General features: G+C 38.8%; 1 long non-coding RNA gene across 2 annotated transcripts; it reads right to left on the bottom strand.

The window, feature by feature from the left end:
* Positions 1-27,342: 27,342 nt before the first annotated feature.
* Positions 27,343-63,331, bottom strand: LOC120299321. 2 transcript variants are annotated; one of them, XR_005554385.1, is made up of 5 exons: positions 62,855-63,331; positions 47,539-47,693; positions 45,019-45,196; positions 28,363-28,533; positions 27,343-27,561 (listed from the first exon to the last, which is right to left on the bottom strand). It is a non-coding gene; the product is annotated as an uncharacterized LOC120299321 (long non-coding RNA). The 2 variants fall into 2 exon arrangements; XR_005554386.1 differs by lacking the exons at positions 45,019-45,196; positions 47,539-47,693 and having other exon boundaries at positions 62,855-63,325.
* Between the last annotated feature and the right edge of the window lie 8,758 nt (positions 63,332-72,089).

Genomic DNA, 72,089 nt, shown 5'->3' with positions numbered 1-72,089 from the left:
ACAGCCTAGCAGCTGTAATCAAATTTAACATCAATACAACCTCCTTTGTATCACAATCTGTAACAATACCTAACAAAAATAATTGCGGAGAGTAAATTTTACCCTCCTTCTAAAAATTCTCTGGATATTCCACCATATTTTGATCCAAAATGCTTTTATCTCTCTGCATGACCACCAAATATGATAATAGGAAGCATCCTTATAACCACATCTCCAACATTTGGGTTGCACGTCAGGGTACATAAGAGACATTTTTTGTGGATCAAGGTGCCATCTATAAAACATTTTATAAAAATTCTCCCTAAGGTTCTGTGCTTGTGTAAATTTGACATTTCTCACCCAAATGGTTTCCCAAATGTCCAATGAGACTGGGACACCAAAATTCTGCGCCCATCTAATCATACAATCTTTAATTAATTCCGTTTCTGAGTCCATTTCAACTAATACCCCATAAATTCTCTTGATATGGGTTTGTCTTTGATCCTTAACTTGCTTAATAATATTTCCATCTTCTCTAAGAAAACCCAATTTACAATCCACCTTCCATTTATCTACTAGTTGCCTATATTGAAACCAGGAATAAATAATATTTTCTTGCGCTAAATCTTCCCGTATTCTTAACTGCCAGTTTTGCCCATCCCATCTAAGTAACTGACTATAAGACACCATGTCCATTTTTACTCCTCTTTTTATTCCTTCTATCGCATGCCAAGGTATAGCCCATAATGGAACTTTAAAATCACTTTTATAATATTTTCTCCAAATCCTAAGTAAAGAAATTCTTAAAATATGAGATTTAAAGACCCAGTCCATTTTTTTATTAAATATTAAATAGGCATGCCACCCATAAAGTAAATCCCATCCCTCTAAATGAAGTATCTCAGGATTTGTCAAATTTACCCAATCACTGATTAGTGTTAAAACCACCGCATCGTAATATAATTTCAAATTTGGTACCTTAAGTCCACCCTATTCAATTTAAGCCTAAATTTTGCAACGAGAAGCTCATGATCTGAGCCACAGTCAGCTCCTGGTCTTGTTTTTACTGACTGTATACAGCTTCTCCATCTTTGGCTGCAGAGCACATAGTCAATCTGATTTCTATGTTGACCGTCTGGTGATGTCCATGTGTAGAGCCGTCTCTTGGGTTGTTGGAAAAGAGTGTTTGTTATGACCATCGTATTCTCTTGACAAAATTCTATTAGCCTGTGCCCTGCTTCATTTTGTACTCCAAGGCCAAACTTGCCTGTTATTCCGGTTATCTTTTGGCTTCCTACCTTAGCATTCCAATCCCCCATGATGATAAGGACATCATTTTTTGGTGTTAATTCTATAAGGTGCTGTAGGGCTTCATAGAACCGGTCAATTTCATCCTCTTCAGCACCAGTGGTTGGGGCATAGATTTGGACTATTGTGATATTGAATGGTTTGCCTTGGATTCGAATTGAGATCATTCTGTCATTTTGGGGATTGTATCCCAGTATTGCTTTTCCTATTCTTTTATTGACTATGAAGGCTACTCCATTTCTTCTGAGGGATTCTTGCCCACAGTAGTATACCTGATGGTCATCTGAGTTAAATTCACCCATTCCTGTCCATTTTAGTTCGCTGATTCCTAAGATGTCGATGTTCAGTCTTGTCATCTCTTTTTTGACTACATCTAGCTTGCCTTGATTCATGGATCTTATATTCCAGGTTCCTATGGAGAAAAAATCTTTACAGCATCGGACTTTCCTTTCACCACCAGATATATCCACAGCTGAGCGTCCTTTCGGCTTTGGCCCAGTCGCTTCATTCTTTCTGGCGCTACTAGTACTAGCCCTCTGCTCTTCCCCAGTAGCATATTGGACACCTTCCGACCTGAGGGGCTCATCTTCCAGCGTCATATCTTTTTCCTTTTAGTACTGTCCATGGGGTTTTCATGGCAAAGATACTGGAGTGGTTTGCCATTTCCTTCTCCAGTGGATCACATTTTGTCAGAACTCTCTGCTATAACCTGTCCATCTTGGGTGGCCCTGCACGGCATAGCTTATAGCTTCATTGAGTTACGCAAGCCCCTTCGCCACGACAAGGCAGTAATCCATAAAGGGGCTAGCATTAATAGCAAAGGCATTTCTGTCAAATCAAATAGTGGTATGTTTTCATGGGTAATAATTTTCAGATAAAAGAAAAAAAATCTGACGGATATTTATATGGTCTTGATACAAGTGGCAGATCAGTGTGGGGAAGGAAGAAGACTTAAAAACAACTCTGCCTTGAAGTGTGTGATGATCATTTTTTTCGTGGCCAAAATGCTCCACCAAAGCTTCTACTATTCTCCATACTGGAAATTTAGAGATTAGTTACAGTATCTAGTTCTTTCCTTGGGCAATATGGACAGGTGAGATCACTTAATGCAGGCAGCCATTAGTGAGATCACTTGTAGTCCATGTGGTGGCTGTATGGCTACTAGAGGTCATGTAGTTGTGCAAGATAAAATACCTGATTATCTTATGCTTGGGGGCATGACAGTTTCTGTTATATTCAGGGAGGGAGAGTGAGAGGAAAAAATAAATCAATCTGGAAAGCACAAAGTTTTACAGAGGGAAAAAAAATAGAAATTTAAAGGACACCAGATCTTGCTTACAATATTAAATCATGATAACTGATAGGTCAAGCAGTCTTGTATTCTATTTCTGTCTTTTTCTGGCCTAATCGGCACAGAAGTCACTTAATGTACAATGATTTGTACATTGTTATTTTAGAAATAATATGACCTAAAGAGCCTATCACTTAGTTGGAAGAAGAGACCTTAATGCCATATGCTCCGTGTCCTTCAAAGCCAGATGTGTTCCACATTCTTTCCTTTAGACTCAGTTATTTTAGACAAGTCATAATTTTAAACTTTTGTTTTTAAATGATTTCAGTATTTATTGCTACAATTGTATGCAATTTCCTGTTATTACAAACTGCAAAAGAGATTACAATCAAAGAAATAACATACAAACAGCATTTTAAAATAAATGAAAATAAATTCAGGTATAAGATAACAAGTTCACTTTTAAAAAGAGAGGAAGAGAAGAATACCAGCTGTGTCTTTTGGACCAAGCACAAGGATAGTCTCATACTGAGCATATGACAGTTGCCTAAAAATGAGGTTCCCAGTGTATGAATCATGGGAACTAAGATGTTTCCTTCTAGAAAGCTGATAATTGGTGGTCTTAACCAGAGAGTTACTTGGACCTCCAGTGACAAGGATTCTATGAGCATTCCCAAATTACTTCCCTGTCCTTATGGAGACAATACAGACTTCTTCAAAACAGGCAAACTCTCCAATTTCCATTCGTGGAAACCACCTACCCATCTTGTCAGGGTCTAGGTTTTTTAATCAGCCCTGTCTACTCCATCATGGCATCCAGGCAGTGGTTCAGAACATGCATAACCTCTCCTCATTCACTTGTCAAGAACTTGAAGTGAAAATCATCAGTGTACTTAACTGATTACAACCAGTTTCCATACTCTGAAAGCTACTTTCAGTGGCTTCATTTAAATGCTTAATACAATGCAGGGGGCAATGGCACCCTCAACCACTCTAATATTATCCAAACCAAACAACAACAACAAAAGGAATCTCTAGGAGAATACTATAGGCCAGGACTCTTCAAACCTGGCCCTTTTATGACTTGTGGACTTCAACTCCCAGAATTCCTCAGCCAGGCATGCTGGCTGAGGAATTCTGGGAGTTGAAGTCTATAAGTCATAAAAGGGCCAAGTTTGAAGACCCCTGCTATAGCCAAAAGCATTAAAAGCCAATGAAAGTTCAAATGGTTAACAGAGTCCCACTCAGAAGCATCTGCAGGAAACAACGCTTTCCTTAAAATGGTGAAAGCAGAGTTGTGCTATAGATTCATTCCTTTGATAAGTGTGTGAGATGACACAAAGCATGTACAAAGGGGGTGGAGCTTGTGGCGTAATGCTGCTTTTATCGCTTGCCCCCTCTTGACTATCCTGCAGATGCCTTTAGTCAGGTGTCTTGGTCTACTGGAATCAAAATTCAAACATCAATAAGTGCTCTGTTTAGCAATAAGAAGAAATGCAGATCATCTTTTAGTCTAATAAATCTATATGCAAGAATGATATAATGGTTAAGTGAGCAAAGCAATCATTAGGATAGGTCATCATAAAGAACATGTCTTTTAAAGAAGCATTGCCCTTATTACATCTCCGACAAGATGCTATCCTAGACAAACCTTTTCTATACAAACTAAGTCCAATATTTATTATTTTCTGTTGATCCATTGACATTCTAGATACAGAAATTAAGTCAGTCTCCCATTGCCTAGTGATATATATAAATGTGACTGTGCACCAAAACTACAATTTTCAGAGAATAATATTCTTTTGATCTACATGCCTGGTATATGGAATTTGACAACTGGACAACATAAATGGATTCTCTGTGCCCTTGTTATAGCTAAAAGACAGATATTGCAATGTTGGAAATATAAATCATTTATATAAAGTACAATAGATTTTTAAAAAGCATGATAATCATATAAGTATATATGCATTTGTGCATAGTATACAGTTATATGATTATCGTGATTTTGAATAATATTATATTATGCTGTATGTTTGAATTCTATATATAATTAATTATATATAGAATTGTAACTGTTTATTGTTCTAACAACATATTACACTTTATTTTTTCTGCTATATTGTTTTCACGTACTTTTTTGAAGCACTTTTATAATGTATAGTATTTTTGTATTTGTTCCTTTTCCTTTTTTTCTTTTATTATTTTAAAAGGTATGAAAAGGTTAGGTCACCACTAAATATAAATTTCTTTTTATTCTGTTTCTTATCTGATATTTCAGTACTTCCATCTGTTATTTGTGTTTTTTCTCAATAGAATTAGAGCAGAGTTCCCCAACCTTTTGGAGTTGGCAGCCCAGAGTGGAGGGTTCAGGTCAGTGGGGCCGGGAATGCCTGCAACACTCATGCAAGTAGGGCTGCAAACACCTGAACGCTCACACGAGTGGGGCCACGAACACAATGACACTCGGGCGAGTGGAGCCGCGAACACCCGCGACGCTTGCAAGTAGGGCCGTAAATGCCTGAGATGCTTGTGGCAATGCTCACGTGTGGGGCTGTGAGCGCGTGCACATGCAGGCACCGGCCAGCCAATCACCTGGTCCAATGGCCAATAGGCTGCAGCCTGGTAGTGGGCCATGGCCCGCAGGTTGGGGACCCCTGAATTAGAGAAAATAACTCTATGAAGGTATCAGATAATACAATAATAACAATAATAATAATAATGTTGGAAGGGACCTTGGAGGTCATCTAATCCAACCCCCCTGCTCAAGCAGAAAACCCTATGCCATTTCAGACAAATGGCTGTCCAGTCTTTTCTTAAAAACTTGCAGTGTTGGAGCATTCACAACTTCTGGAGGCAGGTTGTTCCACTGATTAATTGTTCTAACTGTCAGAAATGTTCTAAATGTCAAGAAAGATAAACCAGATTTTAGTAGTCAAACCATCGCTTGCTATCAGTATTAGAATTTTCTCTGTTTAATTCTTTGGCTAACTAGAATTGGGTGCATGCAGGATGACTGAGTATTGGGCAGATTATCACCATTGGTTGCCTTATTGTTTGAGTGAAAACCTGCACTTTTGCTTCATGACTATACTAAATCCAATAGTAGTTATACAGGCAAGGAAATTCACTCATCCTACCCCACAATTCCAATAACCACATAAATGTTCAAAATAAGTTACTACTACATACAAGAGAATCCTGTGAATTTCAATAGTGACACTGAAAAATGTCATTATGCCTCTTGATTTTTAGAAATTATTCCTACATCGACAGTGCCAAGCTAGGATCAAAAACTCCAAGCTGGGCAAAGCTGAGGCTAGCTAGCTCTATTGCCTAGATCCCACATGGGTTGCTTAGTTTGATCAAATAGTCTGCTTGAATGCTGAAAAGTCTTATGATATCGTAAATTCCAATAAAGATACTATGAGATAAACTTTTAATGATGAATAATGAAGTAAATAGTGGCACACAAAAGCTTTCACTAGAATACCTTTACCAAAAGGCTATCACAGTTGAAAACAGCATCAAGAAGTTCTGCGTTTGTAGGATCTGAGAAGGAGGCAAATTCTTGTAACCAAGGAAGGTTACATGATTTGCAGAGTCCATTTTCTTCTCTAATTGCAGCCCCTTTCTTCACAAAGAAGCGTTAAGCTCAGTGTCTATAAAGATTCTCAATCATCCATGGTTATCCCAAAGGTGCTTTTGAAAAGGCAACTGGATTTTCTTTGTTTTTTTCCTTGAAGAAATTTTCTGTTATGCTCAATCCTCATGAGCTAAACTAGCTTTTGTTCATGACCAAATGTCTTCACAGAAACAGGTCGTAAGACGTTTTTCTTATTTCTGATGTATTCTTGACTCACCTTACAAGTGTTAATTGTTAGAACAAGGTAATTGTTCTGGAAAAGCAGTTCTCCTTATAGGGGATCATTAATTAGAGCAGAAATGAAGCCTCCCATATTAATGTTTCCATTCTGTATGGCTATATCCAGTCCAGAATGTAGATCATATTGTATATCTTATCTAAAGTTCATGATGTTTATTATTCCTTTTGTATCAACATTATAAACTGTAAAACAAAATCACTATACAATGTTCATCCAATCATAATTATCTCGGGGTTTTTTTCTCATTTTTTTAATACTTAAACTTTAAGTGATAGAACAGCTATCTTCCGACTGGAGAAATATGTCTAATATTAAGTAATGTTTAAAACTGTAATGTTTTTTCTTAAATTTTGAACTATTTTTATAGGAACAGTAAAAGTAAAATAGATTTGAGGTAATGATTGGGATGGAAAATTCAGAAAAATCATCTAAAACAGTTATGCAGCTATTCCCAGGTTAACATTCACTTTATGATATTTCTCCATCATAATGGTTGTAATACAGATTTTTTTTATTTATTATTATATTTCTAACCCACTTTGATGTTTGGAGCTCAGGTTGGTAGGCCAGGGATTCTCCCTTTTTTTCATCCTAACAATTCTATAAAATAGATTGTGAGACTTTGGGACATTCCCAATCTCGCAGCCCAAATAGTGTAACTATGTTGTCCGTAGAAAGCAGAAAATCATTTTTATGCACAGAAGCCAATTCAATTCAGTATTTATTTATTTAAATCAATATATATGGTTGCCACTCTCCTAAGTGAGATTCTGGATAGTAGATAAAGATTAACATTATACATACAATTTATTTAAAAAATGCATTTCCTGAACAAATAAACCCAAAATGACTTCTACAAATCCCATCCACCAGTAGCGTGGGCTCAATATTCTCATGCTTGGGAAATGGGGAAGGTAGGCTTTCTTCCCCATGAAGGTTCTAAGGATTTAGTCATGAGAGGCTGGAAGAAGGGAAGTCCCATTGCAGAAATGGAGTTCATTTTGTCTATCTCTGTGTTCAAGTTGGGATCTGAAAGAAAATGGTACTTTCCCTTCCCACCCTCATTATTGGAAGTGCAAGCTGTCTCTGTAGTATGAGCTGTTCCTAGTATTTATTTATATCCCAGCTTTATTATATTTTTATAAACAACTCAAGGCACCGAATGCATCTAAGTCCTTCCTCCTATTTTCCCCACAATAACCCTGTGAGGTGAGTGGACAAAGAATGACTGATCAAAGGTTGCCTACCTGGCTTTCATGACTAGATGGGACTAGAACTCATGATCTCCTAGTTTCTACTCTGGTTCCTTAACCACTAGGCAAAACAGGCTCTCAATAAGATTAGAAACATTTTATTATCTATGGTCTGAATCTGTCTCTAAACATCCTTCCTGATTCTTGAAAAAGACTTCAGGCTAGACTCTTGATATTTTTCAAATACCGTATTGAAAATATTGTTTTATTAACAGCAAGCAAATAAAAATAAATGTTTTTCTTGGTTTTTTAAACCTGCCTTCTGTTTCCCCATTTTTCTCTCTCTCAACTTTCCAGCTGACTTTTTACCCCGACATCACCCGGCTAGTTTATAGTCCTTTTACAACCTTCCCTTTAAACTACATCTTTACTTGCTTTATTGAGAAACTTCAAGGCTTTCTTCCTAAACAATGGCAGTTGGTTCACCTAGGTACATGTTGCCCTGTAGGGTCCTTTGAAAAACTTTGCTTGTTCAGTTTGATCAGGTGGAGAAATCCAAAGTGAGTAAGTTTGCTAAGGTCTGTGTCACCTAGCAGTGCAATTATTAACAGCAAACCTCATTCTTTACTTTCAGCTCTCTTCTAAACAGGAAAAGGGAATTCATAAACTGAATTTTAGCACAGATACACATAATGTTATGGCCAGTTGTGAATAACTGACAGAACTTATACCAATGATCAAGGAGGTATGACGTGATTTCCTACACGAAGAGAAGATCGGGAAGAGATTGGCCACTATTTATATAATACAATACTGACCATTATTCCAGAAGAGTTTGAGGAAAGATTGCAATATCAATTTGTTTTAAGCTCTACTGGCTCTGTCCAAACTCAGTAAATACTTTTGCCTTTAGAAAATCTGTAATGCAGAGATTGGATAGATTAGCAGAGGAGGCTGTTTGCCTATCCTCCTGTATTCTCTAAGGGGTGACATACGTGCAGAATATGCCTAGATTCAGCTCTTCAGCAGATACAAATCAGCAGTGTTGCATTAATTTCAACAGAGACATACCAGCCCACACCCACTCAAGGTTGGCTCATGGACAGAGGAATGGCTCAGATCATCGGAGGAGGAGAAATCGTCAATTTCCTTATTCTGGCCCCATTGTTCATAGAATGTACTGGGTGGATTGCTGCAAAGGCAGAACGTTTTCCTACTACACTGAGAATGATCCTAACCCAGAATGATTTTTAATACATCCATAGGAAGTTGAGAGACCCCACCCCCACCCCGGAATAAAATGTCTCCTTTTATCATTGAAGATGAGGGTCTCATTGCTTTGGAGAAGACAGCCAAACAAGATAGGAAAATTGTGAGTCATTTAAAGTCTAGTCAATTTAAATTAGTCTTCCAAACAAATTCCCTGCCAGGTAATCTGTTGCCTAGAAGCCTCTGAAATAGTTGATCAGACTGTTGAAAGGCGTAATGATTCATCAGTAAGAAGCAAAAGAAAGATAAGGAGCAACTTTTCAGGCAGCCAAACTGGCAATGGAAAAGAGACTGTATGCTACTGTCACAAATTGTGATATATTTTTTAAAATTGTGTAAAGAATCTAGTATTTCTAGTATTGTAGAAATGTACCTAAATAACTGAATAGGGGTTTTGTTCATTAATTCTTAAAAGTATTTCAGGCAAGCACATTGTATTGTTATTAAACTGATTTTATTTGCTCACAATTTCAGAAATGGATTCAAAGGAGAAGCCCTGTAATAATTGGGAAGGAATAAACCCAGCACTGCAAGCAATAAAAGTGAGGAAAGATACTTTTCATAATGAAGCTGAAATAGCTTTATCCAGTTTTACCCTGTAAGTCACATCAACAGTTACCGGAAGCAACCAGAAAAACGAATACTGAGGAAGAAAAGCTTCATGTTTTTGAACTGATGTCATGATTTTCTTGATCTAGAGCAACTTCTACATAGGTTGCTTTCAGTTTTGATTACAACTTCCAGATTTTTTTCAAGCTTGGCTCTAGCATTTGTGATCTTACAGCTTTTCTTTAAATAACATTATCATAAACAAAGTGATCAGTAACATTCTCAAATTCTGTTGGTTGATGTCTAATGTCCTTTATTGGTTAAACACAATAAGACTTGTTCAAAGGATTCCCCCCCCCTCTCTCTCTCCCTCCCTCCCTCCCTCCTCCTCTCTCAATTTTAGCTTCATGTTTGGGTATGGTCTGGTGAATGCAGTCAAGTTTGAAGAGTGTGTGTTTAACATGATATTCAAAACACACGACAGTCACATGCATTTCTGCCATTTAACTAACATCTCCAGAATGTTCTTAGAGATATTACTTAATATCATGTAATCTTGCTATATCAAAATGAAGCAGCTTAATGAGAGAAAATGTACTATAACAACACTTCATCAAAAAGATCCATATTCGCATGTATCCAATACCACATTCAACAGTGATATGTCCTATTTATCAACTAGAATAGCTAGGATAAAACCAGCATGGACGGTACAACTATTAACAATAACAAATTCCTAGGCCTAATGACTTAGAATGTTCAAAGCATTTCATAAATGCAGTATTACAGTTTTTGCAGCAATGCTGCTCATGTATTTCATATTGTGGGTCTGTAGTTAAAACAGGATCACTTATTTAATGTGAATTTATAGCAAAAAGCAGGGCTCATCAACCAGGCATTGTGATAGCAGAAATGTTCAGATGAAAATATAGCTTCTATTGCAAGGAAATTTTTGATTTGTTTTTTCTATTTCTGGTTCAGCATCTTGGTGCTACATGATAGGACTATATAGGCTTTGACTCAGTCTCTAAAAATGTTTTAGAACAAATGGGAGAGTGAACATGATAACTTGGTATAGCACTTTAAAGCAGCACATCTTTTTCCGGGAATCCTATGCTTGGAAGAATCATCTAAAGATTGAAACTGAAGTGCTGTGGAGTCCAACTAAATGAAACATACTGGAAAGTAGGTCAGGCATCTGTCCCCAAACTCAAAATTTCCAGACTACATCAACAATTAATTATGGAAGTCACAGTCCCAAGAAATTTGGAAAATACCTTGTTGAGGGAAGGCTTTCTTAAAGAATGGATTGTCTTTTGTTAAATTAGCCAAAGAGACTTATTTTATATCACAGTGTTTTAATACTGTACAGCATTACCACATTCAAGTTGCTTTCCAGTTCCTCTTATAAGCGTTTAGAGTACAGGTAGTCTTTGATTTGCAGCCATTTATGTAACAGCCATTCAAAGTTACAGCATTAAAAATGTGACTTACCATTGGTTCTTACACTTACAACTGTTGCTATATCCCTACAGTCACATGATCAAAATTTGGGTGCTTTGCAATGGGGTCACTTGATTGCCATTTGCAATCTTCCCAGGAGACCTCCAACAAACAAAGTTGAAGGGCAAAGCCAGATTCACTTAATGATCACACTGATTCAGTTAACAGCCGTGGCAAAAAAAATTATAAAATCAGGTGGAGCTCACTTAACAACCGCATCACTTAGCAACAGACATCTCAATCCCAGAATATACTACCTGTATATTCTACGAAACTCTTCACTTCAGGAAAAGAGTGAATAAACCCAATAAAAAATAGGTTCTGCGCAGACCATGGATCATGTGATCTTTTCCTGATTAATAATACTGTTAATTGTGTTGCCTCAAAATGGAAACACAACCTATGGCTGTCAAATAGGGCCTAGGCTTCTGTAAGAGGATCAAGTCCAAAGCTTAACGTTATCTACTACATTGCTGCAAATTGCAGCTTTAAGTTGAAGGTTATTCCCCTTTCTTTCAACATTGAGCAACTAAAAAAGAATATAAAAATTGCACAGATCTCTTAGATTTAAATGCAGAGAACTTTACCTTGCTGGAGGGGAAAGCACAAGAGCTCGGTATGGGTGTTGGTACCACATGCGCTTAGTTGCAGATTGCACTAGGGCAATGACTCAGCATTAACCCAATGCAGTAAAGAACCATCTTTGTTCAGGGACAGACAATTTGTGTTCAAGGCAACAGGCAGCATTTTCAAGTGCCCATGTAAGCAGGATTCAGAGAGGCTCTTTTAACAACATTCCCCTGGCCCTTGTTTTCCTTCTCAGTCACAACTGTTGCCACAGCTACCAAAATCATTATTAACATTGCAAATGAAATCTTGGTGAGTGGGGGAAACTTCTTGCCATCTTTGGATTACCTGTCAGGGAAGCTTAAATCAGAAATAGAGCCTCCTTTGATGGGGCAGCCCATCCTTTTAAGTGGAGAGAGCAAAGGCAAAGTTCTTCTGGATAAACATTTGAGATTTTGTGGAAACAGTCAGAGGCGAGGTGGGGGGGAATCCCAGGTCTAATTCTCAGCCCTTTCAGGAGCAGTTGAATGGCAAGGAAAATTCCACCGAGGAACGCAAGGTCTCCAGGGAACTGCTGTGACCTATTTAAGGCAAAAGTCTTCAGAGGGTTAGAAAGTGTGTGCAGAGGGGAGGGGGAAAACGTAGCCACTTTTTTAAAATGCAAAAGTTGTTTAACCAGATTCTCCTGTCCCAACAGAACATGGTGATTTTGCAAGACTGAAGCTCTGGATGTTTCCCCCAATGGTTTTCTTTTTCTTCCAAGATATTCCGCCCTTAGCAATAGTCTGTAAACACAAATAATTCAAAGCATTGCTCTTTCTCTCACTTAAATGACATCTTGCTATTTCATGGTGCAATAACTGGCTCTTAAAATATTCAAGGCCCCTTTTGTACAACAGAACCAACCCAGATATTCCCCTCCCCCCCAATCACTTGGCTCACGTTCTCCCTCTGACATCTCATGAACCAGGATGAGGGGATCAGCTTGCCACCAGCTAAATCTGCACTGCTGTTCTGCTGAAAAGAAGGCTGGGAGGTACTACCTACCCGGAAGACTAGCAGAGGCAGCTGATACGAGAGCCTAGCCCAGGAGATTCTTTGTTTAGTTCAATTTTTTTCAAAGATGTGTGGCCTTCAGCTCCCAGAGTTCACCTGCCAGCATGAGTTGAAGTTCATAAACCTTAAAAAGTCCAAGTTTAAAAAACACTGGTTTAGCCAACACAAGACCAGATCAGTTGGGAACAAATCTAACCCCATCTAAGTTAATTGGCAAGAAGCCTCCAGGGTTTGGGATTTCATACAACACACTTATTCTCTTCCCAGGTAAGGATGTCATAGAAATAAGGCCAAAGAGCTGGGAGCATATTTGTAAAAAGGAAAATGCTAAGGAGGTTTTTAAGCTATGCTCCCACTACAGGGTAGTGAAGCAAAGAAATGCTTATTGTATGATGCAATGTCCACTCACCCGTGACATTCAACTCTCTGTTTCTACGACTGGTGCTTGAAAAGAGCACTTTCTGATCTTTATTTTGTCATGATTTTATTCTTTCTCTTGGAACACTCTCTCCATATCTCCTTCCTTCCCTATTATCTCCTGGCCACACGGAAGCATAGATCAGCCCCTAGTCCTGATGAAGGGAAAAATGTCTTTCCAGCCAAGCTCAACTGTTGTTTTCCTGGCAGCAGTGGGGAAGCATTTTGCCATGACTTTTCTCCTGGGTGTTTTGTCAACTATGTTCTGATACATCCTTTAAAGAAATAGATGACACTGACTCACAACACAAGAATTTCTGGTTTCCCTAAAGTACTTTAAAGTGAATTCTGACTCAAGAAGACAGTTCCCTGATAATAATATAAGTCTTAAAAGTTTTTTTAAAAATAAAGGCTTCTCAAGTTATTTTTCAAGCTGAATCTTTCCTGATTTGGAGCCCAAATAATAGGCTCTAATATAATTCTCCCTGCTACAGGAACAAATGAAAATGTTACCCTAGGTCAGTGGTTCCCAACCTGTGGGTCGGGACCCCATTTGGGGGTCGAACGACCATTTTACGGGGGTCGCCAAACAAGGCTGTCCACCATTTTTTCCCCCTTTTCTTTGGCCACGCCCCTGGCACCCAGTGATGTATAAGTGGTTGGGGGTCACCACAACATGGGGAACTGTATTATGGGGTCACAGCATTAGAAAGATTGAGAACCACTGCCCTAGGTGATAATATCTCCCTATATTCTCTTTCCCCAGTGTAAACAACCTTTTTAAAATTACGCACACACAAGCACACAGAGGCATAACTGGTGAGATAGGAACCAGCGCTGCTTAGACCAGAATTGCTGTCTAAATATGAAAACTTCCAGTCTCAGTCCTGGAAGAATGACCAAGACTCATGACCAGAAATGGCAAGAGGAAAAGATCTAAGATTTATAGGGCTTGGTTTCTGTGTTCTGCACCAGGCAAGTATTCTATGTATAGATGACTTATTTTTGTCTGCCATAAAGCAATTAATCTAGCAACAAAGTCATTGTTAAGTAGTTCCTAAATGCTGGATTAACTTTCTGGAACAATATCAATTTGTAGTTGGACTTGACCTGAAGTCTGATAGGAAAAAGTCAGACACCAGAATATACTATACATATTTTACAAGCAATTGCTGTCAGGAGATTCTACTGCAAAATGATTTTATCAGAAATGCAAACAAAGGGGATTCTAGCATAAATGTTGTTGAAGTCTGACACTATCAAAATGAAAAGTAATGAAGGGAAATGAAGAGGGGAGGGGGAGAGACATTATAGTTCCATTTGGTGTCATCATTGCAAAGCAAGTGCAGTTGGTAAACTTAAAAGATCAAGGGCCATCAGTACTACATGGGCTGCAAGTTGAAGATTTAATTTCATAAATAAGGTCCTTATGCGATGCTTGAAATATTTGATAGGATCCTTGCTTAAGGCTATTTAGTAGCATTAAAATAGAATACCCTGTTTAGCAATTACAACTGGGACCTGAGCTTGGTCGTTAAGTGAAGCAGTCACCAAGTGAAACTAGACTTATTATCTTATTTAAAGCATTTTCTTTGCTTTACAAGCCCATGAAGGTAATAAATATGAGAATTAGTTGCAAAATTAGTTGCAAAATTTTTCATCACCATTATAACTGCAAACATTCTGTATAAAATAGTTGCTGAACAGCTTTTGATCAGTGCTTTTATTTATACATCTCACTTCTTGTTGTTATGCCATATCCATTATCGGATGTTGGCGATCATATTGGCGATCCTGTTTTTATCAGCAGCCACACGAAAAAGTGCTTCTGAGTTTTGTCCAAACCAGTCCCTTAGATTTTGAAGCCATGATGTTCTTCTTCTGCCTGGACCTTATTTGCCTTCAATCTTTCCCTGGAGGATTAAATGGAGTATGCCGTATTTTTCTCGGTGTCGCATCACATGTCCGAAATATTCTAATTTTTGTTTTTTAATTGTTTTGATGATTTCCCTTGGCTTTCCCAGGCGGCTTATCACCTCCTCATTTCTGATCTTGCCAACCCAGCTTATACGTAACAGCCGTCTGTAAATCTACATTTCAAATGCTTCTAGTCTCTTCAGGTGGCCTTCTGTCAGAGACCAACTCTCTACTCCATAGAGCAGGATAGACCTCACACCTCTCACACACACACGTATATACAATGAAATAAATGTTTTACATGATTACTCAAATATTACACAATTTCCTTTTTTTCTTTCTTATAACTCAGAAGTTTTGCACATTGCTAGTTTCAGAAAAGCATATTAGCCAAATGTATAGTAGTCCTGAATGCATCACTTCAAAGGACCTTTCCCCAAAATGTTTTCCATGGGATGGTTCTTTTGTTCCGTCCGGACTTAAGGTTTCCACTTACTTTTAAGCCAATGCTTGCTCCAGAACTTCCATGCTCTGTGTTTATCCCAAAATGCCAAGCTTTCCACCATCTATTCTACAACACTACAGGAAGCCCTTTTAAAGACTGCTTCTTAATCAGGAAGGCTCACAGTCAAAACACTGATTAGAAGCAGAGGAACACCTTCGGTCAGTGAAGAAATGCCAAGAAAAGGGCTTTGCGTCAGCAATCTCAGCTTTCTAAGTGATGTTTATGTTATCTTCCAAGAGCTAACAATGGGGATTCCCAGCCCAGCTATCTATCAAAATAATTATATCTCCTGTAATCTACTGCCAGTTATATTAACACTCAGCTGTTTGTTGTTAGCATATACTGTCCAACATTGCCTAGAGATAAAGGTAGGTAAAAAACTTGGCTTCTAGTACCCGTCCCCTTGTGTTTGTGAAACATTATGCTTCTTATCCCTTTCAGCCATTACAAAATCCAAGACCAGTTCAATCCCAAAAGGGAACTTTGAATGCGATTGTTGGGTGTTTTCCTCACCCTGACAAATAAGCCTGTAAAATGCATTAATCCCTTAAATGCCTGTCTTTGGTGTAACTTCCTCCAAAACATCCTCCCTGAAATAAAATAAAAATTAATTCCAGGCCACTCCAATGACATCTCTCTGCATCAGTGTCAAATGCAGTTTGACCGTCAAATGCAGTTTTTTGTTTTTTGTTTTATAAAAAAGGGTGTGGCCCACTCATGAAGTAGTGATAGATTAAGAAAGGATAGGCCTTTTTTTTATTTTATTACTGCACTTTCTCAGCAAAAACCGTTTGGAAGCAGAGTGCAATGACAGCTGACCTGAAAATGCAGATAGGCCCAAACTAAATGTGTCAGGGCAGCCATTTGTCTGTCTTTCTGACACTTTTATGGCGTTTTTCTGATTCATTCATTTTCAAACCCAACCCTGCTGTCAGGACAGGAATAGTCTGGATTGCTTATCAAAGGCCTGAATTGATTGATTCTCCTCGAGGACTTTTAAAATTAGGCTGAGATCCATAGGAGAAGGGTGCGTTAGGCCCTAAGGCTGCAGGCTCTTTAGCCCTGAAGTGAACAAACTAGGCCAAAGCCTTTGCCCTGCATGTGTATTGTGTTGTGGGTTGTGTCAAGCTTTGGGAATATTGATGGCCAGATGGGTTTTCTTGCATCTTCACCATGTTGGGAAAGCAAACACTTTCCTTTCAGTGGGCAGTTCTTGGAGAACCCAAGGATTACATTTGTGTGAGCAAACAATATCAGGGGTCTTAGACATGGAAGGAATTAGAAGGCACTTTAGAGATTGCTTCTGCAGAGTTAGGCAATAAAACATTTGACATGGAACATGGAAAAGCAGACAGAGAATTATCCATTTGTATCAGATAAGTGGTGGGTTCCTAACCTGGAAAAACCATTTGTGGTTTGTCCTTTCCCCAAGGTAAGCAGGAAATGCTAGTGATCCCACTGTTTCATTTAATTCCAAAATTTCACTTTGAACAATTGGACAAAATTTCATTGGACAAAACTTCATTGGATAAAATAAACAAAAATTCATTGGTCATTGGACAAAAATTCCACATTGAACAATATATGTTGGAGTTTAATTCTGCCTATTTTTATTTGAGTTTTTATAAGATTGATTGCATTAGATCTGTTACTTGCAGACATTAAAAGGCTACACATTGTTCTCTAGCATGTTTATTAAACTGAGCTGTCTATTTTACTTCATTTTGGACCTCTCTTTTGTAATAACATTTCATTTCTTGCACGGCAGAATTCCCCAGAAATTCTTTTTTCTCCAATGAACTGGCATATGTTATACTTCAAGTTGAGAAATTAATTGTATGTAGATAAATAGTACTTACTAATTTCACAAAAACAAGGGTGCTGCCAAAAATGTCACTTTAAATCTAATTTCTGGATCCATTTGCAATGTTCTTTCCTACCAAATCTTAGCAATAGGGTTGTGTCCTCCAACAGAAATAAAAAAATTAGTTCAGCTAGCTCTGGTGACATTGCAATTATGTAGTTATAAGAATATTTCTAGAAAACAGTTTTAGAGGCAACCATTTATATTTTTTTATTTTTTTTATTTTTTGCACACTTTCCTTTAAAAGGCTTTCAAGGAATGCAGGAGACATGGCTGATGATGCAATGACTGTGTCTGCAACAGATGGAAATTTCAGCATTTTCCCCCATTGGAGGGAGATTTACTGCAACAATTTAAACTGTATGATAAACAAAAAATCATGCCATCCAAAAACATATTGTTTTGTCCTTGAATTTCAACAGCATGGATCTGAGGGCTTTGGAGGGCTGCCAAAAGGGAGCTTGGGGGTGAAATGTGGTTTGTGGAAGTGGAAGATAGGTTATTCATCCATGAGTGAAAGTGAATAAAACATGGTCTACCCAAAATAACCATTCTAAAACCATAACCACCATAAAGTACATTTTCTGGACAGGTAGAGGGATGTATTTAAAATGGTTGCAACTGCAAGCCAGATAAAATGAAACTATCTCCCTTGTTGACCACTATATATGACTAAGTTTATCATTTAATGCTTTATATATATTCCTAATGGTTATATTGCAAATAGTATATTAAATACAAAAAAGCAGGAAAAAATCATTGTTTTTTGTGAGAAAATCCTTTTGCTTTCCTGGAAAATAAACCTGGAACTAACTGCTTGATCTGTGGCTTTTGCATGTTCACAGGCTATAAAAGGAGGGAGTTTGACTTGGTATACACAGTTTATTTCTATCTAGAATATACATTCCTTTAATACAGTTTCCAATGAAGCTGGAAGGAGTATTTTTATGAGACGGTGGGAAAGCTAGACTTCCTTAGCTGGAGGAGAGAATGACATTTAATAACTATATCAGTGTTTAATACAACAAAAACAATTATTTTTTTCAATGAAAAGGAAATGTGAATGCTATACTTTGTATATTCCCAACAGTAAAGTTTAGCTCTAGTTCAAAAGCCTATGAGAATCAATATATGAGATAACAACATTGATGTGTAGAATGAAAGTATTTCAACTGTTCTTCTCATATTTGCTGATTCCTTAAAACAGTGTGTATATAGTTCCCAGTAATTCCTGATCTGATTGCAAAGACCAAACTACATGTGGTACTTAAAGACCATTTCCAGAATGTTTGTGATGCCACAGATTTGTTTATTTGTATCCTGAATTCATTATTTTTATAAATCACTCAAAGCAGTGAACATATCTAATACTCTTTCCTCCTCCTACTTTCCCTACAACAACCTTGTAAGGGGGTTGGGCTGGGAGAGAGTAACAGTCCTAAAGTTACCTATCTGGCTTTCATGGCTAAGGTGGGACTAGAACTCAGGGTCTCCTGGTTTGTAACCCGATGCCTCCACCACTAGACCAAACTGGGTCTCAGATCAAAAATCTCTGATTCTTAATAGAAGATTCCCTCTTTTGCTTTCTTTTGTTGCTTGTTTTATTTAGTTAAAAAGAGAAAGAGAATAGAGTGGAGGAAAAACAATGGCAGAGAAAAATTGCTCCTCTCTGTCTGCCATGTTGCTTTTTAGCTCCATGTGCGGCATTCGATGTATGTTGAGGATGGGCTTAAGTAAACCAGTTCAACCCCACACACACATACCAGGCAGCCTAGAAAATCATAGAAAAAGGAGTTGGAGAAATCCAAAGCAGAGAGCAGCTGTTTCCCAGTAAGAATACACAAGTCATTTGTGTATCAGAGCCAGTTGCACGCTAACAGAGTAAACAAGGACAGTATAACCATTTTGTCTCTTAACTTGCCTCAAAGCCTCAAAATGTGTTTAAAAAAGGTCAACCCATTCTGGGTGTGCTCAAGGGGCAGAACTGGTGGCTCCCATGTGGTCAAGTTACACTATTTGTATTTCTTTGGATTTTTATTAGTATTGGGAGTCAAACAGTCAGGATGCAAGAAGCTGTTTTGTATTTGGATGTCTGCAGGGAGACTAAAAAAAGTCAAGGAGGGTGTAGACTACTCCCCCCTCCCTTTTATATTGAACTATTTCAGTGTTTAAATTGAAACCATAGTGTATTGAATTGGGTTGGTTTACAAGTGTTATCCCAAAGGAGATGGCTTCTTTGAGATAAGTGTATTATCTGCTTGTGTGTGTGCGTTTGTGTGTTTGTGTGTAGGGGGGAATTAAAAGGTTCTCTTGTGCCATGTGGCATTTTTTCAAAAATTATGAAATGTCTGGCCCCTTAGGAAGGATATTATACAGCTAGAATTGCCAAACAGGGATAACCGAAAGGATCAGTGTGCAATTCACTCTTTCGCTTGGAATGAAGGAAAATAAGGGAAAGTATTTAAGATCATGTATGACCTAGATCAGGGGTGTCAAACTGCTGGCCCGGGGGCCAGATGCGTCATGGTGAAACCATGCCCATCCCATTGCCGGCCATGGAAAAGTCACAATACGTCGCGACACATCACATAATGTTGCGAGTTTGACACCCCTGACCTATATGATGTGAAAAGAGAGAGTTTTCCCTCTCACAAAGTCAGAACTTGAGGTCATTCATTGAAACTAAATGCTGAGAGATTCAAAATTGTGGTGTTTTTTTTTAAACACAGTATAGCATTAAACTGCCAGCAGTTATAATGAGTTGGCTTGGATAGCTTTACAAGTGGACAGGACTGGTTCATGATAGATCTGATTATACATGGTTATGCATAATGGTGTTCATTTATTAATAGGCCTGAAACATGGCTTAAATACTGATTGACAGGAAGCAACAGCAGTGCCAGACTTTTAATAATAATTATTTATTTGTATCCCGCCTTTATTATTATTTTTTTAACAAATAACTTTAGTCACTAAACAACTTCCCAAATAAATACAAGAAGTCCTCCACTTACAATAGTTCATTTAGTGACTGGTCAAAGTTACAACAGCATTGAAAAAAGTGAATTATGACCATTTTTCACATTTATGACTATTGTAGCATCCCATGGTCACATGATCAAAATTCAGAAGCTTGGCAACTGACTCCACTTTATGACCTTTTGGTACCTTCTGACAAGCCAAGTCAATGGACAAGCCAGATTCACTTAACAACTGTGTTACTAACTGAACAACTGCAGCGATTCACTTAACAACTATGGCAAACAAGATCATAAAATAAGGGAAAAATCACTTAACAACTATCTCACTTAGCAACAGAAATGTTGGGCTCAAATTGTGGTCATAAGTCAAAGCTTACCTATATGTCCTCTTGACTGTTCCTGAAACTGTCAGACACTAGCCAAACCTCAGGGAGGAAATGTGTCTTTCGTGGGAACTTCAGTTTGAACATATTCTTCTTGTATTGCTGATGACTTGAGAGGCCTTTTGTCTTTTTCTGGATGACCAAATGTGTGCAGAGTAATTTGCATACTTTGTAGGCCCTAATGCAAGATTGATCCGAGCTGGCAAGATCAGAGTGGCTTGTCTTTAGGCATTAGCAATCACCAACCAATGGATAGTATTGATTCAAAAATGCACACCCAAAATAATGTCAGTGAAGCCAAAGAAGAAATTTTGATTCAATCTGCACCGAAGACAGCTGTCATCCTTGAACATAAGAGCAGGCAACCAATTGTATGTGGTCACCTTAGCCTTATTTGATAACCACCCAAACTTTCCAAGATCACAAGAGTTGATTTGTTTGTTGATTTCCAGCTGCACAACTAAGAACTTAAATAGGTATACTACATTAAAGTTTAGCATATGTATTATGTCTTTTAAAAAATCCAAAATCACTATTCTCCACCATAAAAGAATAGTGCACCACTAGATAGGATAACTAAAAGATTAAAAAATCAAGAAGAAACAGAATTTTATCAAATATGGAATAAATTTTATAGATGGAGGGAAGAAAAATGGAGGTCACAAATAAAGAGATAAGTTAAGATAGAGACCAGAAATGTATAGTTTGTATATAGATATATTATATGTAATTAATGTACAACATGGACTGAGATGTCAGTCAAAGACGATTTACCATGTTCAATGTTTTTAATCCTTTTTTTTCTTTGTACTCAATAAAAACTTTGTAAAAAAAAAATGAATAGTGCACCAATATTAGGCCTCCCCCCAAAAGCTTTAGGCCGCAGAAATTTCCATATGTGCAGCCTATTCACAATTCAACATAATAATAATTAAATGATCTATTGTTATGGCAAATAGATGGGGAAGAAATGGAGGTAGTGACAGATTTTATTTTTCTGGGCTCCAAGATCACCTCAGATGGGGACTGCAGCCAAGAAATTAAAAGACGCTTGCTCCTGGGGAGGAAAGCTATGGCAAATCTAGATAGCATACTAAAAAGAAGAGACATCACCCTGCCAACAAAAGTGCGTATAGTCCAGGCCATGGTTTTCCCAGTTGCAATGTATGGCTGTGAAAGTTGGACCATAAGAAAGGCTGAGCGCCAAAGAATTGAGGCCTTTGAACTATGGTGCTGGAGAAGACTCCTGCGAGTCCCTTGGACTGCAAGGCGTTCAAACCGGTCAGTCCTAGAAGAGATCAACCCCGACTGCTCTTTAGAAGGCCAGATCCTGAGGTTGAAACTCAAATACTTTGGCCACCTAATGAGAAGGAAGGACTCACTGGAGAAGGGCCTAATGCTGGGAAAGATTGAGGGCAATAGAAGAAGGGGACGACAGAGAATGAGATGGCTGGATGGAGTCACTGAAGCAGTAGGTGTGAACTTAAATGGACTCCAGAAGATGGTAGAGGACAGGAAGACCTGGAGGAACGTTGTCCATGGGGTCGCGATGGGTCGGACACAACTTTGCAATTAACAACAACAATTGCTTAAGTGCAAATCTCTGGATATATTTACATTTGATCCAAAAGTAGAGGATTTGAATCTATGCAGCTGGTGTCAATATTTTCAGTTAACTCAAGAAAAGACTGTTCAAAAAGTGGGATAAAAAGAATCATTTTTCCCTCCTTTCAAAAGGAGGAAAATATTCACTCCCCAGTTATACACACCCAATCCATAAGTCTTACAGTTGTTGTCCTTACTCTGCAAATCATAGTGACTTTCCATTTCTAATTTTAAACAACAGTTGTGAGACAAAACAAGTTGTTTTTTAAAATGCCTTCTTTTTGTAACTGTTTTCTCTCAATCCAGATTGCTTTATTCTTGCCGAGGCTGGGGAGTGGGGTGGCTTTTATCACTCACAACCTCCTCTGGGCTGTCTTGTTGGCCCTTCCCTCATTGCTACCAACTCTGTATAAATCACTGCTCATGTTATAACTGAACTAGCCATAACACGGAAGTGTGAAAGAATCTCTAGCACAAAGTCTGTTGATTCCTTCCTCCCCCATAACCTTGTTTCCAACTGGGGTAGTCTCATGCCAAGATAAGTGAATAAACACTTGGTTGTTTTTCATCACAAAGGCCTGAAAAACATGCAGTTTTATTCAGAGGATAGCTAGTGCAACAGCCCCGTGTTCAGTAAAAATACAGAGACATCAGTCTCTAATATCAGATTCTATATGAATGATAGCAGCTTTCTTTCAGGATGGAATGCACAAAATACTTAAGGTTGGCTTCTAGAGGTATTTGAGAACCAGGATATGGTAAAAATTAAATATATCAGCTCAGTTAATATTCATCTGGAAAGCTTTGGGATTATTTAGTATTTTTTCAACTTAAATTTCCCCACATTGTGTGCAATGGCACTTTGTAAGAAGTAGGATAAAAATAAAGAAAATGAGGATGTAAGCAAAGTTCTGCTGGATTGGCCCATCTAATCCAGCAACTCTCATAGTCACGGGTGTCAAACTCGCGATGTCACATGATGTTTTTTCCCATTGTCGGCAATGGGGTGGGTGCGGTTTTGGTGTGACACATCCAGCCCATGGGTCGGCAGTTTGACACCCCTGCTCATAGTGGTCAGCCATCTCCACAGCCAATTTTTTCCAGTATTCTTTGTCACATGTTGACCAATCAACAAGTCACAAACATAGAGAAACACTTTTGCTCTCTTTCACTCTCACTATGTAACCACTGACCCTTAAAATAGGTTACCTGGTAGTCTGATATTCTGTTGATTTGCCTCATCCCTCATTAAACCCATTTTAAAATGGCAGCCATCAGTACAACTGGTGGCAATGAACGCCACCTGTATGTTAAGTAAAGAATGGCTTCTATCATCAGATCTAATTCTCCCTGTATTTTGTTTCAGCTGATGACTGTGAGTGCAAGGGAATAAAGAGATGTGTTTCTCTCTGTCCACATTTGCAACATCACAAACTAATTGTAACATGGTTACCTTTACTTCTATTCATCCTAGTCTAAATACTGCAGTGCTGTAAGAGATCTAGTCTACCTCTCTAACAAATTAGGTTTTTTTCTAGATCCACAGTATCTTGTTAAAGACATGGTTATTAGAATTATACAAGCACCTCAAAAGCAATATAAATGTATATAAGCATTTTATTCTATAGGCAACTTTTTTTGCAGTTTCCTTCTTAATAATTACTAGCACAAAGTTAGCTTTTGGACAGCAGTATACCTAGGTTGACTTTTTATTGAACTGTCACCGCTATTTCAAAATCCTTTTGAAAATCAATCTCTGCCATCTCAGGTGTTTCTAATATAGGTGTATAATTAGAAAAACATTTATATATGTACAGTATTTGTACCAGCACACATTACTTTTTATTTGCTTATGTAAAACTCACTTATGTAAAACTTGCCACTTTGATACCCATCCATCCAATGTGTAAGTAAACACATTACAAGTAAAAAAAATCCACTGGTACTTATACTGATCAGGGAGCCATCTCTCAAATATGAAAATGTTCCATTTTTTCCATGTAATTGGTGACTGGGATGTCAACCCAGCACACCTATTGTATGCAGAAAGCATGAACCTCTTTTTTTTTTCAGTGAGATGTGCAGAGCCTCAAAATGTTTGATAAGTATCAGCCTCTAGTCTTAATGCTTTTTTCCTTAATCGCTCTCAAAAAGTGGAAGCTATGGGTTGTAGTCAGAAAAAGGGCCTCTCTGTAGATAAGTGGCAGCATCCCATTCTTGTTTGTAGCTTTTCTGGGTCTGCCGTGAAGTTTTTTTTTCTCAAAGATAGAAAGGGGAAAGTTGCAAATGATTTGTCTAACAATGTAAGGATCAATTATCTTGAGACTTGATGTTCATAACGGTAGCAGAATATATTATTTATCTGACATGGCTGACTGTGGAATTCTGGGAGTTGAAGTCCACCAGTCTTCAAGTTGCCACCCTCATCCCCTAGGCTTCTATCACAAAGACTCCTTTCACGGTTGTGGAAGACACACAGAAGTACATCTTTTGCTCTAGGCAAAGATAGAGGGATCTTGTACACCGAAGCTTCTGCAGCAAACTGCAACAATGCCAAAAGGATGATGCCTGTGATGATGTAATCATGCACACCCTACAATTAGAGACTGTGCTGGGAATAAATTGCATTTGTATGATGACTCCATATATATATGTTGTCCTTTGCCCTCCCATCTCACACACACTATTCCTTCTAGGATGAGCAGATGTGGAACAGATGTGTTTACGTTTAGGATCTGAAATCTACTAGCATGGTATACTGAGCAAACCCAAAAACTAGTGAAAATGCAGGGTAAGAGAGAGACAAAAAGCCCTTGGCTTAAACAACCCACTAGAGCTTGCTGAATGAATTTTAACCTATATAAGCCAAGGCACAAGACATTTTGTACAACACATGATTTAATTATTTAACTCAGTGCCTTTTTCATACAATTATGTGGTCCTCTTTGAATGCTTATATTGTGATTAAAGTGATTGTATTATGTTTTTTATTGTGTATCTGTTACAGAGATTGGATTCATTCGATGAAACTTTAATAAAATATAATGAAAATGAAATGCATGCTTAATTGAATATAGGTGCAAAGATTTTGCAGAGCCCAGTGTAAGGAATGGACTGGCATACAACTGTTGTAACGAATGTATGTTGAACATTCTGAACCATGCTTATGAGTAGCATTTCTGGGGTTTGAATTGGGTATACGATAAGCCAGGGCGTTGTTTTTATAATTGTATGGACTTGGCAAGGAAACCAATCTGTCAAATATAAAATATGTGCAAAGGTAACCCTGCCTCTAGATGAGACTATCTAGAGGAACGGTTGAAGGGCTCTCTGTTCCTCACTTCAGTTACTCCAGGTTAGGCTGCCTGTTTACTTACACCTCTGCCTCATCCCTCTCTGCCCATTGGAGAGGATGTGGAAGGAGGCCTGGGGTGGCTGCACCCTCACCTCCAGTCCATGGAAAAACAAACACAGCCCTTCTTCTGTTTGTTGTTACAGTGCTGGGTTTGCCCTTCATAACAAAACCCATTTCCCTGCAGGCAGCAGGCAAAGACTTGTTTGCTTATCACTCCATCAAGGAAGAGGAGGCTTCAGAAGGCGTACAGTCTTCAAGCATTTATATCCTGTTGATAAACAGAACAAGAAGGAAAGCTGGTCTTCTCCCTTCTCCTACAAGTTAGGCCTAGCTCAGGGCTTTTTAGCAATTCCTCATATACTGCATTGTGGAGCGGGGGGGGGGGGGTTGGGGAGAGACAGTTTCTGGCATAGAAAAAGATCCTTTCAGGGTTGCTAGGTTGAACATGTGCTTGTTCTCTCAAATCTTATGTCTTATGCATTTTGAACCTCCTAAACTCCTTATATAGTTAGCAATGAAGCTATGCTCCTATCTTACACAACATGGATATTTTCACTCACCCATGCAATGCTTGTTATCGACATGACTTGCATTACAGAAAAAGAACATGACCCTGACCTATCTGTGTGTGAGGGCTTGCACATATCATCAGGCTAAATGTTGCAACCAACCATTCCCTCCCCTTTTACATTGTGCAAGCACATAGATCTTAAGACATAGCAGAACCCAAGAGGTCTGTTGCACTTGAATGCAGACGTGAGCGGTCACACCCAGCATCTTTTCAGGTTCATAGAAAGCCTTCTGCCATCCATTACTCGTCAAGATCCATTTTTCCACTCATCAGTCATTTTCCACTACAGCCTTGTTCCTGACAACCAATTTGAGATGCATTTCACTATATCTCACTGAACTTCAACTCATGATAACTCAAATAGTTTTAAATCTGGCTGGATTCTTTCCAGACTACAACTTAAGCATGAAAAGGGCCATTTGTATATCAAAACTAACAAAAGCCTGATCTTCGTGACTGTCAATAAAATTATAGGTATATTTTTATGACAGTTTGACTGTACCTGTGCTGGAATTGCAGGTGGTGGATGAGCAGGAATTATCCAGCCCCTGAAGAATTTAAACTATTGTTTAAGTACGTGACTTTTAATAAAGGAAAAATCAAACCTCTTTCTTGGTTCATTCATTTTCAAGAGCCTTCTTTTTTAAAAAAAACCCAACAAAACAAAACCCACTATTATGCAGCTTGCACGTACTATTAAACCAGTGGTTCTCAACCTATGGGTCGTGACCCCATTTGGGGTCAATTGACCATTTCACGGGGGTCACCAAGCAAGGCTGTCCGCCATTTTTTTCCCTTTTCCGGTGGATGCCTTACCTCCCTTGGGCTGGGCCAGCTGGTGGCCCAGCCGGTGGTCGGCCTGCTCCGTCTCTGCCACTTGCCAGCTACGCCTCAGCCAGCGCAGGGGGCGGCACCACTTACGACTGGTTTAGTCCTCAACTTACGACCGGTTGGGGGTCACGGCATTAAAAAGGTTGAGAACCACTGTATTAAACTATCTTTGCTTGAAATATAAAATAATGCATTGATTCTGGTCAGTAGTAGAAGGAAATCGAAACAAATATTTTAACATAGTTGTCACTAAACTATCAAAATGTCAATGTGCAAAATAAAGATTTCACAGTTTAGCTGCGCACCATTGCATAGTTTATTGAGTTCTTGGTTTATAGCTTTGTACACTGTCACAGATGGCTTATATCATTACTGAAGAACTAAAGAAACTTCTTGGATGAGAAGTGAAACATTTTCAAAACAAAAAACAAAACAAGGAAGTCCAGTTGCGCTTTGGAATATGTCATTACTCCACAGTTTAGCAATGTATCAAGTAAATGTTGACTATGCACATGAATTGTCTTCATTTTCTGTGGAAAAAATAAATCAGAAATTATAGACTTTTAAACACTGTAAATAGCTTGCACCAATGTGCATCTTCCTTGGAAACATGATCAAAACTTCTAATGGGCTTCTATAAGCACTCTCCAGAAACTAAGCAAAGTAGAAGTCTAGTAAATACTTGTAAAATTTCAGTCATAGATTAACATAGCTTAAGTATGCCTATGGATAAAAAAATACTTTGCAAAGTGTAGTATCCTCAATTCACAGAGCACCTATAGCCTGTCTCTGTGCTGGTTACACAGATCCAAACAGCATAGGTGCTATAGCAAACTAAAGTCAGACTAATTGCGGTAACATCAAATGTCTTTGCCAAGAATGAAGAACCTGAGGCCCTAATGAGTGTATTACAGTACCAATCATCTCTGACTGTTGTTCGTGGCTGTGAGTGATGGAAGTTGATGGAAGCTGAGAATGCAACAACAAAGTTTTCTGGACTTTGTTATTGTACTAAGAATATTTTAGACTAGTTCTGACTTCAGAATTGCTGATGCTAGCAAGGACCCTGGAAACCATAAATCGGAAGACATTTTATTTCTTCTTGAAACCTCGAGTAATGCCGGATGACATGCCTCTTTGTTCAGGTAAGCATATCTTCCCAGACAATGGAAACCAATCAGAGAAAAATTATACTTAGCAAAGGACCCTCCCATCTCTTGTGTCTGGCCAACAAATTAAGGTTATTTGGCAGCCCTAGAAAGGCTGCTCTTTACAGATGCAAAGGAAAGAGTGAGGGGATGAGTATTCTAAAGCCTTAGTAATAAAAATACCTTGCAGTGACCACCACAACATCTGCTTTTTCCAAAAGCTTGGCTTTAAGCTTGCGGTCTCTGGATAGCTTCCATCCCAAACGCATGTCACATTTCCTCCCAATAAAAGCCAAATATTTACATTAATCTGGGTTCACTTGGAGGCCAGTCTGCTATCATAAGTTGGAAAGACTGCAGAGGAGACAATGGATGGAGAATAAGATGGATGGATTAACAGAGACATCCAGAGCAAGTAAAGGAATCGGTTCTCTGCTTCCGCTGGAATCGATCAACCTGAAGAATCAAAGGTAATGTCAGGTGGAGAATCGGAGCTTTGAGCAAGACAATAGTTGTGTTCCATCTTTGGGAAGACGTGGGTGAAACATTAGAAACTACATAGAGAAGAAAAAAAAATTGAGTTTCCAGATTGGATCTAATTTGTGCCCCGATCACTTTCTTTTTCAGCTTGTGCTTTGTAACAGTGGAAAACAAGGATTATTTTACCCATAAAACATTCATATACCAATGGCATAAATGAAAGGACATCACATTTGATAATGATACATAATAGTTAAGCACAGGGCTGGCAAAGCCATGTTCACATTATGCAACTGACTTCTGAGATCTTCATATGATAAACCATATGAAGAACATTTGCAGGAATTGGGTGTGTCTAGTCTAATAAAAAGAAGGAATTGAGGCAACATGATAGCACTGTTACAATATTTGAAGGGCTGCCACAAAGAAGAGGGGTCAACCTATTTTCCAAAGCACCTGAAGGCAAACAAGAAACAATGGATGGAAACTAATCAAGGAAAGAAACAACCTAGAACTAAGGAGAAATTTCCTGACAGTGGAATGGCTTACCTTCTTGTAGCTGCCTTCAGGAAATATTTCAAAAAAGGAAAAAAAGGAAGGGTTTCTCTAATCAGGGAACGATAAAAGAAACAGGGAGGAAATGATTTGTTTAGACAGTGAAAAAATTCCTATAATTTCTTTTTTTTTTTTTGAGCAAAATAGTGCAAGCAGGACTGTACATTTTTCACCCTAAATATGTTGTTATATACATTCTATTTTGTAAGTTGTATTAAGTAAATTATATTAGCAAGTCTTATTTAGTCTGGTCACTAACCTGTAATAATAAATTTGATATGATTTCAATATTGTTCTTTATAGAAATAGATGCCACACTTATATAGATCAATTATTGTTTCTTATATATTTAAAAAACAAAATCCTCCATGTTGACTTTTGAACTGGTAAAAAACCAGTGTGATTAAAAATTAGGCTATTACTATAGAGCAGTGGGGGTGAACCTATGGCATGGGTGCTAGAGGCGGCACTCGGAGCCCTCTCGGTGGGCACAGGTGCTGTTGCCCCAACCTTGCCTTCTCCCGTGAACCCCTCCTCACCAGCAGCCCCCTTGGAGGAGAATCGCCCCCAAGCATGGCCCACGTGGAGCAGCACAGCCAAGGACATGGCAGCCAGGCAGCGTAGACAAGACTCTACCCTCACACTCCATCATGCACAGTTGATGCTGCGGGGCACGGGCAGAAGGCATGGTCGCCATGGCACTGCTGGGCTGCCTGGGTGATCTGGAGGCAATGAGTGGCCCTGTGGGTAGGAGGGGTGGGGGCAGGGCCAGTTTTTGGGCACTTGGTCTCTAAAAGGTTCGCCATCACTGCTACAGAGTCTGATGGGGTTCAAGACATCCAGTGAGGCCTCCCATTACTTGCCCCAGCTCCTGCAAATCTAGCAGTTCGAAAGCATGCAAATGCAAGTAGATTAATAGGTACCACTTTGGTAGGAAGGCAACAGCATTCCATGCATCTTTGGCATATACTCATGCTGGCCACATGACCACAGAAAGGGTCTTCAAACAATGCTGGCTCCCTCAGTCAAGAAATGGAGATGAGCACTGCCCTCTGAATCAGAAACAACTGGACAGGGGAAATTTTTACCTTTACAGAATCTGACATTTATAATTGCTATTACCACCAGGGCCACTACAACTCATTGGCTTTGTTGGTTTTCCTCTACTTGCTCTAGCTTTTTGCCATTTATGTATAACTTGCAATCATATACTATATTTTCCTTTTTAAACACAACCAACTTGGTCTTTGATACAAATTTTTCAGATCCATATCACCACTGCATCATACAGTTAACCTTCCATTTGTTGCAAATTACCAGGTTCTCAGACAACATCCCAGCATCCCAATATCTCTAACATTACACATTTTCTTTATACATTCATCCATAAATACTTCAAACAGTGATTGTACATCCCTGCTAAATGTGCTAAGTAACCCATTGTGGTTTTGTTTGTTTTGCATGCTTTTTAAAAAATATATATACTACTCTTACTGTCTTCAGCAACAAAACATCAGTTCCATATCCCTGCAAAAAAACCCTCCATAATTCAAGCCTGCATCATATGTTTTCTCTACAAATCAATAAACTTTCTTACGTTTCTCAGTGACCTGCTGCAAAGCAAAACCTGGTCTGTACATCCCCTGCTGACATAAAGCCTCATTGCACTTCCCAAATTTTGTGCATTGTCACCTCACAACCCCTTTTGATCAGAGTTCTGTCAAACATTTTTAGGCACACATAAACTAATCCCAAATTATTTTTCATCTCCTTTGAATAGAGGTAATAAAAGCATTCTTCCAGCCACCAAGCCCAGGTGTAGAATTTACAAACACATTAGACAAGTGTTGCAGCCAGTTCATAAGCATAGCATGTCTACATTTTACTGCAGTCACTCTATCTATACCTACAGCCTTACTTTTTTCAATATTCCCACAGCACTTATAACCTCCTTTACATATATATATTTTTCTTGAATGAGAACATTTACAGCACTGGTTTAAGTTCCGGTTTCCCATATGTCCCCTACAAATCTTTAAAATATTCTTGCAGCATGCATTCCCTCGCTTCGTCCAAAATCATTTCATCTCTTTTATTTTTATTACTGTTACTTACATTACTATCTTCACTTGCTTCTAAAACAGCTGTTTATTTACAATAAAACAGGCTGGCTAAGGAATTCTAGGAGCTGAAATCCACAAATCATCATTTTGCTAAGATTGAGAAACACTGTTTTAGGATAATCCTTGCTCTCCTAGACTATATTCTTTGCAACCATATTTTTTTTCTCCCTATACAGATGACAATATAATTTGCTCATCCTCATTTGGAGAGTAATCATACTTCAATAAGGATTTTTTTTCATAGTCACAGCTTCTAACATTTTCTTATTCCACCAAACATCCTTTTTCACATTTCCCATTAGTGAACCTTCATATACATCTGAGGCATTTTACAACATAATTCTTTTCATCCTTTCCAATGAAGCTTCTACTTGATGTATGTTTATATCTACTTTTGATTTGTTCTTTTGAGAGATTAATCAGTCTTCTAATATTTTCATAAAGGATTACATCTTTACTCTTCCTTCCAATTGCATTTTTATCCAAGATCCACTCTTAACACCACCAAAAGATGTCTATGGAGATTCTCAATCATCCAGGTCACGGTTGTCCCAAAGGTGCTTTTTCAAGAGGCAACTGGACTTTCTTGTTTTTCTTTGAAGAAGCTTCTTGGATGAGAAATGAAACATCTTCAAAGAAAAACAAAGTCCAATTGCCTCTGGAAAAAGCACCTTTGGGGCAACCACCAAAAGATGGTCTATCCCACTTTCATGATCCTTGTTGGCAATTTCCATTTTTTATCATGGTAACATCCCCCCCAAAAAAACTAGAATTTGTTGTTACAGCACCTTCCCCCAGGAATGCTATCCCTCCAGAACTTTGACTAGCCTCCATGCTTGTCTCCTTTGGACGAGCCTTAAGGCTTCAGATTAGGATGAGTGTATGGCTTTTTTTGAAGATCAGATTGTGTTATAAGAATGTGGGCTTTTCCCTCTGGCTTAATCATTCTTGTCACTTAAGATTGGCTTGTTTTCCTGTTTTGGTTCCTTTTATTCTCATTCACTTTCCAGAGTCGTGCTTTATAATAATAATAATAAAGTTGGAAGGGAGCTTGGAGGTCATCTAGTCCAACCCCCTGCTCAGACAGGAAACCCTATACCATTTCAGACAAATCGCTGTTCAGTCTCTTCTTAAAAACTTCCAGTGTTGGAGCATTCACCGCTTCTGGAGGCAGGTTGTTCCACTGGTTAATTGTTCTAACTGTCAGGAAGTTTCTCCTTAGTTCTAGGTTGCTTCTCTCCTTGAATAGTTTCCATCCGTTGCTTCTTGTCCTGCCTTCAGGCGCCTTGGAAAATAGCTTGACTCTCTCTTCTTTGTGGCAGTCCCTGAGATATTAATTAATTCTTGCATACTGCCAGGAGGCATATAGAGGTGGGTAGCCACTTATTAATTTATTAATTTTAAAATAAATAAACCTTTTGCCGTGTATGACGATAAACAGGTATATGCCTAAACCACAGATTTAAAACAGATTTTTAGTAAGCAAATACTCATCAAGCAATCAGTGTTTTTGTTTATTCTCGGGTCTTTGAATGTCTGCACCATTTTTCTGTACTCTCTCATCTCATACTCCTCCGTCCGTTCATGTCACCCAATTGAATATATATTTTTCCCCTGGATCTTATCTCTCCCTGTATTCTAAGTTTCCATAAGTCATGATCACCAAACCACCCTAGGAGCCAGAGTTTGACCTCCATTCCCCTTTGTGGCTTTGGTCAATCAAGGCTTTCACATAATTCCTTTTAGTGGGATAAACTAAATATAAATTAGGTTATTAACCTTAGTCATATCCTTGCCACGTGCAGATTCCCTGCAACAGTAAATCCGGTACTTAGTCATTTGGGGCAGAATATGTCCAGTATATTACAAGCACAAAAAGGACACTGGGTGAGCATATTTCCTTTTCTAATCACTTTTGGAAAGGAAAGAATCAATAGTAATAGATGCTTTGAGTGCAGTCCCGAAAAATCTAGAGCACCACTTGAACACTTTAGGCATTGACAAAATCACAATCAGTCAGTGCAAAAGGCAGCTTTACTTGGAACAGCTTAAATCCCACAACAATACCTTTAACACCACCAAACACCATCTGCCTATTCCAGATCCTTGAGAAGGACTCAATAGGTGGATAAAAAGCCAAATCTAATCTAAGCATCTGGCTAACTATGCCACAAACCATAATAATAATAAATGTTGGATTAAGACTAATATATCTGGGGAGATTTCTGCAAGGCCAATTCAAAAATCAAAATCAAGAAATACACAGACTGCCTTGAGGGTAGGGAGTAGGCAGACTATAAATAACCATTAAAGAAAAGAAATGTCAGATAATGTGCATATGAAGAATGAGACTTTAGGCAAGTATTCATTATATAATTTTTATTTTTCTCCTGATATATCTTTTTAGGCTAAATGTGAGGTGCAGTTGGAAACTCTGATTGCCCTGTTCTTTAATATACAGTACAGGTAGTTTACAACTTGCAAAAGTTCATTTAGTAACCGTTCAAAGTTACAATGGCACCGACCATTTTTCACAGTTACAACCTTTGCAGCATCCCCCATGGTCACTTGATCAAAATTCAGATGTTTGGCAACTGGTTCATACTTATGACCACTGTAGTGTCCCAAAGTCATGTGATCACTTTTTGTGGCCTTCTGACAAGCAAAGTCAATGGGAAAGCCAGATTCATTTAACAACCAAGTTACTCACTTATCAACCGCAATGGTTCACTTAACAACTAAGGCAAAAAAGGTCGCAAAAAGAGGCTAAACTCACTTAACAAATGTCTCACTCAACAATAGAAATTTTGGGCTCGATTGTGGTCATAAGTCGAGGACAACTTGTATGTTAAGTTAAAGCATGTTACTTCAGTCAGAAAAGAGTTTGACTATCTACATCTATTGAATGTCTGGGGAAGGAGATTGTAACTATTTCTCCTGAGATGGTAATATATTTTAGAGTTATCCAATAATCACATTGCATCAGACACAAAACTGGAATAAATCTAGTGACCTTAATGTGACCAAGAGCCCTGATACTGTGCATGTGTTCACCCTAATATAAGACTGATTATAATTGGTATAAGACTGACTTGGCTTTCGGTTGCTTTTTTCCCCACACAACTGTTTTGCTATTTAGATCAGTGGTTCTCAGCCTTTTTAATGCCGCGACTCCCAACCGGTCGTAAGTCGAGGACTACTCTACCGGTCGTAAGTCAAGGACTATTCAACTGGTGCAGCACCGTTTGCAGAATGGGACTTTTGGCGGGCTCAGTAGGGCAGAGACAGCCTGGACAATTCCTATTGGCTTTTGAAAGCCAATAGAATTAGAGTCTATTCAAGAGAGTCTATTCTATTGGCTTTCAAAAGCCAATAGAATAAAAGGGAGTAGCATAGCTAAGGAAAAGAGGAAAAAATGGTGGACTGCGTTGTTTGGCGACCCCTGTGAAATGGTCATTCGACACCAAATGGGGTCCTGACCCACAGGTTGAGAACCACTGATCTAGATTAATTAGTTTTCAGTTTCCTTGTATCAGTTTAGTGGATGAATCAAGTCAGCAAGTATATTGAACCCAAGTGGGACTTCTGAAAATTTGGCTGGCCAAGCATTCATGGGAATAACTTTCCTTGGCTTGACCTCTTTCAGGTCTCATGGAATCGCAGCTCTCAATATTTTCATGCCCTGGTAGCTAGGAATTCTGGGAGCTGTGGTCTAAATATATTCGGAGGATGCCTGATCGAGGAAGGCTGCATTAAAGACCCTTATATTTTCACAGCTGCTCTCCTATATATTAGCTGTTTCTTTCCAAAATCACACTTGTAGAACAATTACTGCAGTTATAGAGGAAGAAGCCATTTTGACCATTGAGTCCAATCTATTGCTCAATGTCATAGCCAAATTCAGGCATTCCAGTCTCATGGCTGCCTGGCCTCTACTTGAATATAATCAAATGAACATTTAGGAAGCCCACCACTCTGTGCATAACTGACTCCACCATCAACCAAGAACACTCTTCTTACTGTCAGCGTTTTGTTTCCAAATACTTAATTAGAATCTGCCTTCCTGGAACTTTGATTTATTATTCTATGTCCCATCCTCCTCAAAAAGAAAACAAGTCTTGACCTTTTTATATGCTATCACATCTCCTCAGTGACTCATCTTTTTATAGGCTAAGCACACCCAGATTTTTGGTCGCTCTTCAATGCCAAACTCCTGATTGTCCTCACAGCTCATCTTTGCATCCTCTGATCCTTCTTAAAATAGATGCCCAGAATTAAACACAGTATTTGAAGGTGGGATCTGGCCAAACCAGAGTAAAATGGAACAATTACTTCTGCTAAGGCAGTCTAACACTGGCATGTGAAGCAAATTTCTTCTGTTTTAAAGCTATTGTAGTTGGGATGGCCGTAAGTGGCAGGCCCAAAGCCATTGTTATGTTACTATAATTGTGAACTAAGGTGGGCCTTCTCTGCATTTGGGAGGTATTATATAACACACACACACACACATACACACAGAGGAAATACAGAGTTGTGTTTTATATTCCTCTAGAAATACACTTTTCACGGATCAGTGCAACTGAACTGATCATGATAGGAAGGGGAATTTCTGCCTGGAAGGGAACTCAGCATGACTCATTGCCTCATGAGCGTTTGGAGACAAATATCTTTTCAATAAAGAATATATGCTCTTGAAATGCAGCCAATCCTGTTTATAGCTAGTGCGTGCCAAATTCCACATACATCCTCTGTTAACCCTCTGAAGTCATTGCTTGATTTCTGCATGGGGCTTCTGTCCCCAAATAAATCAATGATTGCACTAACTTGTATGTACATCTAGATACTGACTTTGAGGTTGCTACTCCTTAGTATAGCTTGACATCCTCGCCTCAGTCATAACAATGGAAATGAGAAACTGCTTTGCCTCTTTTGTTGGGCAGGGCCTCATCTGAGCTTATGGTATTCTCACAGGGGACAAAATAGAACTGCTTAATAAACAACAAATAGGTTGTGAGCCAAAAAGGAATATTTTTTTCTAACACAAGGAAGTTAGCAACAATACATTTGTCCTAACAGGCTAATCTCTAGGGCAAATGGTTCATTTTATTGCCTGAGATGAAAGACAAGATGGCACTCTCTGATTTCACATCTAGATAGATGAATCTTTAATTCAGCCCTGGTAGGCTACTTTACAAGCTACAGAGCAAGCCATGTGATACACCCACAGCTTTAGTCTCTAATTTCTTGGGACCACTCTGTCTTCAAACATCTGCTATTGAAGGCAGCTGCTTTCCTCCTTGTAATGGTAGGGTTAGGTCTGATCATTTTACAACTGATGTGTAACGCAGTGCTGATGACGTAGCCCAAATACACACAGTATTACAAGTATCTCAGGGACACTGTCTTCTATTCATTATTATGGCTGCTCATTTCATGGAAAGTAACTCTGGATGATATGCAACAACCCAGTAAAAACAGTAACAGTTCAATGACACAGTTCAATGACACATTTGTCTTCTTGTGTCTGTGACCCTAAACATTTCCCTTCCAACTCTCTCATCTGTCCTTGTTGTCTTGCCACACTGATCATTGCTCACATATCCACAATTATGCTTTCATTTTATTTTATTTCACCTTTTGCAGTTTTGTATATTATTCTTTTGTTTTTTAGAAATAAGCTGCCCTGAAAGTTCAGTTTGAACAGAAAGATAGGCGGTGACTGAAGTAAAGAAGTAAACATATAGAAAGCAGAGCAGGACCAGTTAAGCATTAAATAAAAAACAAAGTCTGAAAAACAAACATAACTAGAGAAATGTAGCCTGGCGTTAGTGCTCCCGGACGTTGCAAATTACAAAAGAGGAGCTGTGAAAAATCCAGAATGTTGGGCATACTTGGAAGTGATATAGAGCACCTATTTTTCACTACATCATGTAAAAGGAAAATGTACTTTTTATGTGTTTGTTTATTTCAATGGTTAGATCTTTTGTTCAGGAGCTGAAGGAGACATACAATTTTTCTCCTCCATTTTTTCCCTTGCAATCATGACACTGTGAGAAACAGTAACAGGTTCATAATTATTCAGTGGGTTTCCATGGATGAGGATAGACTAGAATTTGGGTGCCCCAATGCCAATCCAAGGCCTTAACCATCATGCACTTAGGAAACAGACTTCCTGTTCCCTCCTACCATTTCTCCAAAATATTTTTCAGATGCTGCTCCAATATGACAAGAATTTATCATTCTCTCTGCTAACACTAGGGGCCTCATGTTTTATTAAAGAGCAAACAGGGAACATCACATGCTCAAATTAGGAACAAGAGAAACTGAAAACCAACCTTCCCTAAACAAGTTATTTTTGAGCTAAAATGTCAGTGTATGAACTCCCTTGACTTCCAAAGAGAGCATCAATGCAGTTTTCTTGGGACTATTACAGAAGTGGTTTCCCAGTACATTTTTCCAGGATGATTATTTAGCTTCCCAATCTAGCCAATACCACTTCAGTGGTTAGAGAACACCCCAACCCCCAGTATTAACTAGATATACCTCTGCTGAACTTTGAGATCAACAAACAATAAATAAATAAATAAACAATCTTAATCTGACCCCTTTCAGTCTGGTTTCAGATCAGGTTATGGGACAGAAAAGGCATTGATTGCGTTTGTGGGTTGATCTCTGGCAACCAGTTAAAAGTTTGCTTCTGGGACCAATTCAAGGTGTTCGTTGGGTCTATCTAGAATAGGATAGCTGAGGAGCCCTCTCTCCCCACCCCATCCCACCAGCAGAAGAGGCCTGCTACGGATCCCATCTGGTAAGGAATCAAAGCAGGCAAGACCAAGGTGAAGAGCCTTTTCTGCTGTGGCCCCATCCCTGTGGAACATTCTACCATTGGTGGTGAGAACTGCCCCCTCCTTTTTCACCTTCTGGAAGGCCTGGGGCCCCAAGGGGGATGCTTATTGCTAGAATTGGCTGAGACCTCACCCCTGTCCCATCCATCTCTTACCTCTCTTAGTTTGCTTTTAGTAGTTTTAAATAATATTTTAATCTGTGTCATTTTAATCTTTTACTCTTTTACTTCTTTTTTACTTGTTTTATAATTTGTAAGCCTCCTTGTAGGGGAGATGGCTTGCTAATCAAACAAACAAACAATCTTCTAATTTGGGGCAGCAATAATCCAGTCAACTGGATTGGAGCAAAAGCTTGGTTTTCATATTTCCTTGCTACAATCTAGGGGCCATTTGGATTTTTGCAATCCAGATGAGGAAGTCCTACAAGTAAATATAGAAAGAGATGATGAGACTTTTCTATTCAAAGAAGCATTTGCTTTCTGTTACCAGATCCTTTCACCTGAAGACTGCATACATTACTGTTGTTGTTGTTAATTGCGAAGTCGTGTCCGACCCATCGCGACCCCATGGACAACATTCCTCCAGGTCTTCCTGTCCTCTACCATCTTCTGGAGTCCATTTAAATTCACACCTACTGCTTCAGTGACTCCATCCAGCCATCTCATTCTCTGTCGTCCCCTTCTTCTATTGCCCTCAATCTTTCCCAGCATTAGGCTCTTCTCCAGTGAATCCTTCCTTCTCATTAGGTGGCCAAAGTACTTGAGTTTCAACTTCAGGATCTGGCCTTCTAAAGAGCAGTCGGGGTTGATCTCTTCTAGGACCGACCGGTTTGAACGCCTTGCAGTCCAAGGGACTCGCAGGAGTCTTCTCCAGCACCACAGTTCAAAGGCCTCAATTCTTTTGCGCTCAGCCTTTCTTATGGTCCAACTTTCACAGCCATACATTGCAACTGGGAAAATCATGGCCTGGACTATGCGCACTTTTGTTGGCAGGGTGATGTCTCTGCTTTTTAGTATGCTGTCTAGATTTGCCATAGCTTTCCTCCCCAGGAGCAAGCGTCTTTTAATTTCTTGGCTGCAGTCTCCATCTGAGGTGATCTTGGAGCCCAGAAAAATAAAATCTGTCACTACCTCCATTTCTTCCCCATCTATTTGCCAGGAATTGAGAGGGCCGGATGCCATGATTTTGGTTTTCTTAATGTTGAGTTTCAAGCCAACTTTTGCACTCTCCTTCTTCACCCGCATCAAGAGGCTCTTTAGTTCCTCTTCACTTTCTGCCATTAGAGTGGTATCATCTGCATATCTTAGGTTGTTGATATTTCTCCCGGCAATCTTAATTCCAACTTTTGATTCATCTAGCCCTGCCTTTCTCATGATGTGCTCTGCATATAAGTTAAATAGGCAGGGCGACAGTATACAGCCTTGCCGGACTCCTTTTCCAATTTTGAACCAATCAGTGGTTCCGTGTTCCGGTTCTCACTGTTGCTTCTTGACCCGCATATAGGTTTCTCAAGAGACAAATAAGATGGTCTGGTACTCCCATCTCTTTAAGAACTTGCCACAATTTGTTGTGATCCACACAATCAAAGGCTTTTGCATAGTCAATGAAGCAGAAGTAGATGTTTTTCTGGAACTCCCTAGCTTTCTCCATGATCCAGCGTATGTTGGCAATTTGATCTCTAGTTCCTCTGCCTCTTCGAAATCCTGCCTGTACTTCTGGTAGTTCTCGATCCACATACTGCTGGAGTCTAGCTTGTAGGATTTTAAGCATAACTTTACTAGCATGTGAAATGAGTGCAATGGTGCGATAGTTTGAACATTCTTTGGCATTGCCTTTCTTTGGAATTGGAATGTAAACTGACCTTTTCCAATCCTGTGGCCACTGTTGAGTTTTCCAAATTTGCTGGCAAATTGAGTGTAGCACTTTTACTGCATCGTCTTTTAAGATTTTGAATAGCTCAGCTGGAATACTGTCACCTCCACTAGCTTTGTTGTTGCTCAGATTTTCTAAGGCCCATTTCACTTCACATTCTAGGATGTCTGGTTCGAGGTCAGTGACCATCTCATTGTGGTTATCTGGGATGTTAAGCTCATTCTTGTATAGTTCTTCTGTGTAGTTTTGCCATCTCTTCTTAATCTCTTCTGCCTCTGTTAGGTCTCTGCCATTTTGGTCCTTTATCATGCCCATCTTTGCATGAAACGTTCCCTTCATATCTCCAATTTTCTTGAAGAGATCTCTGGTCCTCCCTATTCTGTTGTTTTCTTCTATTTCTTTGCACTGTTCATTTAAGAAGGCATTCTTATCTCTTCTAGCTACTCTCTGGAATTCTGCATTCAATTGGGTGTATCTTTCTCTTTCTCCTTTGCCTTTCGCTTCCCTTCTTTCCTCAGCTATTTGCAAAGCTTCCTCAGACAGCCATTTTGCTTTCTTGCATTTCTTTTTCTTTGGGATGGTTTTAGTTGCTACCTCTTGTACAATGTTGCGAACTTCCATCCATAGTTCTTCAGGCACTCTGTCTATCAGATCCAGTTCCTTAAATCTATTTGTCACCTCTACTGTATATTCATCAGGAATATGATTTAGTTCATACCTGAGTGGCCTAGTGCTTTTCCCTACTTTTTTCAATTTAAGCCTAAATTTTGCAACGAGAAGCTCATGATCTGAGCCACAGTCAGCTCCTGGTCTTGTTTTTACTGACTGTATAGAGCTTCTCCATCTTTGGCTGCAGAGCACATAGTCAATCTGATTTCTATGTTGACCGTCTGGTGATGTCCATGTGTAGAGCCGTCTCTTGGGTTGTTGGAAAAGAGTGTTTGTTATGACCATCGTATTCTCTTGACAAAATTCTATTAGCCTGTGCCCTGCTTCATTTTGTACTCCAAGGCCAAACTTGCCTGTTATTCCGGTTATCTTTTGGCTTCCTACCTTAGCATTCCAATCCCCCATGATGATAAGGACATCATTTTTTGGTGTTAATTCTATAAGGTGCTGTAGGGCTTCATAGAACCGGTCAATTTCATCCTCTTCAGCACCAGTGGTTGGGGCATAGATTTGGACTATTGTGATATTGAATGGTTTGCCTTGGATTCGAATTGAGATCATTCTGTCATTTTGGGGATTGTATCCCAGTATTGCTTTTCCTATTCTTTTATTGACTATGAAGGCTACTCCATTTCTTCTGAGGGATTCTTGCCCACAGTAGTATACCTGATGGTCATCTGAGTTAAATTCACCCATTCCTGTCCATTTTAGTTCGCTGATTCCTAAGATGTCGATGTTCAGTCTTGTCATCTCTTTTTTGACTACGTCTAGCTTGCCTTGATTCATGGATCTTACATTCCAGGTTCCTATGGAGAAAAAATCTTTACAGCATCGGACTTTCCTTTCACCACCAGATATATCCACAGCTGAGCGTCCTTTCGGCTTTGGCCCAGTCGCTTCATTCTTTCTGGCGCTACTAGTACTAGCCCTCTGCTCTTCCCCAGTAGCATATTGGACACCTTCCGACCTGAGGGGCTCATCTTCCAGCGTCATATCTTTTTTCCTTTTAGTACTGTCCATGGGGTTTTCATGGCAAAGATACTGGAGTGGTTTGCCATTTCCTTCTCCAGTGGATCACATTTTGTCAGAACTCTCTGCTATAACCTGTCCGTCTTGGGTGGCCCTGCACGGCATAGCTTATAGCTTCATTGAGTTACGCAAGCCCCTTCACCACGACAAGGCAGTAATCCATAAAGGGGGCATACATTACTATACCTCGTTAATGGTTTGTTTCACCTGGAAATTCCTTTGCTATATCCATATCTTCTGTCATGGCCTGGGGGGGGCGGGCATGGTATAGTTGGAAGTTGTAATCCAGGACATCTGGAGACTACCAGGTTGAAGAAGTTGGTTCTAACTTTATGGTAGCATTGTTTATTAGTGTTGATGTATATATATTAGCCCTAAAAGTCACATGTCTTTCTGTTTTTGGAGATAGAGCTTCTGTGTTAGAATTAAATTCCAGCTAATGACCTCTAACAACTTTCACTAAAACAGTGGAACAATATAGGGTGAAAAGTTAACTTCCTTCAAATCGAGATTATTTCTAATGATTTAATGGACACATTCATGTGGTTGTCTTGGGAACAATATGGAAGTCTAAAAGTGCATCTGGCTTTGGAGAAATTACATTAACAAGAAACTTATATTAAGTAATTGCCTATGTTGTAAGGTTCATTTCTGCAGCTCTTGTGTGTAGAATAACAGGTGAAGTGTTGAACAATCAATAGGCAGAGAGGAATTATGGAGATCAAATGCACAAACACACAATACCATTTGGCTTTGCTTATATGACACATTTAACTGAGACTCTAGTGGGGGTTATTGTGTTGTGGCAGTAGATTGACCTATCCAACTAAACCAAACTAAATGAGTTATGTTTAGCCTAAACAAATCCATTCTTGCATTGAATTAAACAACCTCCAACAATTGGCCATATCATGAGAACTGCTGAATATAGGATTAATTAACCCTGACTTCCTCTAACTCAAGCTGAAGTTGTTGAGGTTCCATGGAAGTAAATTTTTGCTAGGCATACATTGTTTCAGCATCTCTTCCATGCAATCACATGCAACAGGGAGTGGAAAGTAAGCAAAACCTATGGGAAGTAAGATCGCCTCCCTAGACCTGTCTAGGATAATGATGTCTTTGAGCCACTCAGAAGTTGAAGTTGGGCAGGATCAGAACTGAATGAATAAACAAACAAGCAAACAAAGAAACAAAAATCATTCTAGCTTAGAGGATAAATGAGGAGTCGGGCAGACAGCTTTCCAGATCCTTTGTGATGACTGAGAAATGGACAGCCATTTGTCCGAAATGGTAGGGCTTTTGATCTCATAGAACGCCCAGAACGGAGTTCTGGCACCTTTTTTGGATGGAACCTTGTAGAGTAGGCAAGGCGGATTGTATGACATGTGTGAGTTCTGGCACCTTTTTTTTTTTTTTTAGAAAAAAATCACTGCGAAATGGTATAGGGTTACCTGCCTGAACAGGGGGTTGGACTTGATGACCTCCAAGTCCCTTCCAACTTTTTGATGATGATGATGTCTGTAAAAACAGGCCAGAGCATTCCCATTTGTGTGCTGCCTGTGCATAAAAGTTTCTGTGGTGCCTGGGAAATGGCTAGTTGCTTGTGTAGTACATAACTACCAGAAAATTCAGATTTAATACAAAAGTCTGGATCAGATTCAGTGGAAATTAGAAAAACCCTCTTTGCTGCCATCAAGTGATCATGCTGGTTTTTGCAGTCCAGATTTGCTAGCAGTAGGCAGAAAAGGGGCCTTAATATTGTATGCATGACTGGATAACCTGAAGCGTATTGTTACGTTCTCAGTTTTGAAAAATATTATTTATGAGGTCCATTTAATTTTCTATTCTTGTGCAATAGTTATCTGCAATCAATATACAATGTATATTTCCATAGAGTCAAAGAATTCCATAATTTTCCATTCAAGGCAACATATGTATGTTTTAGGCAACCAGTATCTATATGGCAACTGGCATTTAATTCAGAAGTAGTCCATGATATTAAAGAGGAACCAGATGTTTCATCCTAAGGCTGTTTGTTCTTACTCAAATCACACCCAAGTTCCTTTTTCCACAACTGTATGACCATAAGACAGCATGAGTTCTTTAAAAAGTATAGATTCTCTTCCTCTTTGGGGGGGGGGAACTAATATACATGAAACCAGTGTGGGAAGTCAGCCGCCCCCCGAAGGAAAGAAATATTTTTGGAAATATTAAAAGGCAGAATATTATATCTCCCCAAAGGATCTTAAAGGCAGAAACCAATATACACCCCCAAGTCTCTCTGCCCCAAACAGAAACCAGGTCTGCAGAAATGCAGATGTGATAACCTTGTCAGAAAGATTGGAGTCAGGAAGCTTGGATTAGAACAGTGGTTCTCAACCTTTTTAATGCCGCGACCCCCAACCAGTTGTAAGTCGAGGACTACTCAACCGGTCGTAAGTCGAGGACTACTCAACTGGTGCAGCACCGTTTGCAGAATGGGACTTTTGGCGGGCTCAGCAGGGCAGAGACAGCCTGGACAATTCCTATTGGCTTTTGAAAGCCAATAGAATTAGACTCTATTCAAGAGAGTCTATTCTATTGGCTTTCAAAAGCCAATAGAATAAAAGGGAGTAGCACAGCTAAGGAAAAGGGGGAAAAAATGGCGGACTGCGTTGTTTGGCGACCCCCGTGAAATGGTCGTTCAACCGCAAATGGGGTCCCGACCCACAGGTTGAGAACCACTGGATTAGAAAGACAAAGATCCCTAGAATCAACAATCCCTCACACCAAAAAATCCAATAATCATCAGCCACAGCCAAAGGGAAGCAGGATATGACCTTTGGGACATAATAATATTAATCCACCACCATCAAAATACCAGAAAGGCACACTCAGACTCAGGTCAAAGTTTATGCCACAGGAACAACTCCAAATAAAAGTTCAAGAAGGTATAAAAACCCACCACTCCCTACTACATGTGATCAGATTTCCCAGAGCCATCTTTCTGTCTGGCTCTCCTCATTAATAAATTACAACTTTCCTTCTAAAGCAGTCTCCATTTTGTTTATTCCCAGCTTGGACTGGACACTGATGAAGATTTTTCTTTCTACGCCAGCATATTTGTATGTCTCCATTTTACAGCCTGTATCTAATGCATGTGTCATCCTTTGCCCTGGATTATCCATTAGAGGTTGATCAGAGGGAATTGAGGGCTCAGCAAAACTATAGCTACTTCTCTTGAATGTGTGCACAGGAAAGATATCTATGAGCTGAAAAAAACTAACCTTAAAAATTGTGCTGAACTATATTGTTCTTGATCAAACATGTCAAACTCGCGACTTCACGTGACGTTGTGCAACGTATCAGGACAGTTTTGCCTTTGCTGGCAATGGAGTGGGTGCAGCTTCTGCGTGACACATCCAGCCCACGGGCCAGCAGTTTGACACCCCTGTTCTTGATGATCTAGAAAATAAATATTTTGGCAGAACAAGATGGAGCAATTACTTTTATTTTAAAAAATGTACAATTCTTACCATTGTGTTTTTAATTTAGCCTTTGTAAACAAGCGCTCATATTAATTCTCAAACTCCATCCAACTTTTGTTATGTTGAGTACTTAACATTGATATTAGGAACATGTGAAGAACCGAAAAAGCCAGTATTCAAAGTTATGACAAAGATAACAGCAAAAACAAGGTAATCTTGAGAAGACTTGGGAAGTTACCAAGTGAAATACTATTGCTTTTTGATAAGTTGGAGCATCTCATGAAAGTGTCCTATAACCAGTCTGGCCACAAAAACACCTGGTGTCAGCTTTCTGAATTTGAATGGTAATAATTTTGCAAAGCCTGAGAGTCTTTGGCTTAAAACTGGGGCTTTCTGCAAGCAGAACAGCTTCACTGTGCTCAGTCCACAGTTCTGGACAATGAACAACAGGTTTTATCTTTCAGAAAAGTATTGGGACACTTAGGGCTTGATTGGCTGGCACAGATTCATGGATCTGATAATCCATGGTCTCCCAACTGTTCCCACTACAGTTTCAAGGAAATCTCACCAAACTGGTGGTGGTGGTGGTGGTGTGTGCGTGTGTGTGTGTAGGAAATGGGAGTATTGCAGAGTAAAGGCCTAGAAAGTTTTCAATAACACATTCAGTCCCCTTACTAGGATCTAGACAGATACAGGGACCCAAGAAGGAAACTGGTATTGCTGTTATCACTATCCATCCAATAAGAATTAAAAGGGGGAAATGGGGTTGCAGGGAAGGAAGATCCATTCATTTTCTTCTGAAGTGCCAGGAAGGGAGACTCCTTTTATTTCTTTTAAAATAAGAGAACCATGGCTGTGCAATTCCACAGAGAGAGTTGTGATGCTGGCTTTCCCCAGGTGGCAAGTTGCCTAGCTCCATTCAATCCTGACAGTGCCATTGTATGAAAGGTAAGCTGAACTGTGTGTATACAAACAAGGAGGGCAGGTATGTGTGTGTGGGGGGGATATGTCTTGTTAAGAAATCTCTGGATTAGTCATGTGAACACAAATGTGTCAGCAATATGAGCTTGTTTCAGATCACCAAATACAATTTGGTGTTCCATGCGTAGAAATATAAAATAACAGACACGTGGGGAAAATCTATTTTTTATTTTTATTCTTCAGACTAGAAATGGAGTACAGCATTTAATTGGAAGTTCAATTTTCAAAGAAAGACAAACTAAAAGGATATAATGAAATATATGCACCATGATGAATGATGGAGATTCAAGGACTGGGAAATTATTTTGTCTTGGAAATGGAGATGCAAGTGAATAACCCACTTAGGGAAATTTGTGAGTTGCAGATAGCGATGAATGAGATTATGAACATCAGAAAAAGCTAGCTTGGATAGTGCAAATGTTGCCTCATCATAGGACCTTGAGCTAAGTGTAAATTATCTTTTCAAGTCATCTGCTGCTGTGATCTTGATCACTAATCTGCATGTTCAGAACAAGCCCAAGATATTATCCTTATTTTAAAATAAAGGGATGAAATCCCATATCCAAATGCTTCCCCAATGTTAAAAAAAGTCCCTGCAATTAGAAAAAGATTAGATTAAAAATGTTTATCTGGCATGGTATGCTACTTTAATGTACATTCTAAAATTGCACTTAAATTGAGCATTACAGTAATTGAGCATTACAGTAATTGAAGATTATAGTTATTCCAGCCTTATAATTCTGAAATCATACAAGGCCACTTCCAAGATATCTTGATTAGACACATCCTTTTTCTAAACCAGCATTCTTGTCAAATTTTAAGAAGCATTTTTGAAACACTTCCATTTTTAATTAGGGTGAAATGATTGAGTAAAAAAAAAAAAATACAAAAAAGATTTCCTGTTTAGGAAATGCAATTTCATCGCCTACAAATACTAACTGCCTTAACGATACACTCCAAAGTATTTTCAAAGCATACAGTCTAGATTACGGGTGTCAAACTCGATCACCTCACTTGATATTTTTTTGCCTTTGCAAAGCCGGGATGAGCGTGGCCTCCCCATGATGCATCAGGCCCACGGACTGCCAGTTTGACACCCCTGGTCTAGATCAAATATGGATTCAAGAGATATCAGACGCCAATAAAAATGATCAATCGCTGGGTTTTTTCCAAGACAGTTATTAATTGGTCATTCAAATGCAACTCCTACAGTATTCGGGTTGCAGGTATATTAAATAGCTGTGTGAAGGAATGGCAAAAGCATGCTTGGACGTGGCCCACAGCATTGAAAGCTCTTCGAGGTGAAGCTTTTGTCATTTCTTTTATCTTTTACATTACCTTGGAGGATAGGGAGGCATCCAAATTTTCTGAGGAGCAGAACTGGGAGCAGTCTACCTGAAATGATCTTCAGACATTGTGACAATCGTTTTTAGTCAAAGGTTTTCCAGTGCCATACCATCTCAAAGAAGAGGGAAGTTTGACTCATTGCAGAACTGCAAAAGGCAACAGGTGAGAACTCTCAGCAATGATCAGCAGTGTGGCTGCAACCTTGAAAAGCTGAAAAGCTTGGCCCTGTTTTTATGCTATGGAAACTTCCAAGAAGGGAATTCACACATTTCTGAAGTTTAAAACATGAAGTTTAGCTCTAAAGAAAGAACTGTGGAGCTCAAATCAAATAGAAGCAGGGTGATTTCTTTATAAAAAGGCATTAGCCTTTGGAAATTAAAAGAGAATCCCTACCACCACACATGCACACACATCCTTGGATTTTTGTTTAGTTGGTTTTGACTCTTGGCAGCATCATACAGAAATATCACTGACCAAATTTATGAAGTTCATAATCCATGTCATTCAGTTATATTTGGGTGAGTTGCTATATAAACAAACATCTTCTGCTTGGCTACTTGTGATGCTTTGTGCATTTCCACTCCCCATTCTATTAAAAGTAGATTCTCTTCACCACTTCCAACCTCAATATGTTGCGAATAAGAGCACAGCCGCTTCTTCATTGATTCACTTCCATTGTGGCAGCAATTGGAACTCCCCACAGTCTCAAACCCCAAACCCCTATAAGTTGAAATTAAATGAAATCTCTTGAACAGATCCCAATGCACCACACAAGGCATTATCCCATAGAACAATAGAGTTGGAAGGGACCTTGGAGGTTTTCTAGATACATACAATGTGTAGACCTTGGAGGTCTCTACAAAGTTGAAAGCCTCACTTTCTCTTGGAAAAATCTGCTAGTGTTAGAAGATAGAGTGAGACAAATGATGGAACAGACTACTTACAAAACTCAGTGTTTCAAAGAAAATTGCTAGTTTTACTTGATTCTGATTACCATAGTATTTGGCACCAGAAATAAACAAGTGTCAACACACAGTCAATATTGTGAGGCCACATCCAGGATTGTTCTGAAGTGGCTCACAGAAGTCTCCTCAAAAACCCAAATTAAATACTGGATTCCATAAAGAAATAACAAGGATATCTATTTTAAATGAAAGTTATTCTCTTCTGCTTTAAGGGATTTCTGCAAAAATACTAGCAGCATTGGCTGAACTTCCAGCTCAGCTCAGGATGGTGTCTATGGAAGATCAGAGAATGGAAAGCAAGCAAAGACAAATGGAAGAAAAGTCTCTCTGCTTAGCAAGGAGGAAATAAAAAAAAAAGAGAAGCACAATATGGGTACCTCTGAAATTTAAAAACTATTGGTGCCCCAGTTAGTGAAAAAACATAACCAGCAAAGTGATCAAAATAAAAGAGCTCTTTCAAAGCTCTGGTTTATAAGTAGCTCTACTTATGGTAACGGTTTTTAAAAAGTATTATTTAAAAAATATATGTTCATAGCATAGCATGATAATACACGTAGTCCTCAACTTACAACAAGTTCATTTAATAACTGTTCAAAGTTACAACGGCAGTGAAAATAGTGACTTATGACCATTTTTCACATTTTCAATTTTTGTAGCATTCCCCATGATCACATGATCAAAATTCAGATGCTTGGCAACTGACTCATACTTATGACCATTACTGTGTCCCAAGGTCACCTTTTGCAATCTTTTGACAAGCAAAATCAACAGGGAAGCCGGATTCACTTAACAACCGTGTTACTAACTTATCAACTGCAATGATTCACTTAGCAACTGTGGCAAGGAAGGTCATAAAATGGGGCAAAAACTCACTTAACAAATGTCTCACTTTGCCACAGAAATTCTGGGTTCAACTGTGGTCCTAAGTGAAGGACTCGCTGTATTATCAATTGTCTTTGTTGTTTACTCCACAGAAAAGTTTGCATCAATGTAGGACAAAGCTTCTGTATTGCATCCTCAGTCTACAGTTCTCACCCTGCATGTTGACAATTTGATGCTGAGTTTCCTACGCTGAACCTTCCCCATCCAGCTCCCATTAGAAAGCCTCCAGCAGGAGAGAATCTACTACTGCTCTTGGCAAACAATTCCACTGCTTAACAGCTCACCATCAAATTCATCCTAATACTCAGCCTGAATCACCTTTCTTTAGATTTCAGCCCTTTGGTCCTTGACATACTCCCAGTTTCAACAAACAGCAGGTTGTACATGTGGCAACCTTTTAGATGTTTGTACACTCTTATCAGCAATCAGTCTTCCCCTTTTGCAAGCTAAACATGTCTTCTTTTTCAATCATTCCTAGTAGGGCATGGGGTAAAGACAGAGGGACTAAAATGATACTGTGGCATCAAGGTGCAACATCATAATTCATGCAAAACAGCCGTGGGGTTATGTGTCACATCAGCACAATGTTAGTTTCATCAGGCTGACCCCACCTTTTGCCTTGCACTGCAGATATTGCTTTTCCATGTCCTTTTTAAAGTGTGATGTTTCTTGAGTTTTCTGGTACTTGCCCCTGGACTCAGTACTCTAAGTATGGTCGAACCACTGCAGAAGACCAGAAAAAGAAATCATACTAACAGTAGAGTCTCTTTTCACTTTCATCTTAGTCCCTTGTGACTTCATGGATGTATTATGTAGCTTTATTCACAAGAATGTCAAAATGGATTGCTATCTTTTGAAAGATCATTCTTATCTCTAGTATGTTTATGACTCAGTTCTGGATAAGAAGGAAAAGCTGCTTGGGACTGTCATGCTTAGGATTGCTTAGGATTGTCACGTTAGGGCAGTCTTAGGACTGTCGTGTTAGGGCAGTCTTCCACAAACCATCCTCCTCCTGAGAAGATGAAATAAAATTCTCATAACTCTATTCCAGTATATTCATTGGGCTGCTACCTGGGGTAGTAGAAATTGTTGCATGACACACTAAATAATTTAGTGCTTAACACTACTTTGGGAGCGAATTTCCAAGCCCATGTGGCCAAAAGAACGGTGAAATATCTTAAGCTACTTTGGCCTACCTATCCATATAATAGGCTCATTTCAACCTCTTTAACTCCCATTGTGATTTATTCTTCTTCATGTCTTCATTTTTCTTCATTTTGAGGGGGGAAAGAATACATCCCTAATTATCGGTCTCTTGTCTGCTGTAATTTTGCTTCCACTGCAGGATTAATTCTTTGCAAGAAGGAATTCTTTCCTCTGAATTAATTTATTATTCTTTTGTTGCTCTAAAAACCTAAGAATCAGTGGGAACATGGATAACTTTTTTTTTTTAAAGGATACATTGTGTTATGCAAACAGATCTGGATAGAATATTGCGAGGAACGTTTGGAAGACACTGGAGCAAAGATCTTTCTCCACCCGCCTTCCCCAGTTGGGAACCGCTACTCACTGTAGACACTCCACTGAACTGATTGCAGACCTTGGGATTTGCTCTGTTTATATGACTTGCTCAATCTCCTATTGCTCATTGGTCCAGTCATTTGGAAAGTATGGAACTGACCCATAGGGAATTATAGAGCGGTGTCATGTTGGTCTCTATTGCCTTTCCCAGCCCGATGTTTGTTTTGAATTTCTTTGCCACAACATCTGTCCCACATCATGGAATGATTTAATAATTTGGAACCTGTAGCAAATACCAAGATATTTACTAGTTACTGCTGCTTTTTCTCCTCCTTTTGGGGCTTCCAAAAAAAGACATTGGGTACTTTGCTTGTTCTGTTCTGTGCTCATGCTGCCTTTATTCAATTGTTTATATCAGCCTGTGTCAGAATGTGCCTCAAGACCATTTTTTGTCTCTTCTACATAAGGTCTATTTCCACCTGTGGCACTTTTTGGATCCACTGTAGATATTTCCAAAAGATGTTAACTGACATTCCAAAACTTATAAAATGGGCATTTCAGAATCTGTAGCAATATTTTTTTTTCAGCAAATCCAGAGCTCTGAAGTGGTCTTTCTACCAACAAATGACTTCATTTCCTTTTGGGGGAAAAGAATAACAGTTGGCCTCAGCATCTGTCCATTCCCACAACCAAGTACTGAGACATTTGAGGTCCCCGTGAGAATAGATGTCAAAGGACAGAACTGTGAAACTGTGTATACAGTGAGGCCTTTTGAATGCTTTTTTGGCAAACGTTTAGTTCTAGGAAGTTGCTGTCAGTTTTTATTCCAAAGTTTTAAAAAATAACAAGGCTAAATCCATAGAAATGCCTACAAGGAGATAGATATACATGCAGATATATATATTGAATTATTGGGACTGGACAGTAGCAGAGCTGCTCATGAAATCCCCTTTCACAGTTCCCACGGATTGTGTCCTGTAGCTAGACTGGGACAAAAAAGTCCTCTAGTTTTCTGTGAGTCATATTTAATCAGGGAAAAATAAGGCACAGCTCCTGCTACTCCACATGTAGCCTAGAAACCCACATATGCAATAGTTCAAATGTTCATCATAGAAGCACCAACCATTATACCACCCAGGAACTTATTACATGTAGTCCTACCGGTGTGCTAAAGCTGCTTTCTGTATCTCTATATCTGATCGGTTTAGGGATCATTCTGATACGATTTGGTTTGGAGCTGTGCGTGTTTTATACGGCCACATTGTTTAGTTTCTAAATGCCAGTTGATGCCCAGAAGCCAGTGTTTTATTTGCAGGAAGAGATGTGTGGAATCTCAAGCCTGCCTGGAAACTTTACTCTTTGACCTTGGTAAACTAAAGTTCAGTGAATCAGTAGTAAGGCAACTGCATATTATCTAGTCCCCATGTGCTAACCAAATACAGACTGCCCAGCTGAGCCAAATCACCCCATGTGCCTTGTCCTCCCGAGCAGCAGCAGCAGCTAGCATTTGATCTGAGCGGTAGATAGCTAAGCCTCTAATGTTGAAACCAACAGAAATCCACTATTCAGCTACTGAAAAAGAGGATCATTAATGGTACAATGTGTCAGTTTAATATTTTAACTAGAGCAGTTCACCCGTTGTATGCAATGCGTGGACTTGAAAATCTTGCCCTGATAGATTTATATAGCCCCTTGGCATGAGACTCCTAAGGATATGCTTTGGGTGATATCATCTCCTGGAAGGACACTAACTGCCAAGAAATAGCATAAGGAATAAAATGACTATATTGGTCAATGAGAAGAAAGAACGGGAAAAATATCTCTTTTAAGACCAATGAAAAAAGAACAAAGTTATGAACAAATTTTCAAGTTCTTCAGAACTTTTCATCAGACAAGAGAAAGAGAGAGAACACTTGAAGTGTTTCTCAACCTTGACAATTTTAAGGCATGTGGACTTCAACTCCCAGAATTCCACAGCCAGCATTCCACAGTCCACATGCCTTAAAATTGTCAAGGTTGAGAAACATTGAGAGAGAAAGAAATGCAGAAGAAGCACGAAAGCCCAAAGTCACAAAACAAGTATTCAAAAACAAGTGAACAACAAAGATAGAAAATCAACTGCATGAAACTAAAAATAATTGTAGTTCAGAGGCCAAAATTTGTTCTGTTCTCCTTAATGTGAATTCTGATCATCCCAACCCAAATGCCCAAGGAAAGAGTTGGCTGCCTTTGCAAAGGCCTGCAAGTGTGGGACCAATCTTATAATCGCAAGGGCAGGCAGTGCCAAAGGGAAGGCAGGCCACCAGGTCCCAGATGCAGTGGTGGGATTCAGCCAGTTAGCACCACTTCAGCAGAACCGGTAGCTAATTTTTTGTTGCCCAGGCCCAGAATGGACTTCCAGAAGTGGCATCCACACAGAGAATCGGTTGTTCACATATTTGAATCCCACCACTGCCCAAATGCTAAATACTCACTTCAGTGCCCCCTCCTGTTTCAGCTCTCAAAAGACAGAGGGCCTTCCAGAAGTATTTGCATAGCCTGGATGGTCAAAGTTATGTGGGAATGAGCCCCGTAGAACTTTATAGGTGATAAGAAATACCTTGAATTACTCTGGAATAGTGATGAGACTGTTGCAGTAGGACATTTTGCATCCATTTCCAAGGAGTTTTTAAGGGCAGTTTGTTGTTAAGTAAATTCCAATACAGTAATGCAAATTGAGAAAGGCTACTATGTATTTCAAAAAAACAATGCCTGAGTCAAATGGATCCCCATCCTATGTTGGCAGTTCCATCAAAAAATAGCAATGGTAAAAGTAATCATCTGAGGTTGGTAGGGAAAGAGAGGAGACTCCATTTTATTTATTTATTTAGGAAATTTATTTGTTGCCCATTTTGTAGCCAACAACTCTTGGTGGCCATAGAAAACTATACCCTCAACTGAATTATAATGGCATTTCTTAGCTTCAAAGGTTGATGAAAGTTCCTTATTTTGATCGAAACACTGGTACATCTGTAGTATGGTACACTTTTTTTGGATGTTATCTTTTTAACTGGAGAAGCCAGGGATTAATCCCTATGATCTGAGGCATGCAAAGCATGTGCTCTGCCTCTAAGTTAAAATCTCCTTAGCCCACGGTATTATTGGGGCAGGGAGAGAAGGCTGTTATTGAGAACCCAATTACGCAAGCACTTTGCACCGGAGGATATCTGGATGTTCTGGAATATGCAAATGGCCAGGAGTGATCATCTGTGAAGGAAATGGATATTTCAACATCACACATTATCTGCTAACCAGAACTAAGAATGGACAAAAGGTGAAATATGATTTGCTGGGTTTGGGAGAGCAATGTCATGAGGCAGATGGCCCTGGTGCCATATTCTCCCTGTACAAGTTAGGCTTCAAGGAACTGGTGTGCCTGAACCAGTCAGGTCCTGTTGGACTACCTGGCTTCAGAGAAGTCAACCTCATTCAGAAGCAATCTTTGTGCTGGGCTTCTGAGAGCTTCAGAAAAATAAATCAAGTGAGACATGCAGTTGTTTGACACTCTATACTTATGTTCTAAAGTTCTGCTTTAATGCTTATGGATTTTTTTTTTACCAGAGTTGAATAATATGGCATTTTTAACTTATGCTCACTCAGTAATAATGCTAAAACCTTTAAGCTGGGACGTTATAGCTATTGGCCAGGATCCAAAGCACTGCACAACTAGTTTTGCATGTTCCTCAGAGCACTGAACTTGTCTTTTCTCAATAATAGCTACATGGCCAGGCCTCTTTTGAAACTGAGGGAGGCTTCAAATAATAGCTTATGATATGACATTGAGTCACACCCAATCCCTTTTTTTACAAACCTTCTCCTATTTCCATCAAGCTTTCTTCACTTTTGTGGACAAATTTAAATTTGTTGAAAGAGAAAAACCTTTGTGATCAACTGCAAATTGTCAGGAAATCTACTGGAAGATCTGATCTAGCTTCTATTCACTTCTCTGATGAAAGATGAGAACGATGTCTTTAACAGTAGGAAGTGAATTTTTGCTGAGACTGCAGTACAGGAGTGAGAAAGATGATTCACCACCCATCAGTTGCTAGGACCATCCTGGAGGGCATAAATTATCTATTTCCAAGACAATCTCTCAAGCACAGAAATCTGTTCTTCAGCTGGCCCTGAAAACATGCCCTTCTATTCACTACAGGGCCTTGCTCTGTAGTGTTGCAACATGCATAATTTTGTTCCTAGGTAAAGTTATAAATCTGCAACATTTCTTCTTCTGGGATTTACTAGATGGATATTTATGTAATGGAAAAGAAATAATAGTGTTTCAAAAGCCAATCATGATTTTAGTTTTATGTCAGGACTGCCACAAGTACAAGCCAAAGTTTAGAAAATTGAATGTAATCAGGATTTACTGAAATACCCTAAAAGAAAAAAAAAAGGCCTAGTTGAGGCTGACAGTCTGAACACGAGCACATTTATAACGTTTATGTTCTTTGACTTAGGGAAAGGATCTCTTTACTCAAAATTATCAGCAGCTGAAGAGATGTTTTTGGCACACTTTGATGGCTGGGGAAACTCCAGCTATTTGGTCTACCCACTTGACTGGGATGAAGGTCTCCAAAGGTATAATGTTGCTCAGGAGATTTATTTATTTTATATGTTTAATTATTAGATAGATTTATATCTTTCCTGAGACAGCTCAAAGTGGCATATATTGTGCTTTCCTCCAATTTTTCCTCACAGCAAACTTATGAGTTGGGCTGACAGAGAATACAGTAATTAGTCCAATGTCCCCCAGTGAGCTTCAGCGGACGAACACAGACTTGGTTCTAATCAACATCTGAACGAGTGTACCACACTGACTTATTGACTATCATATCTCTCTCTCTCTCTCTCTCTCTCTCTCTCTCTCTCAAAAAAGCATAACATTACTGACTAAAATACTTATGTTAAAATAAACAAAAAAGTGTCTCTATATAGCTAAATGTCTCCTTTACTTCCCAGCCATATCTACAAGCACTGGAAAAATAGTTCTGACTGCACCCCCTTTCTAGGGAATAGTCTCAATCCTATCCCTGGAGTTAAAAATTGAGCCTATTTTTGGAACTTTACAAAGCATCTTGTAGTTATATAAACATGAGCTTCTATGTTTGGAATCAACTAGGTAAAACAATGGCTCACTTGAATTTCTCCTAATTCCTGACCAAGCCTCCTCAGCATGCAAAAAGAGTTATGGGATGACTTTGCAATATTTTAAACTGCTGTATGAAACTGCCCCTTTTATTTACCTTTCCAGAGGTCTAGCCCATATTAAGCCTTGTCCCAGTGACTTTCATTAGATAATCATCCCTTTGATATCCATGGGGTTGGCTAGACAGCACAATCTCTTCACTAGCTGCTAGATTGTAGGCTATATTTGTAGGAGTGTTAACCTCGATTCAAGAGATGCATCTCAGGAATCCTTGAAACAAGTATCCTGGGAATGGAAATGCCAGTTATTGGGATTGCTTGGGGGGTGACAATATTCTAGGTTAGTTTTAATTGATCTCTTTTGGCTCTTTTCAGCCTCAGTTCAATTTGTGTCTCAACTCTTATATTTTCTGAAGGCCAGTTTCTTGTATCACATTCTTGCATTGAGAGTCTGCCTATTATCCCCAGATGAAAGGATCTTGGTTACTAATCTGAAAAGGAGCTGTTTGAGAGCAGGCGCGTTATACAGCCCAACAGTCCCTTCACTACAGCATGACAACAGAGAAAGGGAGCTCAAAGGCAACACATCCAAAGAGGGACACTCTGGATAAGGAACAATAGATTTATTTTGTTTGCTCAGTTCCTCTCTACCCTTTATGTCCCCCCCCCATCCTGCCATAGCTGATGATTAATCAACAGACAAAATAGAGCAATTCAAACTTTTGAGTAATGTGCTAACAAAAATAAGAGAAGCAACAGAAAGAGTGGATGCTCTCTCACATGCTTTTGAGCAAATGGAACAGTTTACTTTTCTGACTAAATAGTAGTATGGGCCATGTTCTATTTATTTTTTTAAATATTACACTATACTATAGGATTGTAACTCTATAAGGTTTTGCTTCTACTTCTTTGCTCCCTTGGAACATATATATACAATACATATATATAACGCTATATACTGTAGCTCACTTCACATATTAGGACTTCGTGCTTCTTTTTTATTTCTAACAAACACAGTTTTATGTGTTCCCAGTTTTAGGAATTGATCATGACATTTTAGACCCAATTCCCACTTGCTCTAAACTGGGGCTTTCTTAAACTGCTTTATTTTAAATCAAATGGCTTTTCCATGTAATCCAGAATTGATTCATCTAATGTGCCTAGCAGCTGATCATCCCTATCCTTGCAGGCTTTAAGATGGAAATGCCAGAGACCATTCTTGGAGCAAGAAACTGAATGTTTTAGTATCTGAGGCCGAGTTGTGGCATTTTTAAAAAAATCCTTCCATCTAGCAGAGCTTGGGCAAAGAAGAAGTGGAATTGAATAACAGAAGTCTGAGTCACAAACTAAAAAGTCAAAATAGAAGAAAGGGCCATTACTCTGACCTAAAACTCAATCATTTGCTGCTCCATTCTTCTGATCTGTATCCCAACTGATGCTCTCCAGATGTATTGGTTTATGACTCCTATGTTCCAAATAACAAAGGCCTAGTTGGACAGCAATAATGAGAGACTGTTCCATCACATACCAGATTAAAGAAGGTTGATTTACAGCGGACAGTCTTAAGAGCTCCATCATGACTGGGGACAGGTCAGGTGACTATGCCATCATGACTGATTCACTTTGGTCAGGTAAGGCCCTGAATGACTTAATGTTAGTAACACTATCCTTTATCCCTCAGCCAGGATCTGTTCTGAGCTTGAAAGAAATGTCAACTGGCTCTACAACTGGAGCATGCCCACAAACATTAGGAGAAAGGGATGACATCATGTCATCAGGTCTATAAAGAGCTTCATTGCCTTGGAAGACATTACTTCCAACCAGACACAGGGATCGCTGGCTGGGAATGGCAGAAGTTGCAGGACAACACTTTTGGCTGGGGAGTATGGGTACTGTGAGCCCAAAACATCTAGAAAGCTCCTGTTTGGAGAAGGCTACTTTAAGAGAAAAGGAACAGAAAAAAAATTACAACGGACATGGTTTCCTTTTTCAGCATATGAGTAAGCTTTTTTAAGCTTCCTTTTTTCTAAACTGTAGAAAGAGGCTACTCAACCAGCACTGCATCTTATGACAAAAAGCAAGGATAGATGCTAGCCTAAATCTCAGAATTTAAGTCCACATTCTGAACAATCTTGTTTCACAGAAGCAAGTACACGTGGGCCGAAAACCAGAAAGTTAGCAAAGGAATGAGACTGCCCTCAATATGTACCTTGTGGCCACTCCTGATAATGGAGTCAGGTGCAATTGTTTCTTCAGACCACTCTCTCCCTGCACATGGCCTACAGTATAACATCATGTCATGCTTGTTGGGGTTAGACTTTACAAAGGAAAGACATGGAACAAGGTTGGAAGCCATCGCCTTCCCTATGGGCCAGGTGGTGGAAAAGCAACTAAGGGTTTTAGGAAGTATATTGAATTCGTTGTGTAATAAACAAACTAACTAATAAACAAACCTAACAAAGCATGGGGGACAACAGAAAGTCTATGGAACCCAGTGGCTGACTCCACAGCATGCACTAGGCTAAAATGTGGTTAGCTAGTTGTGATTCATTGTAGTATGTTATATGGATTCAGACAATATGACTAGTATATAGCTCAATATGCTGAGTGATCCCAGGCAACTTCACTAGTATTTTAGCCCTAATAAGATCTAGTTTGGCTCTGAGTTAAAAGCTAAAAGAAATCCTTCCTATAAACCATCTCCAGCAATCATGGAGATCATGTACAAGCAGTCTGTTTAAATACCAAAAGTATTTATTTAGATCAGCTTTTCCAGGCCTAGGAATTTGAGCTCAAGCTGGGCTGTTGAGAGACCGAAAGGTTACAGAAAGCTGAGTTAGAGAACGATCAAGATAAAGAAGCTCTTGAGCTGCATTCAATTCCTGATAACAATGATGAATCAATTTAGAAATGGCCTATGAACTATATATCATAGGCTCTGATCACCACAGCTAATAGATTTTAGTCTAATCTATTATAGATACCCAGCCCATGTGGTTAATGTAGAATTCTGCAATCATGCAAACTCAAAATAAATGAGTTAATTGAATAAACTATGGATTAGTTAATGATGGGTAAGCAAGCCTGAGAGAAGATTCTGGTGGTGGAGTCTTTCCTCCCTGGCATTTCCAACTCCTTGTTGCAGCTTGTCTCTTTTGACAACTGATCCTCCTTTAGATAAACTCTTTCAACTGGAATGGATTGCTTTACAGATGGTGATAACTGAACAAGATCAAATGCTCAGCTCCAGCACCGTTCTCAGGCTGAGCTGCCATGCAGAAAATCCTGGCCCCCTCCTGCAACAAGGGAGGCTGCTTGTTCCTACAACAGAACAGAAAGGATTAGCAGAAAAGGGAGGGCGTCTCTTGAAAGTAATCCAGCATCTTGCATTCCGAGAGCATGCAGGTGCCTTCGCAAGCCATCAGCCAAACTACCTTTTGCCCTGTTCACTTAGAGAATATGATTCTATGGGTGCATTGCAAAGCAGCTAACAACTTCATGAATAACAACAGAGATGAAATTCTGAAACTGACTCATGTTATTTGTCTGGGGAGAATGAGGGAGCAAGGCTCCAAGAAATGAATGCCACAGAATTGCCAGGGCTCTAATGCAGCATTGCTATAGAAGTGGACCATAAGGTGCATAAAGCATGGAAAACTTTCAAGTTCAGATATGACATGTCCCCCAAATGAGTTGTCCTTTTTTCTTTCTTCCACTTCCTTCCCAGCTCTCTCTCACCCCCTCCCTTTGTTGCTCTCCATTGTGCTTACTCTTTAGTTTTTATCATCAGGCTGTATCAGCACCTTTTCTTTTCCTCTAATATTTTAACAAAGCCGGAGAACATTGCAAAATGAAGTTGCAGTAACTTCTAGCATCTTGATTCCTCCAGTGGCCCCCATGCCAGTGTTTTTTAAACTTTTCAAGACCATGCAATCTATGCATGATAAACATGTTTTAATTATGCTCCTTGTTTTAGCCTATATTTAATGTATGGATTATATACATTAATGGGATATATAAATTTGCACTCATTTGGAGTGAGCACTGAGAAAATGCTGCAGAGCATCTGCATCTTTATACATTCCAAAAATTAAATTTAATTTAATCATTAGGAAAAGACAAAGAGGCTGTATTGGTGCTATTGCTCATTTGAAAAGCAAAGGAAAATAATAAGAGTTCCAGGAAAAAGAGAAAGAATGCCAAGAAGGAGAAACAAGGAGGTAAAGAAACTGGTGAGTATATAATGTGGTCAGCAATTCAAATGGATATCCCAGGGTATCTTGCCTAGGAGTGACTAGGCAATAGGTTTCCATGGCAGCTATCTGGTTCACCCTTTTGGCCAAAGAGATTCAATACCATTAAATGAAAACTATCTACACCCACAAGGTGATGTGTACAGACCTTCTTCACAACTTGTTTGTTCATTCATTTCTTCAAGGTAACGCTGACCTCATCTCCAGCTCCTTCTGGGCCTCTATGCTCTTGCATAAAAAAGATGAAACATGAGAGATTTCCTGGCACCATTCTCTTTGATTAAAAGGAGCAGTGCCTGGGCACAAATTTGTTGCAATTGGAGGAGTCATATTCATAATCATGCCCATAAATCTGCTATAACCTGCTATGAAGGAAGAGTACAGGTATCAACAGCTACATAATCGTAGTCAGGCTGGAGAGGAATGATAAGTGTTGCAGTTAAATTCTTCTGGAGAGTAGAAGGATGAGACATTTTATCTTCCATCCCTAAACCCTTCATTACTTGGCAGTCAATATTTACTGAAACAGCCTTCTAGAGTCTGATGCCTACACATATAATGGACCAATACCCATAATCTCCTCAGTCATCATTATTAGAAGCGGCTACTGCTGTTATCATCACTATATTCCTGTAGAATTTTCACAGTACATAAATTCCCTAATAAGAAATCCTAAAATACAGTATTAAGTTATTAAAAGATAAAGTAACAGCAATGGGCCTCTAACAGAATGACAATAATAGCAAAACTAGCAAGTTTAAAATCATCTAAATACTGACTCAGATACGGTTTTAAGAGGTTTTTCCTAAAGGCCAACAGATGTCATTAATTTCTCCGAAGAGAGCATTTCTTCTCTAAACCAGACCAGACCCTGCCCATAGTTTTCACAAACTATTTTCTGTGGTAGACAAGAGTGCAGGATCTCAGACAGCCATTGCAGAACTTCAACAGAGATATTTAGGTGTAGGCATGACAGTCAAATAAGACTTTAAGTATTCCTTATAATTAAAATCTGAAAGCTTGTTGATCACTAGGCATCCACTTCCATCTTGAAAAGAATTCAAAAACTAGAAAGCTTTTAACACATTCACACACAACACAAACACACACACATTACATAAGGTCTAGTTATAATATATTGTTTATGGAGCAAGGTCTTTCCGCAAGATTTCGTAAAAATCTTTTATTTCAAAGAAATAGGCAGCTTCCTTATATTAATCAGCTGTATTAATCTGTATCACTCGTTCCTCTCCCTTTGTAAACTTTTCAGCCTTACCAAACTAGCTGTTGTTTTTTTTTAAAAAAAATAACATATATCCACACACAAACTGTTTAAACAACCTTCTTTCTCCATAATCCCACATATTACCCTGAAACTGATACTGTTGGTACACATTCGTGTGTCCTAGCAATAGGGAGGAATCAACAGGGAAAAGTTTACTAATGAAGCTGCAGACAGAACAGTGTGCAAAAAAGCAATGACAATAGCAGGAGCTCAGTTTCAAATGCACTTTCTTTTAAGAAATGCAGATTGAGATAGAAATTATCAGTTTAAAAAAAGGCAAACAAGCATCAAGATGAAACAGGATTCAAGATGAGCAGGAACTTCAGCACTGAGGCTTCTGAGACCAAATCCTTCAACTGAAGTATGGGAAGAACCATTAAAAAAAAGAGAGAGGGGAATTCAGCTTCTTAATGTTCTTTCAGAAGGAAAAGTAGCCTTTTCTGATCTAATACTATTCAATTTTTGACCAAATGTTTCTGACCAAACGTTTTCTGACCAAATGCTATTGTATCGATGAAGCAAAGTTGGATCACCACATTATCTGTCTGCATTTGGGGCAAATTTCTGAGGGAGCCAATTTTGTAAGCATCCCATATCAAACGATCTCCAGATCAGATTTACAGAAAGAATGGGATTTGTTTTCTAAAATGTATGATGTGTCTGAAGAATCTTTGCCAACATTGTGTCGTGTATACCAGCGCATCCATAGAAATAGCACTTCAATGAATCAGAATAGAGCTGGAAGGGACCTTGGAGGTCTTCTAGTCCACCCCCCTGCTCAAGCAGGAATCCCTGTATCATTTCAGACAAGTGGTTGTCCAGTCTCTCCTTAAAAACCTCAAGTGATGAAGCACGCACAATGTCTGAAGGCAAGCTGTTCCACTGGTTAATTGTCCTCACTGTTAGGAAGTTTCTCCTTAATTCCAGGTTGCTTCTCTCCTTGATTAGTTTCCATCTGTTCTTTCTTGTCTTGCCTTCTGGTGCTCTGGAAAATAAATTGACCCCCTCCTCCTTGTGGAAGCCTCTCAAATACTGGACTACTGCTATCATGCCCCCACTAGTCCTTCTTTTCACTAGACTGGCCATTCCCAAATCCTGCAACTGTTCGTCATATGTTTTAAACTTATATACCACTTCACAGTGCTTTACAGCCCTCTCTAAGCGGTTTACAGAGTCAGCATATTGCCCCAAACAATCTGGGTCCTCATTTTACCGACCTCGGAAGGATGGGAGGCTGAGTCAATGTTGAGCCGGTGAGATTCAAACTGCCGAACCGCTGCCAGCCAGGAGTCAGCAGAAGTAGCCTGCAAGTACTGCATTCTAACCACTGCACCACCAGGGATCTTCAAGCTCTTTGAAGAGTAGAATTTTCTTCAGCCTTCTCAGAATTGTCTATGTGATCAAGTAAAGTTTTGAGATCACAAGATCAATCCAGAAAGTATGCAGAAAGAGACTTCTTTTCTCCAGAAAACTGACAGTTTTCTAACCATACTGAACTTTTTAAAAGTTAAAGAAGGATGAAAAGATCCCTTGGCTTCTTTATGCTTTACAATATTAAATGAAATCTGTCTCATCATGGATCTTTCCCCAAGGAAAGAAGACATTAATACCCAAAGTTTGTTCTTGATAGGTTCCATAATATAATTTTTTTTAATCTGCTCATTGTAGAGGCATAACTATTTCTTCGGGTATGTACTCAGTAATCTAAATATAATATGTTCAAGAGTCAAACTGAATATTATTGAAGGCTACACATCAAGAACAGAACTACGTATTTAATTATTTGCATATCTCCCTTAGATATATTTATGAATCCAAATCTTCCCTGCAAAGCTGCTGTAACTCACACAAGGGGAAAATTACAAGTTAAAGCGCATAAGAGGCAGATTCAAATCACGGGATTGGTACAGCATCCTTAGAAATAAAAAAATTCCCTCTTATTAATAGCTAATTGAGCATTTTTTATGGAAAGTGGTATCAAATAGTTTAACACAAGCACAATAAATGGATGTACGATCTACTGTTACAGAAATACAATGCATTTGCTATGGGCCAAGCAATATTTCAAGAGTCTTGGATTTTGTAAGTGACATCTTCAAATCGTCAAAATGTTAACAAATATTTCTCCCTGCTCTGCTGTAAGGAATAACAGCAAGAGGCACTATATAACAAGATGGTTGAATACATCCTCATATATAAAGAACTTTGAAAAGTTGCCTTTATGTTCAATTTACATATAATTCAGCCATTTCGGCAAACTTCTGCATTGTTGATGCTTCTCTTTATATCCGAGAATGATGAAAAACACTTTGTTAGCAAATGTGGATTCTCAGAAGCTACTATAAGCTCAAGATACATATTGCTGTGCTTCACACTTTTTGTACTTATTGCATCAAAGTTCTTGACTGGAAGTGAAAATGCTGAACTGTCAAAAGCTATTTAGTGATGTTTGTCCTTGAGACAGGGGAAGTACTATAAAAAGGCGCTGTATGCCAGGTTGACAGTCTTCCAACTGTTGTTGGATTTCAAATCCCATAAACGCCATCTAGCCAACCCATAGGAGTTGTAGTCTGAAATATTTGAAGTTTCCACCTTGGGGAAGGTTGGTTTACTGTCAGGCACATCTCTCCGGGACTGTCAAAACTGGTGATAGTAGGGGCATCATTGACATTAGTAATCCAGCATTGAGTTCTAGAATTCCCTCATGCTCTAAAAAGCAATTAATCTAAACTAATTTATAGATACATTTACAAATGTAAATCCCTTTGTAATCTCCAAAGAGAACCGACACCAAAACAAAGCTGGCATATTTTGGAGAAACTCTCTCTTTAGAACTAGTCAGCCAATACTGGTTGCATTTGGAAAAGAGAACACCATAGACTCATGACATTTTGTAATATTCGGTTGGCTTTGTTTTAGTTGTTAAAGTTTCTTCACTTGTTTGTCTGTTAGACTTCTTAGAGGCTTTCAGTACCATTAACCATGGTATTCTTCTGCTAAGGTTGCCTGAGTTAAAGGTGGATAAAACTATTTTGCAGTAATTCCATTCAGACTTGGATAATTGTCTTCAGGTGGTAATGGAGGAGGATTTCTGGTCAACCTTGTGGCATTTATATTATGGGGGGGGTTCATTAATTTTCACTTGAATTCCTGCAACTGTCTAAAATGAAGCTGCTGGTGGAGATCATTTGGATATTTGCAGTGAAGTGTCATGAACAGAACATTCAGATTCAGCCATAGTTTCATTCCATACAGCATTAACCTTGTGAACTCTCAAACTTCCTCCTTCCGTTATATACTCAAGATGGACAGTATTTAATATTTATTTGCTATGTATATGTAGGGGTGTGGGTCTATACATATGTTGTACATAGTATGTTTTAGGTGTGTGGCATGTATGTGTTTCACTTTGAGAGCGGGCAACTAAATTTCATTTTTGATGCGTGCCGTTGTGCCCACAGTAAAAAAAATGACAATAAAGGTTATCTTATCTCATCTCATCTCATCTCATTTTATCTTATCAGTATGAGATGGCACACAACTCTGTCTTTTTAATTACACCTAGTAGTGTGTGTATGTGTATATGTTATTAGCAGATGGGTTGACTAGCCAAATAAATGGTGCTCACCCTGTTAGAACTTTGTTACAACTTTGTTCTAAATACTGTTAGGACTTTGCAATCTTACACACGGTCTCTGTACTAAAAGCAAATATGCTTTATTCTTGGAAATATTAATGGAAGATGGGTGCGACTGAAAATAAAGAACCTGCTTTCATCTGGTACTGAAGTCATTAAATGAAAGGCTAACAACTTTTTCAGACTTTGGCAGCCATCATGCATTCTCATACTATGGACCAGGTGCCCCTCCCAAATTATTTGAAATCTCATGAGGTCAACATTGCGTAAACTCTTATATAAGACTGCAGAAGTTACTAAAACATGACTGATTCGTGAGTTTTGGATCATTTTTTAAAATTTTAATTTAATTATTGGGGAATTATGAGCATGGGAATCACAAATGATCTGGCATTCATATATAATACATTGCTAATTAAGGTACAAATAATATTAACGTTAGTGCTATAGTAACTGGTGCTCTTTCCTGAAATGGTCAGACAAACCAACTAAGAATCTAGTGAAAGTCATAAAAAGGGACTTCTGGTTAAGATTCCAGTGTAGGATTGCAATAGCTGAGCTGCAAAAATCTGGATGCCCACAAGATGTTAGTAAAATATTGCAGAACATTTGAACTCTTTCCTGCCATTTAGGGGTTTCATGGGTTTTTGAACCCAAATGCTCAATCTACTCCTTAAAATTATGGTATCATAATATATCTATGAATTAAAACTCCATTAATTCATTAAAATTAATTGTAATCAAGATTAATTAATTTAATTAATTAAGATTAATTAATTAAATTTAAATTGATTAAATGAATTCACGTATGAGTTAAATTTTGACTACAAATTAAATTTATGAGAACTGTAAAAAAAAACATGCTGTAAAGTACTGAAAATACCGATAAGAGTTTGGATTTCAACTTATGTGAAGGTTGAAGGAATCCATAAAGATTTTGGACAAAGGCCTTGCAGTTGCTAAGAAACTTCGGGAGCATTTGCTGGACAGTGTAACTCTGGGAGATTCTTGGCACCTGTAAAACAAAAATAGAACAATTGAACTTGCAAAAATAGCTGTCTGCTCATAATTCTACCTAGGAGATGTACCAATGGGCATAGCCGTGCCTGTTAAAGAAAGAGATAAAAAGAGAAAATCTCTACCTCAAATCATGCAGAGGGTATCATTGGAGAGGCTAATTTATGTGCTCTCACCTTTGTGGGAAGGTAAAATGTGGGGATTGATGGGGCTCCTGTCACAATAGGATGAAAAGGTATATCAGGGTGTATTACACTATCATTGAATTTCATACATAACAAAGATAATTTAAGGTTAAGATGTTGGATTAGGACAAATGGCCAAGGATTAAATCTACTCTCAGCCAAGGAAGCTCCCTGAGTGACCTTGGGTCACTCAGGGAGTCTCTGCCCAAATGGATTTGCGATTATGAGGAAAACTGGAGGAAGTAAGTACCATTCTGAGCTTCTGGACCTGGAGGAAAAGGTCAATATAAATCTCATTTATAAGCAAATAGAAAATATCCAAAAGTAGGTGAAGAATACCCGTTCTTTCTCTGTTGCTTTCTCTCTGGTTTGATAACCATCTTTTCCTCTCGTTCTATTTCTCACAAGCAATAAGCTGTGGAGAATGAAAAAACAGTTCTTACGGGTGGTTTGAATTTTTCAAAAGGCTTTTGAGATCACACCATGGACCTCAGGTAAATCCAGACCCCTAAATCTTATCTGCCTATCTCCATATGTTTCCATTTGTCCAGATATGGCAACTAGAGAGGGCATGCTTCAGGTTCTGTCGATTAAGCAGTGTTGTCTTTGGGATCTAGGAAGCATCATCTTCTCAGTGATGGCTCTGCCTGTGGAATCATGTCCCCTGGAAATTTGTACTACTCTTATCCTTCTGACCTTTTATAAATTGAATGACACCTGGTTGTTCTCCTAGGCCCTGGACTAGAATGAGGAAAGCCCCTTGGTTGCTTGATTAGTTAGTTCCTGGCTGTTTGGCTTTTGGGGTTTCCACTGTCTTCTTTTTTCCTCTTGATATATCTCATTTTAATTTTTATCTATAAGCCACTCAGAGTCACAGTGGAGTTGACAGCCTTTACAGAAATTAATAAATCTATAAAATAAAGTAAAACAAAGCTAATTCAGAATAATTTTAGTCCTTGCTTCTTCTCTTACCTGCAGATTTACATTTTAATTCTTTAACCTCCTATACCGCACCCTTAAGAAAATTTGCTAAACTTTTTACCTTAAATAACATCCAAGAGAAAATCAAATAGAAAATAGATAATTTGGCATGTTTTAATTTAGCTTTGGAAATGCAAGCAGAGGGCAAGAGAAAACTATAGGGAAATACTGTGTTTGTATGAATTATATGATTATATAATTTAATCAACTATAGTAGAACTCTCAGATCTGGGTTGCAAAAATCTGAATCAGTGACAGCAAAGAGATTCAGAAAACTAACTCTGTGCTGTTATCTAATACTAGTCCAGATCTGGGGATTCCAAATATGGCAGTTTTGTATATATAGTGATTCATTTTCTATTTTTTGTAGTGCTCACTTGGTCAGCTGCATTTCTTTTTCTTCACTTATTTGCCATCCCCTTCGGCTTCTTGTAATTAGAGAAGTTTTGATGTGATCCATCAGGGTTCTTCTGATGTTCTTACATGCAGAAACTGTATAAACACATTCAATAATGAAGGGGAAGCATATATGAGGACAATATTTTGGTCAAAGCAAGCAGCAGTAACAAGAAGTCCTTCTCTTGGAGGCAAAAATTCTTCATGTCACAAATGAAGGCGACTATATGTATCCCAGGATAATGTTGCAGGATTCAATCTGGGTCAGTCACTGGGACCAGGAGTTTTGTCTTCTGAGCTTTCAGACTCTTGCTGGAGCCCATTTTCAGGGAACTTCTCTCTAGCAGAACACTAGTGTGCTTCAACTGTTAATAGATAAGTTCACTTTTCAGAGTAGAAGATTAGGGTTCAAGGTTATTTGCATTTGAGTACATGTTACATCTTACGGATACATATAATCTCTAGATCTGTATCCCTGTTAAGGATACAGCACCCAATGGGATGTGTAAAACTATATGTGTATTCATGTGCATATGTCTGAGCCTTGCAACAGCTGCAAACTCCAACAGTTACAATGGTAGCGTGTAATTTTAAGCCTGTTTAGGCTACCAGAACTTCAGCCAATGGAGTAGACATTCACATATATACAAAACCAGCTAAAATGCACAGAATGGTTTCTTTAAGAAAAATTATAGGAATAACAATTGGCTTTTAAAGATAAGCACTGTGATTACAAAACCTGATAATGTTGAAGTTTCCGTCTCAGATAAAACTGGAGAGAGCTTGGAGGAAGTCTACGGTAAACAGAGATAAAAAAAATGAAGTTGACAAAATGAGCATTACAAACAGAGATAGGGAAAGTAAAAAAAATACTGGATCACTACCATAACCAAGGACGCAATATCGGCACAGCAAAAATCCAGATGACTATGAGATGGCAACAGAGAGTTTAGTGCAGGGCCAAAGATTTTTGTTGACTGAGGCAAGAACAAGATGAACCTTTCCCTGTGATCTATATGTGAAAATGATCTAGTGTGCTTGCCAAATCCAACTTCAGCCCTGCCAATCATAGTTGAGGATAGCAGGCTCAACTCAAAACAGGGTCAGGCAGCCCACAGCCGTTATGCTTCATGAAGTCCACTATCATCCTGAGACAAGATGTGCAAATTTCAGCCATGTGGTTTTTTTTTTCCCTTCCCTCTCCCCCAAGTAAGAATGGGAATGGGGATGTCAGGAAAATGACTCCCATTCCACCTGAACCCCAATGTGCTCAGAATAACTTTTTTATGCAGCACCATATCTTCTATTTTAAGTTGTTTAGAACGTCTGGCATTTGTTTGCGTTTCTCAGCTCCTCCTTTGACTTATTTTAGCTTTGTTTTCATTCTTTATGCCATTGTTGTTCTTATTCTTCATCTTCATTCCAGCAGAGAACAGTTCATTCTGTATATTGTAATAGTAAAAGTAAATAATTTATTATCTTACTACAAAAAATGCTAACAGTGTAGAGATCAAGCAGCATAAGTACATTTGTGGTATGAACGTAGTCTTTCTTTGAACTGAATATGGGGAGGGGGAAAATCCAAGATCCAAGAGCCATATGTGACCTCAGTACCCCTTTTTGGCAATCCTCAAAATCCTGACCACAATTGCCAAAAATCAGTGGCTTAGTTTCCCATCATTATGATACTTTTCATACTAAAAGACTTAGCGCTGCTTATTGGAAGCAACCTTATTTCCTTAGTAGAGACTGCTCTTTGCTTCATTCCATAGAATAACCAATTTTTCCATCAATGCATGGATGGAATGCATTGGATGAGTTGTACTGAAGAATGTGATTGTGTGAGTGTCACAACCAATAAGCTAACATAACCTTCTGTGTAGCATTAGCAGCTTTTCTAAGTGTAAATTGAAAGTAAGAATAACTTTCAATGAATAACTAGAATTCATTTTTAATATTTTGAAGCAGCAAAGCAATCTTTATAAATCCTTATAGTACTAACTGGTCATGCTGGTGAGAAATTTAAAAAATCCTTGTTGTTTAAAGTCTTGGATAGTTTTGGATAGGATGTTTCCTTACTGGCACTGGTTAATGTAAAATTATTCCTGTTTTCTCTTTTCTTTTTGGTTATTTGTGCTGTTTGCATCATTCTTTCCACTTCCCTCTGAGGGACCTTTTAAACCTTTACTAATATTTCTCTTCCTCATTCTCACTCATCAGGTTTTTCACTGGTTACAGACAATGGAACAAATGCTCAAAACTTTATATTTGTTCATTCCATTGTGCCTAGATAGATAATCTTGGCTGATTCTCAAAAGTCAAGAATGGTCAGACTAGTCAGTTCTGGATGCAGGGAGCACAAGGAAATCCCAGAGCTTCAAGTGGGGAGATGAAGAAAGCAATGGCAAACTATTTCCATATTATTGTCATGAAAATGATATAAACATGATTATAATGGATGGAGAAAAATCCCATCTCAAGAGAGTCAGACACAAAGAGTTAAGAAAAAGTTTAAATTGGATCTATCACTGTAGAGAGTGACCATCTGAGATTGGGGGGAAAGAACTCCAATTCCCTCTCTCAGGTGGACTTTTAAAAATGGACAGGAAAATTCCATTTTGTTTTCATTGTACCTTCCCTCTTGCAAGGAACAATGGAGTCACTCTTTCTCAGCTGTCATAATGCCAAGTGAGCAATGGAATCTGGGACTGGTTAACCAGAAAAATATATCAGTCTTGGGAACAGCGGAGCTAGATTAGTTTGAGAGGGTTTATTTTATGGAATGAAATGGGCTGTTGGGAATTTGTCTTTTGCATATCTTTGTTTTATCTTATTATCCCATCCTATTTCCTTCTGCCCTGGACCTGTGCCTGTGCGTTTCTGATGGGCTGGGAAAAATCTCTTCAAATTAGTTGATTACTTTCCTTTTTATTTTCCTTTTCCTCCTTGTCTTTAACTCCTGATAATTTCCTAGCTTTTTAAAATATAATTAAAGAAAACTTTATTTATTTATTTTAGCTGAGAAATTCTGGAAGCTGAATTCTTAAAGCTGCTGAGGCTGAGAAACAATGGACTAAGCTACTGAGAAAGGTCAGAGGAGGTTTGCTACTCTGTTCTTCGTAAATAACACCTGTGCAGATAAGTCCATCTTCTGGAAGAGAGCAGTTGGTGGCAGTACCCCAAAAAAGCTCTTACCAGAGATTGTGGGCAGAGGATCTAGAGACCCACTTGTAAGAAGTTGAGCTCAATTTGTAAAATACTTTATCTGATAAGTGTATTTCTCGGAAAAGACACTTCCTTTAACCTCATAACCCTCTCTGCCTCATCTAACTATTAAAGTTATTCTTTTAGTTTAAAACATGGGAACTTTTATATTCCTAGAAATATATTGTAGACAGTTGCAGACTCATTCTGTTTAAAGTTCATACATCTGCTCAGAAATTTGACGACGACGATGATGATGATGATGATATCCATTCAATTGTGTCCAACTTTTGGAAATTCTTTCTCTATCTGAAACCCATTAGTGTCTCCATATGGTATTCGCACAGTGGCTTCCTGATTTGTGTACAGTGGTTACATCAACTTACCCTCAGGTCTTTTAGGGCTGTCCAAAGCTCCTCATGATCAACACAATCAAAGGCTTTCTTGTAGTCAATGAAGCACATGTAAATGATCTTTTGATATTTGTGAGATTTTTCCACGATCTAGCGTAGATTTGCAATATGGTTGTGAGTCACCACGACCCCTTCGGAAGCCATCTTGAAAATCTGGTAATTCCCTTTTGATCCCAGATGTTCTATAATTTTAAGCAGAATCTTGCTGATGTGAGGGATGAGAGCAATTGTGCAACAATTGGAGCAATCTTTAGAGTCACCCATTTTGGCAGTAGAATGAACATTGAGCATTTCCAATCCCATGGCCAAGTGTTGGTTTCCCAATTTTTTTGCAACAGGTCTCTAATGATTGTGAGTGCTACAGGTCTCAGTAATTCTGCAGGGATAGTGTCACGCCCGGAGTCTTGTTGTTTGGCAGTTGGCTCATCGCCCATATGATCTTTTCCTCAAGGATGGCAGGTTCTATTTCTACCTCTCTTTCCTCATCATCCTAACACTGGGCCCTTTTGCTACCTGCATGTAGCTTTTCTGCATATTCTCGGCTTCTGTTCCTGATGACCTGTTGGTTGAACAATTATTTCCCTTGCTTATTTTTAATGGCGCCTTTACAAGCAATAAA

This window comes from Crotalus tigris, unplaced genomic scaffold (assembly GCF_016545835.1).
Source record: "Crotalus tigris isolate CLP2741 ecotype Arizona unplaced genomic scaffold, ASM1654583v1 scf7180000024291.2576520, whole genome shotgun sequence".
Lineage (NCBI taxonomy): Eukaryota > Metazoa > Chordata > Lepidosauria > Squamata > Viperidae > Crotalus > Crotalus tigris.
The sequence above is the reverse complement of the archived record's forward strand: the minus strand, read 5'-3'. Positions and strand labels throughout refer to the sequence as shown.